Source organism: Chamaea fasciata, unplaced genomic scaffold (genome assembly GCF_029207755.1).
Source record: "Chamaea fasciata isolate MVZ Bird 193981 ecotype frontalis unplaced genomic scaffold, bChaFas1.0.hap1 SCAF_2, whole genome shotgun sequence".
In the NCBI taxonomy this organism is placed as follows: domain Eukaryota; kingdom Metazoa; phylum Chordata; class Aves; order Passeriformes; family Sylviidae; genus Chamaea; species Chamaea fasciata.
The window spans coordinates 111327886-111398787 of NW_027094087.1; the positions used below are offsets into that span (position 1 = coordinate 111327886).

The 70902-nt window shown below is 43.5% G+C and overlaps 2 protein-coding genes across 4 annotated transcripts; one reads left to right on the forward strand and one right to left on the reverse strand.

Annotated features, from left to right (window-relative positions):
• Positions 1-4607: 4607 nt before the first annotated feature.
• RRP1B (ribosomal RNA processing 1B) lies at positions 4608-27514 on the reverse strand. The gene is made up of 16 exons (XM_066177080.1): positions 27367-27514; positions 23211-23293; positions 22193-22250; positions 21417-21502; positions 20080-20141; positions 18578-18707; positions 17133-17197; positions 16486-16649; positions 16189-16283; positions 15233-15330; positions 14789-14808; positions 14252-14377; positions 12853-13586; positions 9874-10020; positions 9063-9129; positions 4608-7977 (listed from the first exon to the last, which is right to left on the reverse strand). Exons 1-16 carry the CDS (start codon positions 27497-27499, stop codon positions 7787-7789), a joined length of 2259 nt encoding a protein of 752 aa, XP_066033177.1. The 5' UTR covers positions 27500-27514; the 3' UTR covers positions 4608-7786.
• A 1097-nt stretch (positions 27515-28611) lies between these two features.
• HSF2BP (heat shock transcription factor 2 binding protein) lies at positions 28612-60099 on the forward strand. 3 transcript variants are annotated; one of them, XM_066177530.1, is made up of 8 exons: positions 28612-28687; positions 30834-30978; positions 35420-35523; positions 39294-39443; positions 43365-43503; positions 44843-44960; positions 49470-49573; positions 59403-60099. In XM_066177530.1, exons 1-8 carry the CDS (start codon positions 28652-28654, stop codon positions 59609-59611), a joined length of 1005 nt encoding a protein of 334 aa, XP_066033627.1. In that variant the 5' UTR covers positions 28612-28651; the 3' UTR covers positions 59612-60099. The 3 variants fall into 3 exon arrangements, with proteins under 3 accessions (XP_066033627.1, XP_066033630.1, XP_066033629.1); XM_066177533.1 differs by lacking the exon at positions 59403-60099 and adding an exon at positions 51619-51798; XM_066177532.1 differs by lacking the exon at positions 28612-28687 and adding an exon at positions 29336-29424.
• The last annotated feature ends 10803 nt before the right edge of the window (positions 60100-70902 follow it).

The following is a 70902-nucleotide window of genomic DNA, read 5'->3' on the forward strand; positions in this document are numbered from 1 at the left end:
ATTAGAGTACACTGCGACCCAGTATCTACCAAAGCTTCATATTTTTGTGGCTCTGATGTGCCAGGCCATCGAATCCACACAGTCCAAAAAACCCAATTTTCCCATGCCTCTTCCTGGCTAGAGGCAGGGCCCCTCTAGCACTGGTTATTATTCCCTTCTTGGACATACATGGTAGAGGTTCCTTCGAGGGAATCCGACACAGCATTCCCACCTCTGTAATACCTGGCAACTTGCTCATGGGAGGCTGAGGCTACCTTCATTCTAGTGGAACTCCCTCTGTTAGTGTTTCTCTCCTTGAGCTCACGTACCCATGCTGCCAGGATAGAAGTGGGTTTCCCATGCCACACTTCCATGTCCTCCCCATGGTCCCGCAGATAAAACCACAGGTCAGCTCGAGGGGTGTACCCTCTCTCTCTCGCTGGGGGATGTTGGGCTCTGATTCTGGGGCCTGTGACTCGCACCGGTGCTACATGGGAACTGTTCCTTCTCATCTCCTCTCTCATTTCTCTCATCTCCTCTTTGGGTTCCTTCACCACCGCAGAGACATGAGCCTGCATTGGGCCACTGATCATACTTTCATAATTTCTGAGCTTGTTGGCAACAGAACCCACTGTCTCTCGGTTATCCTCGGCATTAATTGTTGCGATGAATGTGGCGTATTGGGATGGTCCATGAGTTGCCAGATTCCACAACATGTGCCCTGTGCATTTAACCTTGTCAGGGTCATTATCATGCTGTCTGATTCTCCCAAAAAGTACTTCCAATACTGCCACTTCTCTCAACTGTTGGATTCCTTCCTCAAGGGTCTTCCATCGCATTCTATTGTTGTGCTCTTGCATTCTGTCTCTGTGGACAAATCTCTCTCTCACACTCATTAGAAGTCGTTCCCAAAGGGGAAGGGGCCTTTGCTCTCTTACAAATACCTGATTTATACCCGAGTCCTGGGTCAAGGGTCCCAAATTCCTTGCTTCAGCACTATCCAGTTGCACACCTGTACCCATAAGGTCCCAGGCTGTGTAAGCCTCACGTCCTCGTCGTACAATATCTTTTTGCAGATTACGTAGACTTTCATATGTCAGGGACTCAGTGATGATCTCAACCTGTGGCTCTTCTGTGGATTGTGAGGACCCTCCTTTCTTATCCTTAATACCAGGATCTGACAATTTCACTTTAGACTTCCTTGTTTCCAGAGGGGCGACTGCTGCTGGCTGTGGCTGCCCTTGTGGTTCAGCTGGAACCTGGACAGTTGTAACGTCTGTGGGTTCCACTGCTGCACCATCAGTCTCTGCCTTCTCGGGGCAGGGGGAGGGTTTTTCATGACCTGGGGAAATGTTCTCCCTCAGCATCCAGCCCATCTCATGCATCTCTTTTACCAGAACCTCAACCCAATCCGGGTGGGTCCTTTCTGAGGCAGGCTGTGGGGCAGAGTCAGGCTCTGGGGTATCATCCCTATTCTGTGGGGTAGGTATCAGGGTGGTTATCCAGGTCAATCTTCCCTTATCTCTGAATGCTAAATACGCCTATTAGCAGCACCAGCCATTGTATGATATTAGCATTCAGAGAGGATTTAAACCCTTCAAAAACTGGTGGGGCAGACTCAAAGAGGTGGGTAAAAGGTTGGGAAAAAAACTCCCCCGGTGTCATTTCCTCACAGTAGGTACCATTGTTAAAGTAACTCCAAAAACACACAGTTAGTGTACGATAGCCCTGAATCCATGTGCCTGCCTTCCAGAGGAAATTAAAAATCCATGAGTTCTTCACCTTTTTAAGCCATAAACTAAACTGGATGACAGTCACATTAGCTTTAGTTATGGGGCCCATATTTAGATAAGGGCTTGCAAATGGCAGAAATACAGCCACAACCCAGCTCTGGGTCTGTCTCACCTCCTGACAGGTCTTGGTCTCTTTTGTCATCCTGTTTGTACAGCTCTTGGACGTTCACATCTTGCTTTTGGGAAGGCTCCTGGCATCTCACAACTTCCCCATGTGACAGCTCTTGGTCTCTCTCAAATTCCACTTGGGACAGATCTCGGTATTTCTCATCTTCCCATTGGGACAGCTTTTGGACACTCTCATTTCCCCATAGCAGCCGTTCCTGGCCCAAGCAGAGTTTCCATTCTCTCTCCTCCCTGGTCAAGTCCCACTCCACAGTCTGTGGCGCTGGCAGCTCAGTCCCCCCTACTGCCCCCTGACACTGCTCCCCGAGGGGCTCCAGCCACGCAGGGCCGGGACTGGGGGAGCGGCAGGGGCTGTGTGGGGCAGGGCCCTGGCTCTGTGCCCCTGCTGCCTCCACCTGCTCAGCCAAGGCTGGAGAAGCTGCTGCCTCGGCCGAATCCTGGGGAGCAGCATCAGGGTCCTGCAGGAGCTGTGAGTACTTGGGGTTGACCCAAATGGTGTGGATGGTGATGCATTCCCAGCTCTTCTGTGACTCCCTTTTGTCATTGTCACCCCTCTCTTGGGACAACTCTGGATATTGTCTGACTTCTTCTTCGGACAGCTCTTGGTCAATGGAATGTTCCCATTGGGGAAACATTTTGTCGCTGCTTTTCACTTGGGCCAGCTCTTGGATTCCTGTGTCCAGCCACTTGGATAGCATTTGGTGTGTCTCAGATTCCCAGTGGTACAGCTCTGGGTCTGTCTCACCTTCTGACAGGTCATGGTCTCTTTTGTCATCCCGTTTGTACAGCTCTTGGACGTTCACATCTTGCTTTTGGGAAGGCTCCTGGCATCTCACAACTTCCCCATGTGACGGCTCTTGGTCTCTCTCAAATTCCACTTGGGACAGATCTCGGTATTTCTCATCTTCCCATTGGGACAGCTTTTGGACACTCTCCTTTCCCCATAGCAGCCGTTCCTGGCCCAAGCAGAGTTTCCATTCTCTCTCCTCCCTGGTCAAGTCCCACTCCACAGTCTGTGGCCCTGGCAGCTCAGTCCCCCCTACTGCCCCCTGACACTGCTCCCCAAGGGGCTCCAGCCACGCAGGGCCGGGACTGGGGGAGCGGCAGGGGCTGTGTGGGGCAGGGCCCTGGCTCTGTGTCCCAGCTGTGGGGGAAGGAGGCGACTGCCTTGGCACAGCCACCAACACGACCTTGGCCCCCAGGCCCCTGCCTCCAGCCCCATCCCAGCTCCCTCTGTCCCCTCTCCCCGCAGGGCTGGCTGTCACCGGGGGCCTCATGCACAGGCCTGGCTGCTCCGTGGCAGGGGAGGTTTTAGGGTTTGCCTCCTCCTTGAGCATCTCCATCGTGCTCTGCTGCTGAGGCTCCCAGGGGAGCGGCTTCCTCCTGACAGAGCGGCTCTCCCGGGACTGGGCACCCCAGGGCTCTGCGCCCCTTAGACACCCCTCTGGCAGGGCAGGGCTCTGCCATGTCACAAAGGCCTCTGGGCACCACCATGTCCTGTGTCACCACGGGCCCTGACACAGCGGGCCTGTGTCACAAAGGCCACACCTGACATCCCTTTGATGCCGACCCCACTGGAAGTGGCACGGAGCAGCCCCAGACTTGGGCACTCGCAGCCCCTGATGTGCCCAGAGCCCTGTGAGGCTTTGGACACGGTCCCACACGACAGCCCCAGTCTTACTCTGCAGAGGCTTTGGAGGCTGGGCTGTTCAGGGCACAAACCACTGGGAGTTATGGGCAATGGCTCCATGTCCAGCTGCAGGCTGGGGATGAGGAGTGTCCCTCAGGGCTCTGCCTTGGCCCCGGACTCTTCATGGCTTCCCCAATGACACAGACTTGGCCACAGACTGCAGCTGTTTCAGTTTCAGAATTTCAGATCTCTGCTGCTTTCCTTGGCCCTGTTTGGCTCCTGCAATGGACCAGGCACAGGTGAGCACAGTTGGAAGAGCAGCATCTTTTAATAATGTGTCCATATTGAAGCCACCCTGTGTCGCTCCCTCAGGATGCTGCACAGGCGCTGGGCCAGCCTCTTTTACACAACTTTTCTCTGAAGGAACTCTGTTCCTGTTTTACCTGAGGATTCATGGTTTAACCTTACTAGTGACAGTGGTATGGATAGATCAGTTTTCTTTGTTTGAATAATTACTTTTGTGTTCCTGGAAATTATGTGCCTGTCAAAACACTGTGATTAATTTTAATTGACCGTGAGCACGTGCAGAGCCTGCCACTACCTGACGTGGGGTCAGAGCACCCTGTTCAGGGTTTCTCTGTACACGAATTCTTTCAGATATGCTGCTGGTAACAAGCAGGCCAAAAACAGCTTTCCAAGTGTCCACCTCTCACCTATCCTGGCACTTTGCAGTGCACATCTTGCCACATGATCACTTGGGTCATCAATTTTCATCACCAAGCAGTGACAGGGTGTGATCTACTAATTTCTCCTGAGCAACCTTTTAGGTGCTATCTCTGAGCCAGTTCCAAAGGTAAGAAGTTCAAGGTGCATGAACAGCCATGTCCTGTCCCAAGCCTACTCCAAAGGTGTCTGAGTCTTCATCAGTTTGGGCTCTTTATACTATCAAATAAAAGGAAAAGACAGGTAGCAGGTGCACGCCAGCAAGAACAATTCCCTTTGTGCTTTCAAGTGCCCCCTCCCCCAGATGTTACCCTCTCCAAACCTCCCGAATTCACAGATTTACCCAAAATACAATGTCCACAAAAAATATGGTTTATTGGACTAGATTAAATGATGTAATGCTTAGACATTGTATTAACAATGCTCTTGAAGAGGAACATAAAATGATACTTTTTTTCCTGCCTCTAATGAAATCTCAGTGCAGGTAATTCATGACAAAGGGCACTGGATACTTTCCAAGTCACACAGTTTTGACAGACTATTAGACATCTTGCATATCCAATAATTGAAATAGAATTTCAACTTTTTGCCTTGCTGAATTAATTCTGTGCTTTTGAGTTCTCTTGAAGCTACAAAGAATTATAAACTACTAGAGCTTGACAAAGTTGATCAGATTCGTAAGAAAAATACAGAGACAATCATTAAAAAACACTGTCCTGTACAAGTTAGGCCACGTTATTTTTGACTCAGAGCATGGCTGGCAGCTAGGGAGCTGGAATAACACTGAAAAAGACCCATGAAGTGACATCAGACAGGTGGTCAGATGAGTTTTCCTTTCTCTTTTCTTACCAATACATCTCTCCTCAGAGTACTGTTGTGTCTGTGCAGTGGATACTGTGAGTTATATTTCTTTTTTCTTTCTCTCTTTATTTTTTTTTTTGGTATTTAATGTTTATGGGCATTGTCACTATCCAAATAATTTGGGTAACATATTCAAATGTAACCCAACAATGCTGAATAAACTGCATTGACAATGGTCAGGTTTTGTTTGTAAAGTTGTCCTGAATGAAATTCCAGACACCACTGAAGACAATACCCACCTCACAGGTATATTTACAAAACATTGCACCAGTTCTGTGGCACAGGTGGATTATGAATGCATCGCAACAAGCAATCACATCACTAAAATTTTAGATAAAAACCTGACTGCCATTTCTGCCCTCTCCATTTAACACTGTGGGCAACAAAATCGTTGGACAAGCAACAGGTTCAGTGGATCTACAATCAACAGAAAAAGATCCAGACAACCATTACATTTCCATAATAAGTTATATGTATTAAAACCAAACCAAACCCCAGTGTTTCTGGATCCTGGATTCTTCTGTGCACACCAGATCCACCGAGTGATTTTTTGCATCTTTATCCTTGGAGGAATGTGGCATCTCCAACCTGAGGCACTCACAACCATGCACATACAAATGGTTTTATGCATATTCCACAGGAGACTTTTCACCCACAGGACAAAGTAACAGTACAACATACTGAACAGGCTGTTACACCCTACTTACCATCATCTTGTCAACAAAATCCATTATGCTAATATACAATGACCTTTTAAAATCATAAATGAACAGTACTTGCATAAACAAGTATCATTAATTTATCAATGTATTCTCCAGAGTTTTTTATTGATCACAGAAATAGATATAGCCTAAACCAATACCAAAACCAAATGAAATTCAGTCCTTCACTGTAAATGAGAAAAAACAAGTGCAAAATTAATTTCTGGCAGTACCACAAACCATGGACTGCCACAAACTTAGTGAGAGAACTGGGACGGGTTAGAATTGAACAGCTGAGGCCAACCAGCCATCTGGAAGTATCCCCAGTATTTCAAAGCAATCGTAGATGAGCTACAAAAAAACAGTTTCTTATGAGGAAAATACAGTTGCTTATGAGGAGTAATCTGGCAGAGGACGGACAGCGTCAAGGACTGGTAAAAAACAGCACTGAAGTATGCAAATACATCACAAAATGTAATTCTGCTGGCTGAAGTAGCTAAATAAACATTCATCAGTTTATTTAACTGATAATCCAGTTATCCTAAGGCAAGGTAATGAAGCAGGTTCACCCTCTCTCTTACAAGATCACAGGAATAACTGCTGTGAAGCTTCATGAACAGCTTTGCTCTGGCACCAGGCTGTGCTTCCAAGCTGAGCTCTATTGTAGAGAGCTGCTGCAAAGCCTTTGCCTCATTCACGTAAGGAAAATTTCCAAAGAAAGATTTAAAATCTTTCAATTGTATCAAAAAGGGTTTTATTCTAATTTACTCTTCCCCTCCTCACTGTTCCCATTCAGATTACATAAATGATCTCTAGCAGAAACACACCTCAATCTTTAGCAAAGAAGTAAATTAAAAACAAAACACGCATAGTATCAATAAAATATCCAAATAAAAATGGAACTCCAAGAAATGCCAAGTGGACATCTGATTCTACATCAAAACCAAAACCAAGGTGCATGGGCTGTAAAGTTTCAGCCTGTACTTAGAGGCACCAAAGATTTCAGAGAGACGTGTCCTACCCAAAGATGCACGACACCCATCTAAGCTCCCTTCAGTCCAGGCAGAGGTTCATGCACTGAATGAGGGCTGAGCTCTGGCACAGTGTGGTGATATCAGCTGCTAAAGCAGAAAATCAGGACTCTTGTCAGGCCTTCAGGAAAGGCAGCAGAAGGGGCTGGGGAAAGACCTGGAAATATCAAAGATTTCTCCTGCGCAAGAGCACGAATTTCAGTCCAGTGACGAGAAGGAGCCAGCTCACGCTGTGACAGGCTCAAGCCAGCTTTGGCACTTGCATTACTGAAAACAATGTGGTGACTTGTCCCTAACTCAGCAGGCAACCAGCTGTGAAGGTTTTTTTGCACCAGTGACCACTTGAGCAACAGCTAAGAGTTTCTTATCCCAGGAAAAATTCACTTCCTAGCTGCAAAGCTACCCAAGTCCAGCTGTTATTAAACAGAGACACGAGGTAATAATTACTTCCAGAAGAATTAACAGGATGCCAGGGGTGACACATGAAAAATGAGAGAGTAGAATTTTAAAATACATGATCAAGTAGGCTTAAAATTTACATTGCCATTTTCTAATTTAAACTCTGTCTAATGAAAGACAGTTTAACAGCATGCAAGTTGTCTCATACTGGCTCAAAAAAAAAAAAATCACTGGAACAATCAAACCCTGAACATTCCTTAATTAAATGGACAAGTCTCTTGGAAATGACATGGGGAGAGACCATACTTTTCATAGACCAAACCTGAGCAGAGATTGGATTTTCTTTCTTTTCTGTAAAAAGACAAAACATGTATTTCAAGGTAGAGCTGAAGTGGTTTCAAAATAGCAATGACCCAGGTCATAATCAGAATTTTGTATATACAATTTGTATTAACTTAAAAAAATAAAGAAGTTCAAAATACCTCCAGAGAACATTTTAGGTTAGCAAAATGTCCTGTACAAAAGTAGGCCACATTTGTTGGTTTAAAAGAAGTCCAGAGAAGTTGGTCTCTTCTTAGCTGACATAGTAAGTGGTCTCTTCATTTGGGGCTCTTTTGCGGGGGTCACTGAGGGTGACTTCAGCACCCCATGACGAGGTTTCTGTTCAGGATTGAAAGCCACACGGGAGGGTCCTTCTGGGCTCACTAATATACTTTTGTCAGTCTTTTTAAATTCTGTTGAAAAACAAGCCAACAAGTTAAAAAGAAATGCAACCCCTGGAATAACTGGGCCTGTCAATCAACTGTAGAATTTCCCAGCCCTAGAAGCCTGAGTTAGACCCTCAAGCCCAGCAAGGATCAGAAGCCTAAGACTTGGCAGAGAAAAGAGATGGTGGTGAAGCACATCTCTCAGCAGAGCCCCCTGGGGAACAGGATCTGCTGCAATCCACTGTGAACCCTCCTCGTGGTTCCACAGACCACCAGAGACTCTGGCCCTTTTCCTCAGACACAAATGTTCCAGCTATCCTGAAAAACACCACACTGGACTTTAAAAGATGACAGTGGGTAAGCAGTGTCTGTACTCTGTCTGCTGAACAGCTCCACAGACTCTTGGCCATCCCTTCAGTCAGCAGAGGGGCAATTTTCATTTTGGTCAGATGTGTTTTTTTCATTTTGTTCAGATATGTTATATTAACATGAAGACATTTACCTAAATACACTGTTCTCAATTTTTAACTTGACCTACTGCACACCTCAGAGAGTTAAAAAGTAGCTAAATGAATACATGTAATAGAATTCTATGCTATGGAGCAAGACATTTATTTAACAGGGAAAACACTGCCTGCTTACAGAAGGGAAGTGACCTTTGTCTCTTCACGACCATTAATAAACCCCAAGCAGCCAAGATAAAAAGCAAACTTTGCTACTACAAAGTCTGATTTTATCAGCATATCAGCACTTTTGCCTTGGGAAACAGAAGTGAGCAATGAAGACTGTGAAGTGCATGTGTTTCCAGAGGAGCCCTGCAAACAGGCAGCTCAGGAAGGTAAGTCCATCACCCTGCTGCAGTTTCCCATCCATGAGGCTCCTTCTGCAGGTCACTAATGCAGCACCCTGGAATTGCTCAAGTCCTAAACTTCACCATCTCATCTGGAAAGGAACTCGAGGAGGGTTTGTAAACTAAATACAAATATTGAGACAAAAAAAGGAACGGAACCATCCTGTTTTAGAGGTGTTCCACAAGTGTGTGAGTGTGTGCAGCTTCCTCATTCCTCAGCTACCAGGGAGACTGTGGACACAAACACGCATATCAGACTCACCTGCAGTCATGTTTTTATTCAAGCCAAACGTGACTTTTTTGGAGCTGGGTGTCTGCAGTTTGTTCAGCTATAAAGCAAAATAAAGACATGAAATAAAATAAGATTTCTGAGGCAATGCTTTGAGTTCTTTCACCTGCACCCCACTGATGTAAAGCAGCCTATTCCTTCCTTCATTTGCTTTAGAACTGCCCCAATCCTCTGGCACTGACTGCTGCTAAGAAGCACTGTTTTCCTAGCCAAGAGCAAACGTTCCATTTGTGCAGAAATCACATACTCTCCTTAATGTCATTACACAATTCAACAACAAACAAGAAGGTATTTGTGTGTTAAACAGATTGGCCCCACTGCACTCGGTCTTCAAACTGCTAAAAGAACTTGAAAAGCTTTAAATGTTAAAAGGGTCTAGAAAAGAGGGCAGACTTTTAAAGCCCTGCACTGTTGCCACTCCACCAATGAGAAGAAATGGTGGCTCAAAGTCCCTCTGAAAAACTGAAATTAGTTCAAGTTTTTGCTTTCTTGACAAATGAGCAGATTCAGAATAGTGTGTGTTCAACAAGAAGGCTGAAAGCCGAGGGGAAGGAAAAAGAGATTTCAGACACATCTACAGGTCATTTTCTGAAACACTGGAACCATGTGTGACTCTGTATATAACAGGGGAAAGCATCAGCATTCCCAGTTATATCTGCTCATGTTAGGAGACCAACAGGGAGTGGAAAAGACAGCAGGAGTGACAGCAGCTCCCTTTGCTGGGGAGCTTGCTTGGGAAGACGTTTGTCCCCAGACTCAGCTGCCCTCTGTGAGACCACCTCACCTGCATGGATGTCCTGGTGGAAGAGATGGTGCTTCTGGCTTTCCTGAAGAACACTGCCTTTGGTACAGTTGATTTTTCAAATTTTACAAAATCACTTCCTGGTTTCATTTTCTTTTTCTTTAATGGTGACAGAGGAGCACTGCCTTCCTGTGACGGAGGGAAAGGGAAAAATGCTTCAGTACAAAGTACTGTAGTTAACTAAAACCCAGTGCAGTGCTGACCACACACTCTCATCAGTTAATTATCGTGTTTAGCTCCCAGCAGGTAATTTTGCAATTAGCATGTCTGAAAGCGGAAGTTTAAGGCAAGCTCTGTGCAGAAATAGGAAAGTCATTGCAAAGCACAAAAGGAAGAATTTGTAACAGATTTGCCAAGCCCAGCAGAGTGCAAACAAACACGTTTTCTCCATGTGCATGAGGATGCTTTGCAATCGATCCAGCTCTCCTGCACACAAGTGATTATTTTTTTTTCCTTCACCATAAGCAAAAACTCTTCTGTGGTACCTCTGGATGAATAAGGTAAATAACTAATGAAGAAACACAGCTTTGGGCTGAGATGGAGACAGTGAAGGAAAAAATGGAGTATGAAATCTGACTATACTTTCAGCTATTGTGTAGTGCTACTGGTTTGCTGCCTAAAATTCATACTTCTATGGCATTTAAAGCAATTCTTGTCTCCACTCAAGGCAATTCTTAGGACGTGCACTGGCAGAGCTTTCTAACCTGCTGTCTGTGAACTGTGGTGAGGGCAAGTTCAGTTATGCTTCTCATCAACCTACAGACATGGAATTCCAAAGGCATTCATTGACAAACTGTGGAAAATGTACAGCTGATATGGCCTCTTTTGATTTGAAAATCAAAAGAGGCCATAAAAGGCCTGCTTCAAATAAAATGAAAAAAACCACAAGTCTTTTAGTTTTCTGAATTGTGGAGACAACTCTGAAATAATGCTGATCTTGTCTGGTTTTTTTCCCTTCTACTCCTCCTCTTTCCTCTGAATATTTGAAGCTAATTCTCTGGAGGTGTGTGTTGTCCTTGAAATCAAGAATCAAAACATGCCCCTCATTTCTGGGCACAAGGCCAGGATTACATAACTAAAATCAGGAAATAAAACAACGTTATTTCTAAGCAATGAAAACAAAATTAGCAAAGCTCAATTTCCTCTGCATTTGTGCTTTTTAGCTTTACCCTTGCCCTCCTTTTTCTTCCATCAGTATTCTCCCTCCTCCTGACTCAACTTCCAAGTATGTTTATTGTCTCCGTCCCTCTCCTCCCTTTTAACATACACACTCACACACTTGCACTGAGCAAGAAAAAGCAAATGCCATAATTTCTTTGGAATTCCACAGGCAGAGCGACCCAGTAGCCCTTGCCCTGACAGCCAACAGCCCAGTGCTGGGGTTGTGCTGCTCCCCTTCCCTCAGAGCCCATGCTAAGTTGTGCCAACAACTGCTTTCCACGAAGTCTGCAGGAATTTCTTATCTTGAATCTATCACAGATCTTGGAACCTGCTGGTGACCTGCAGCAAAGTCTTACAGAAAGAGATAGGAGTGTCATAATAATATTTTCTTAGAAAGTAAACTTTTATAGACAAAGGAAAACCAGGTGTGAAACATGGAAGATTGAGGAAACAGGAGACAAAGCCAATGGTTCCTACTTTCTCACAGTGAGAGAAATGGAGTTTGAATAGTGGGGAGAGAGAAACCTTTTGGCTCTTCCCTCTCAGCACTTCATCATCAAAAAATAGAAAATGTCAGTTATCTTATTACTATTTAAGCAAAGTTTCAGTATAATTTTTTCTCCTGTGAAGGACTGAGTAGTTATCTCCATATACAAGGCTGCACTACTTAACTAATCCTACCCTTTTAAACTTAAGTCAAACAGAAGTGAGCTCATAGGCTCATAACATGCAGTTTTAACTCTTTCTTGTACTCATAATCTCATCTCTGCTTTATGATTTTTTTTTCCATCAAAGTGAGACTGTCAGCAAGAATTCAAAGAATGTTAACTAAACCCCTGAATGCGTTAGGGTGAATATGCGCATGGGAAATGAGCAGTTAAAAAGAATTTCTGTAGCAGGAGAGGGAAGAACACCTGCACTCTCTTTCTTAGCCACACTACCAAAACTATACAGTGCAAAATGCTTTTTGACTCTCAAATCACTGAGAAAAATCAACCCTATTGTACCTATTACAAAGAAGAAAATGGAAGTGGCAAGACAGAGAGGTCAAAAAAAAAAAAATAGGTTGTTCCCAAACTGCAAGGCATACATTTTTGAAAAAGACACCAGACCTTCCTAGTGAAGAAACACAGTATTGCCTTTATAAAAAATTGGACCATTCATAAACATGATCACACAGCCACCGATGAGATTAAAGGTCACAGTGTCATATTTTCTATTCCGATGTTCCAATGCCTATTTTCTCTCCCCAAATACTTTCCCCAGACAGTCCAATCAGTTTTTTAAAGATGGAGCAGTGAGTGAGCAAAAGAAGCCACTCCTGGAATTGCTGTGGGCAGTTTCACAAGGAGCTGATCCTTATCTTGTGTGCTGCTGCTGTTGCTGCAGAAGAGATGTTCCATCTTCCCATTTCTCATTGTTTTGCCAAAATATGATGCCCTTTGTGAGCATGCTGTAAAGCTCAACCAGGGACCCAACACAAAAGAATAATTAACCCAAGGACCAAAGAAAAAAAGAGACAAAAAAGACAACCCCATCTTGCCCCTAACATCCCATTTTTCAGCTAGATGGGTTCTTCCAGCTGAGTGGCTGGCACAGGATTTAGTGTCATTGTACGGGGGGGTGTGGCAATGTAGCAATGTGTGTGGATTTCTGGGGTATCAAGTTCTTTTTTGGTGACAATGCGTGATGACATCAGCAAGAGCCCAGCCAGCCCCATGCTCAGAAAGCTAAAGCCAAATCTGAAAATGAGCCTGGCAGTTCCTGAAGCAGGTAGAGAAAAGAATGAGATGTACATACCACCTTCCTGCTTTTCTTGCACACAGTCTCCAGAACTCCGTTGGCTTCGACAGGGACCAGCACCTCGCTCGTTTTTCTCTTCTTTTTCAGAGTTGCTGCATTCTGACTGGAGACTTTCATCCCTTTCAAACCAACTAACTTTGTCTTTGTCTTCAGCGTGGAGGGTGCAGATTCAGCCCCTGCCTTTCTTGGCAGGGTCCCCAGCAAGCCTTCCTTGCTGGGTTTCAGGTCAGTTTGCTGCACAGGGGGGTCCCCGTTCACCAGGACAGCCCCTGCCTTCCGCTTCTTTTTCACAGCCTTAGGAGGTAACAGTGTGACAGATGGGCTGACATCCTCTGCTGCACTGGCAGTGCCTGGTCCATTCTGACACACTGGTTTTGCAGGAACATTCTGCACTTTTGGATTCATTTTCTTCAACTGACTCTTTTTACTCTGTTCTGCATCAGTCAGACTGCTCTGCACACAGATACTCTGATTTTCCCTGGTGTCAGTTGCTACGTTTGTGGTCTCACTGGCCTCATTTCCTAGCAATTTCTTTCTCTTCCTCTCCTTGTTATTTTCTGGCACTTTTTCCTGGCTAGAAGCATTAGATCCAGATGTTTCAGCTTTTCCGTCCTCACAACTTTCATCAGCTGTTCCAGAATCAGCACTTGGGCTGTCCCTCTTCTTCCTTTTTTTCCTCTTCCTCTGGGGAGCTGAGGGCACCTTCAAACTTGACAGCTCTTCTTTATCCTCTAAATCCATCCCCAAAAGAATACCATAACACACATGTGAAACACAAAGGTACTTACAACAAGTGAATTCTATTTTATTTTTGTTCTTTTCTTTTAAAATAGGTGCACCATTTTCCTGTTATCAGCCTGCACAACAGTTTCACGGTTACAGCTGCTTAGGACACTGCAGTCTGATGATGTCTGGCCTAATTAATACTTTGCTAATTTTGCCTTGTCACAGGTAAGATCTAAACCATTCCCTGTGGCAACCCTATTTTTCATAGCAAAAGAATTATTACCCAGCTCATCAGAAGGGCAGCTCAGGGGTTCAGTATTCCAACATCCCCAAATTCTTGCATTCTAGCACTTATCCTGTTTTAGGACTGACATGTCTCTGCTTTCCTACAGTAAATGCACCTGCTCAAAGGAGCAATGCAAACAGATGCTTCCAGTTCTACTTTTGACTGAAATTTTTGAGGTGAGGCTTGCCTCAGAATTGGGAAGAGAACTCCTCCCACTTTCAAAGAGAACTTAATTTTACATTTAACCTTCATCACAACAGGATACAAATGAGCACATCCTGAACAATAGTGTTGCCTTCCTCAGAACAGCTTCTATCTGACAGCTTGCCAAACTGCACAAGTCACTGCTGATTGTCTCTCTCCCAAATATTGATCTTGCCTTACCTTTTACTTTTTCCAGCTCGTTCTGCTGCCAAGGCTTGACAGCTTTTTTCTTTCGCTTTCGCCTACCGGATTCATCATCATCTTCATCTGTAGAAACATCTTCTGGAATATCTTGGGGGAAGATTCCTGTTGGAAAAGGATAAGGTATCAGAAAACTGAGAGTCCTACTTCTATGAACAGTTATGCTGTTCATATACAGCATAACTCCCACAGAAAGAAAAAACAACTCCTTTTTCCCCATCCAACCTTAAAGAAAAGCATACGACTGACTCCTATTTGTTTAAGCACGAATAATCATCTTTCATTTAAGGACAAAGTACAGGGTTGCTCAAATGGTGAAAGGAATGTGGCCACCTCACAAAAAATATGTAACATGTCTTAATGAGATCTTAAAAACCCACAAAACCCCCAATACGATATTCTTGAAATACACATTAAAAGAGAGGAAAAAAATAATTCCAATACACATTGTATGGGAACATTATATTTCATTTAATGGAAAATAACTACTGCCTCTGTTTGCTGCTCAGTTCTTACCTTCTGCTAAGTCCTGGAACCTGCAGGTGAAAGGAAGGGAGAAAGGAAAAACCAAAACATTATTAATCATTTAGTATCAATACTAACAGTAGCAGAACAGCATCACTGTACTTATTATGGTTTTGTCAAAATAGGAACAACATATTTTGCATAGAAAGTTACAAACACCAGGAGAGTGCCTCAGAGACCCCCGAACTCAAACCAAATCACTGAAACTATTGAGAAAACAGCCGTTTTACACTTTTCCTGCATCTGTTCCTTGTATCACACCCAACCTGATGTCACATCCTGCAGCTCAAACCCACACTGTGCAGACAAGCCCCAGCTGGCTGCAGTTGTCTGGTACCAATGAGGAACAGCATGACAATGTCACCAGGACAAGAGAGGCTGGGCAGAAAGAAAATCAAAGTAACTTAGGACAAGGTGTGTTTCAGCAGAACTCACTTTTTGACCAGCTTGTACAGCCGCTTTCTGTTCAGGGAAGGTGTATTTTTCTTACTTGCAAATTCGAAGATTTTGTCAGCAACAGCCTTGTAATCAAACTGTTGGAGGAAAGTACAACACAGCTGTTCTTAGTTTATCCATGCAAGACAACCCAGGGCAACTCGTGTTACAAATATATCAAGTATTAAGTTCAATAGGTGAATTATAAAGATACACATCTTGAAACAGACACTTTCTTTAAACCCCAAATGTTTTTCTCTGTTGAAATTTACACCCCTTTCACACAGGGACTTGTACAGATGGCTGCTTCATTAACAGAACAGCTGAACTTGGTATCACTTTCTCAAATGCTCCTAACCTGAATTCTTACTCAAGAGAGAAGCCAACCCACTTCAAAACTCCCATGAATATTTAGCTGAATATCAGACTTAAAGTGTGCCATGTCCTAATTCTTGCTTAAAAGCCACAGATGCATGAAGTGTATCCACCCGCGTGTTTGATGGGAGGATCTCTCAGAATCACTACACTGTGCTAGCCCTGGGTCTAGAAAACCCAAATTGTAACATATTACTCTCTCTCCTATGTATCTCATCATCCACATTCAGTGAAAATTAGGCTGGTTGCTTCCCCATCCTCACTGACTTGGCTTTTAGCACACACGTTTTTTAACTCTTGAAACAGGAAGGGAGGAGCAGAAAACAAAGAACAGAAGGTATGGGAGAGAGGAAAGAGGAACTTAGACATGCATTTATTTCACTACCACTCACAGAATACACATTACATAAATACCATCTTAAAACAAATCAGGATACACATTACATAAATACCACCTTAAAACAAATCAGGAGATAAAAATTTTTAACATGTTTATCCATTAACACTCTTCTGCATCTCTTGAAAGGGATGGGGAAAAAAGAGAGCAGAGATATCAGTAACAGAGCAAAAGAGCCACAAACCTGAAGAACAGTCCCGATCTCAACATCAGCATTTTCACTGATATCCTCTTTTTCTACAGAGTTCTCTGCTGATTTTCTTGACAGACATCTATCTGCTATTATAGAAAAAAGACTGAATATTAATGCTTTGTCTGAGATAGTGACTCCCAAAGAACAAGCTTTATTAAGCCCATCTGAAGGGAAGATGGGAAAATTATCCTTACAACACCCTGAATGTGTGTTTGATTGGTTCAGAGCAGAAATGTATTTTCAGGAAACAGCAAGTCTTACCAGGGCAATTTAGAGTTTCCTCCTTACCTTTGGTTTTAAGCACCTCTTCATTTTCCTGTTTGCCTTCTTCAGAAGAATTCTCCTCATCACTGTTGGTCCCCAGCTCTTTCATCAGGTCCTCGATGGCGAAGGGGGACTGATCCACGATCATCTCAAAGACCCCGGTGGCCACAGCGTGGAGCACACGCCGACTGTGGCACAGGAGAGCAGGGTGAGCCCAAGGCAGACCATAAACACCCTCCCCTCTCATGTTAAAAAAGTGGGAATTTGAGGGAAGATGGATGAGAAGGAAAGTGAAAGAACACCGAGCTCTTCAGATGATGAAACTGAACCTGTTACTCCCTAAAGAGAAGTCATTTAAACCAAGCAGTGTCCTGCTAATGTGCCCTTCTTAAATTTCACTCTTTATATGCTAACCTATATTACAGCAGCTCAGCTGCTCTATGCTTTAAAAAATTAACTGGACAAATTACCCAACAAATGTTGATATAATTCTTATAAATCCATGGAGATGATAGCTTAGATAAACACAAGTTATCTTCAAATGACTGTGCACATTGCTGGTAAAATACCCTTCTTCTCTAAATTCTGTAATTATGATCCTTTGATCTATTTATTACCACGTTCAGAGTTTCTTAATTCTTAAAAGATATTTATCCTTTCATTAAACTTACTCCTTTGATTTGGCAGCAATTTTGCAGAAAGGTTCGATGAACTTGAGATTCTGGTCTGCTGTGAGCTGTTTGATTAGAAAGAAAAAAAGTGAGTACAGAAAATGCTGTATGTGTACACTGAAATTCCTTGAATATTGGTGTTTGTACAGGAATTGGTGTTGGGGGATCTTCTTTAAGTCTTTCAGCATACTATCTAATTCCAGCTGGCAGAGGTATCTAGGGCCTTTTTGTTACCACTGCTACCACTAACTTCCAGATATTCCTTGGAGGTATTATCAAAACACTGACTGCCTTGCAGATTTTATTCTGCTGAGTGCAGAAATGCAACAAAGCTTCTTACTTTAGACAAGGAGGCAGAGAAAGTTTAAACAATTTTGTGTACTTTCCCAAAGGTCTGTAGCAGAAAAGAGTAAGATTTGGGATTCTCTTAACTGGGCCGCTTGCACCAAAACCCTCTCAGCTACAGTAGAGCTAAAGATAAACACCCTTCCCTTCAAAATCCAATTCATGAGCATCATCTGTGATTTCAAATAGTCTGGGGGGCTCGCTCCCCTCTCCAGGCTTTCAGTGAGTGGCTTAGCCACAGCTATGTGACTTAGAGCTGAAGAAATTATTAAGGCTCCAAGTGCTCACACTTCTCTGGTGCAGACTTCTTCCCCCACTTGATCCACAATCCAGAGCCTCAAAACCTGCAGGCAGGATTGGTTTGAATACTGACTGCAAGGAATACGAACGGGAAAACTGCTGACAGCTTTGTCCATTGCAAGAAGTATCAGAGGCCTGAGACAATGGGAGGTAGCTGAGGGGCCTGGGATGAACATGGGGCAACAGGAAGGGCAGAGGGACAGGAGAGATGCTCCTTGGCTTTGTTGCTGCAAAACTCTGCACCACCGGAACAGCAGCCAAAATTAAGGGCCATTAATTAACCGTCACAGAAACACGCAGCAGAGCAAGACAGGTGTTACCAGCAAAGCAAACATCTGGATGTGGAGGGTAAACCGCACAATGCACAGACAACGATAAGCAAATATTAGACAACTGTGAAAGCTCACTTTCCTCCTCTATTTAGGTGTTACACAACGGGCCAAGAGCAGGCTTTATGTCAGCTTTTGCAAAAGCAAACACTGGAAAACATGTTCACACAAGGGAAATTACAGGGAGTCCCCTCTGAAACAAACGAGAATAGTCTAACTTTTCTATCACTATTTTTCCAACCTCAATTTGAAGCAGCATAGCAGTATTCAGGAACTTGAGAGAAACTACCATATTCCCACTGTCAAAGACATGAATAAAAGCATAACTTGTAGTAATAAACTTTCTTCACGCTTACTCAATGTTGTTATACTTAAAACCTTTAAAAATTACATCATCTAAACATTACATTTAAGATGCTTCATGCCACAGTCAACATCAATCAGGAATAAAATGACCAAGTATTTTCTAACCTCCTTTGCACCAACTTTAGCCAATTCATCCAGATAGATATCAATGAAATGGAACTTTATCCCAGTGGGAGAATTGCTGTCTGGGTCCATAATTTCTTTCATTAACAGCTGCAGCAGTGGTTCAACTAGACTGGAAAAAAAAAACAAAGAGGAAAAAAACCCCAAGATATTCATATTCAATTGCTCATGTCTTATTTGCCTTGAAAACAAACTCTTGTCTTGAAAACAAATTCCACTTCTTTATAGTTATGGACAGCTATCCAATTTAAATTTTTTTCCTTCTTTTTTTACCCTAAGGCCTATTACTGCTATCCTTCAGGATAGTGAACTTTTGTGTATTCCAAGCTTTCTCCCCTGGCATTCTTTGGCACCTGCTGCAATTTTGCCCAGAACAAACATTTCCAGGCCCAAAGAGAATTCAAAACACTGAAAACCCATAAACATTCTTTCAGTTTTACTTTAATACACCTTTCTTAAAAAGTATTTTAAAAGACAAGAGGGAAGAAAATCGTGCTAGGCAGCTTCTCGGCTCCACTCAGGAGGGAAAGGCAGTTCTTGAGCTCCCTCACTCTGCAAAGAAAGGAATCAAGATCCTCTCATCCCACACTGTCTCTTTCCAGGGAAAGATGGAGGCCAAAGCCATAGGAAACCTTGTCAGGGATCAGTTTGGGTGACCATGTGTGAGGGAAAAAGGGCTTCAGCTTTATCAAACCTCCTCCCACACCTTTTGCTCCTGCCAAGGAACATTTTCATCTCTTCAACCTGAGGGCATTTACCCAGTGCAAAATTAAGGTGGAACAGGAGGGATGGGGTGTCCTTTAGCTCTGCATTCCATTCTGTTTCCATAAAAACACGCCTGTGTGCATCCCACATTTCAGAGGGTGACAGAGAAAGAAAGGATAACCTTAACACTGGGTTATCAAGCACTTTTATTTGAAAGATTTTAATCTCTTCATTAATTTAAAGACAACAAGCTTAGAAGTGGCATAAGAGCACTAGAGAGAGCAAGTGACTGCAATTATTTGCCTTTTAATAGAGTATGGAAGAAATACAACCAAAACCACTGATGTTTACAACAAACAGGAGGCTAATTTACAATTAAAGGGCTCTGTCTTATCAGAAGAGAAGTCACCATTATTAACCACAGTAAAATAAACACTTAAAAAAAAGTCAGAGCCAATCAGAAAACCATAAACAAAAAATCCTTTTCTGTATTTTCTGGGATGCAGGTTCCCTGTCTAGTCTCTCTGTAGGTGATATTTCATTGATAGCTCTTCTGGCTACAACAGAAAATTAAATACATTAAATACTGTATTTAATTTAATTACATGTAACGCCTTACTATGTTACTAAACAAAGTGATATGAAGAACAAATAAGCCTTAATGTTAAGACTTCATGACAGTGGCCTCTATGGAAAAAAAAGAATCTATTAAATGACAATATTTGAATACAGGTATATTGGGTGACTTATAATGAAACAACATTGAGAAATCTGCTTACCCCTCATCCCATTCACTTCTTTTCAGCACTTCAAAGGATTGCCTCAAAATCAGACGCATCAGCTGCAAAGCACAAAATCTGTTATTAAACATGTTGCTTATGAGAACAGGTAAAAGAGTCACTGTGACTCCTAATATGAACAGACTCCTTGGTAAACCTCTATAGGACAAAGGTGAAGCTGCTTCACATGAACATTTTGACAGATTGTCTATCATGCAAAGCAACAGAAAGGCGCTATGAAGCAAAAAAAGACAAGAAACCATTTTCACATGCTAAGCACAAAAAAATCCATTTCTACTATACAGCTTTCTCTTGATTCACAGCCTTGATTTCTTCATTAAGTGCTGCCTTAATCTAAGAAAAGGCACAGCTTAAACTGGATACAGTGAGGCAGACTGTAGCAATAATAATTTAATCTACTTGAAAATTGCACTAAGAAACAGTCACATGTAAAACAGCCACATTCAGCTGGCTCAAAACACTTTACTGAAGTAACTTATATCTGCTAATATTAGGAAAGAAAAACCACCAGTGAATGTGCCTGCAATTAACTTCTTTCAAAGAAGAAGATAATGGGATTTTGCTCTTTACGAAGGTATGCTTTCTAAGATTTTAGCTCCTGTTTTAATATTCTGTTTCCTATAGAAAGAATTCTGACTACTGAATATAGTACAGTGGATAATTTACCGGAGGAAAGTTGGGGTTCTAGTACAAAGTCATAAAAGAGTCTGGAAACAGTCTGATCTAAACAACTCTCCAGGCAGTAACTGACAGAACGAGAGGACACAGCCTCAAGCTGCGCCAAGGGAAATACAGGTTGGATACTAGGAAAAAGTTTTTCATTGAAAGAATAATAAAGTACTGGAATTGTCTGCCCAGGGAGATGGTGGAGTCACCATCCCTGGATGTGTTTAAACAAAGACTGGATGTGGCACTCAGTGCCATGGTTTTGTTGAGGTGTTAGGGCTGGGTTGGACTCGATCTTGAAGGTCTCTTCCAACCCAGTGATTCTGTGTGAAATATGTGTTCTGTGTGAACTGCTGTTGATACAGTGTCCTTTGAGACACTATTAATATTGCAGTATAGAAATCAATGAGAAAAATCACTATGTTAGAAGGAAAAAGCCCTTGAGCACGATATAAACAGTACTGGCTTTTAGATTCACGCAGAGGTGAGTGAAAGCCTTTAAAACAAACATCTCTTGCAATGTGTCAAGAAGATGATACATTGTCTTCTCTTACAATACACACCAATTCACGGGCAGACAGAGCTGCCTTCCAGCACACCAGCACCACCCATTTTCCAGGAGAAAACACCACCCAGAGAGGGATAATTACCATGTAGTACTTGTCCAGACGCAGATTGTCAATCCCGTTCCATTCCCGATTCATCGTCTGCCAAAATGCCTGGATGAACAGGTGTCCTGCAAGGGGGCAAGGAAAAAACACCTGCATGTCTGGCACAGTGGGCTGTTCTGCTAACCTGAAAGAATCTCAAGAAAGGGATGCACTTCCCTAGGACTCTCCTAGTGACAGAGACACAGCTGTGGGAAGACAGGCTTGACGTTGGGACGAGAATCAATTAAACTTGAGAACAATACAAGAAAAGGCACACAGCTACTTTTAAAAACAAGTTTAATTACAGGGACAGATTTGTATCTATTCTGTGTTATATACACACAAGTTTGAGCAGAATATCTATTCTGCACCCATTTCTACCCATGCATTTTTGCCGTTCACTGAGTACTGCATTTCATAAGCATTTTGAATACCAGGGGCTTAACAGCTCATGAAACAAGGTTGGTTTTGAGCAGGAAATACACAGAACAATCTCTGCAGAATGGAGAAATAAGGGGACAAGTTTGTTTTGCTACCTATCCTGAAAAACCTCACCTGTATCACATTGAAAACAAAACTGTTCTCCTGCAACAGGCAGAAATAACCTGCAGCTCATGCCTCCCTTAATGGAATCACACAAACCAGATGCACCAAAAGGATAGAAAAACCCACCAAAACAGCCCCTCTACTGTCTGTCTTTATTCTGGTAGTGTGATAGTGGAACCACCAAAGAGGGAAGTACCTTACAAAGCATTAGGTAACTAAATAGTACTTACGAGCTTCTGTATTCTGAAACACGTGAATAAGCTGTGAGATATTGGCTGCAAGTTCCTCCTAAAAGTAAATAAATATAATTAGTGTGGCATGTTTTAGAGTTTGGTCTTCTCACTAAACACATGACCAGCAAACAGCAATGTATGGATTTAATGAAGCACCTCTCAAAATTAAAAACATTCTCTCAACAGCTGCTTTAGTACTGCAGTTATCCTTGCACTGGGACTAGGTCAGCTGGAAGAGAAGTTTCAAGGGTATCAAAACCTGTTCATTTTACCAGATCTCTGCACTAATCATCTTTCTGAAAGCAGACAAAATTAAATTAGGAAGAGAAGAACCCTACGTATTTGAATTATTAAATGATGCAAAATTTAGGGGGCACTGCTCTCATATAGGTCTCTGCAAAGGGTTGTGAGCTGTGTGTGAGATAAACCTTGTTCATGCAGACAAGTGATTTGAAAGTTGAGGTTACTGAGAGCTGGTACTCCAAAACCAGTATCTTTGGAAAGCAAGGAGACAAACTAGTAGAAGTTGACAAAAATATGCAGTAGGGACAAAGTTGGTGGTAGAGGAAGGGCTACTGAACTAACAAAGGAAAACTAAGTGTGGAAGTTTCACACTAACATCTGCACAAAATGTTGTAGCTGCAGTTAAGGGCAACCTGCTGTTGCTGCTTTAGTTACACAAAATCAACCTTTCACAAGGCATCTATTTTAGCTCTCCTTCTGAAAGGTCAACAGCTACACCTGCCCCTCAGAAGGAGACTCCAAAATGATCTGTTCATGTTCAGATCACCAAGTTACAGTGTTCTGTAACAGTCAACTCTTCTCCGGCAGGTGCCACAGAAGGGCTGCAGGGAGAAAAAAAAAAAAAAAGGCAAAAAAAGCAAAAAGCAAAAAAGCAAAAAAAAAAAAAAAAGCTCATTTTCCTCATTCTTAAAAAAAAAAAAAAAAATTAGTATGTCCCTAAAGTGTATTTTGGAGGGGCCCCCTCAAGCAAATACAAACTCAGTTACCATACCTGAAGCAGAGGTTTATCCTGCATCCACATGCAATAGAAAAGGCCCTTCCATATTTTCAGCAGTTCTTCCTGACTGAAGCCACCTACGGTACAGAACAAGTCTGAATGAAAGGAAAAAAACCCCACACATTTCCACCAAAATATTTTCATGCAGTTCCCTCTGCTCCAAGCTTTCTGCTTTGTTTTTGTTATTTTCTCTGGGTTCCCACTGTAAGCACATTAATTGGAAGGCAATTTGCATTAGAACAGTGATTCAGTGACTGTAAGCTTCTACCTTGTACTGAAACAACAAAGATTTCAAAGCAATCACAAGTAAGGTGAATAAAGATAATTCTGATAAATGTCTCTGGCACATTTATAACACCAAGTCTGAAAGAAATTTTTAATGTGAGTATCAGAAATAGTTTTACAAGAGACATGATGTTTTTTTGTTTTGTTGCTTTTAACAGAAGTCTCACTTTACCAATAGTTTTACTCCTTACTAGAGGTTTGTTTTGATAGAATAAACTTCTAGCAATCAACACATTTATTTCTACATTAAACTTTATAGCTAAAGAGTCTGAGCAACTATAACAAAAGTATTTCTGATACAGTTAGTCTTGGGATGTAGTAACACCTGGATTTTAACAGCAAAAAAATATTTTCACATTCCAGCAATAAAGTCACTAACACCTGCTCAAGAATGGAGTTTTTCATTACATCAGCTAAATTTCTGTGAAGTAAAATTGTAACAGTACATTGTTACAAGGCAGCTACAATGACCTACTACAGCTATTTTCAAACTATGGCCTATTAAATACTCCCAAGCAATCTCATGAAACAACACTTTGAAAAGGTCATCATCTTCAGTAAGCTCAAATTGGCTCCAAAAAGATCACTGCCTCAGGGATCTGCCAGTCAAAAAGCCTGAGACCCAGTGCAAGGTCTAAATTGTTTCACCTTCTCCTTGGACCAAGTCATTTGAAAGCAATTATCACTGAGACAAAAACAGTGCAAACATGTTAGTCCTGCTTGCTTAAAAAAAAAGAGAAGTGAGGAAATAAGCAAAATGCTATATAGGAAGCAATGTGTCCAGTAATGTTAAGCATTAATTATAAATTTAACATAGATTTGACAGTACTGTTACGATAAAATACGAAACAATTGGATTCACTGATTTAATATCAATTGAAATATTAAAATTAATGACATTTCTTAAGGAAATGATATGTGACATACTGAGTGGTAAGAATCAGTTTTAACCTCACAGGCAGCATTACCCCTATGGAGGCATCAGACAGAGGCATCACCCATAAATGTGGCTCAGGAGTGCACAGAATTGAATCACAGAATTATTCAGGTTGGAAAAGACCTCTCAGATAAGCACTGCCAATGCCACCACTAAACCATGTCCCCAAGTGCCACATCTACGCATCCTTTAAATCCCTCCAGGGACATTTACTCCACCACTGCCCTGGACAGCCTGATCCTGTGCTCTGAGGGAAGAAAACACAGACCTTCATGGGAGTACTTTTCATATACACAGGGCTTTTTAAAGTGTCCTAGGCATAAGTGTCCATTTGACATAAGACTCTGACCAAAATTAGAGTAATTTCCTTATCCTAATGACTCAAAAGAGTAGTTCCAAGAGTGTTTTCTGTTTTTCAGCTTCATGTGCTGTCCCCAGCCACAGCTGGCAAATAATAACCATTAAAGCAAGATTATTTTAAAACCTGAATGTATTGTACTAGCAACCACAGTGCCCAGAACTGAAGGCCTTCTATACCTTACACCTATCCTGAGAAAGATTTTGGCTTGAATTGTATTGAATTTGAATTGTAACTGTCCCTATGCACAGTAAGTTTGTTCTATGTATTGTGGGAGCTAGGATTACCACTTTACAACTACTCACAGCTACTTTAATGCAAGCCTTGTCAGCATTTCTGTTTGGGAGTTAGGCTGCTTTGACACTGCTATCATTGAATTTGTTACAATTTTTCCTATTCTAGATAATTGCAAGGGACCAGATTCACACAGGCATACTTCAGTGGAAATTACATAAATCCTTTACAGATCCAGGGCCAAGTAAGTGAAGCTCAGTCAGACAGGAAACCCTCCAGCAAGCTTCCCTCTTTTACGAGAAGTAATTTGTGTTTACTATTCTTTCATCAATTCATTTGGTAGTTCAATGCCTTCCACAGAGTTTAACTTCTTGCTGAAAATTAAGAGCTCTGACTCAGTGAAGAAGCTCAGCCTTAGCACAGACAACACAGAGCAGTCCTGCTATATAAACTATTAAAAAACCCGATAAAACACCTGAACATCAGCTGAATCCCAGAACCTCTTCCCAAAGTCAGCACATTCTCAACTCCTCAGGTTAGGGCATCTTACCTGGGTTGCCTGATGTGTGAGCCTCATCCCTCTCAGAACCCTGGGTGGGTATGAGGCTGTTAATTAATAAATAACTTTTTAAAAAAACCCTCTCTCCTGAACATGCTTTTTCTCCAAGCCCAAAGGAGTTAATCTTTGTTTCAGTACTGCCAGTTTGGATAGTACCTAACAGCAAGTAAATCTAAGAGCTCTGGAAATTAGTCACCCTTGTTTCCTACTCATTTGCATTCCACGGAGTGCTGATTTTAACATGCAAAAGGCTCACAGCCCAACTGAGCAATTTCCCTGTGATGGTTTCATGATGTCTTAAAGCAGTGCCTGAACCTGCAGCCTTTTCCCTCAGTTATGGGCTCTTGTGGCTGCTTCCACAAACTTCAAGGAATCTGCACTTTGCAGTGAGATGCACTGAGCACTACTGAACACAGAGTCACCCTTAGAAATCTAGAGCTAAAAAAAGCAGAAAGTACTTGGGAGGCACATGATGTACAGAGTCCTAGTCCCCAGGCAATCCCTAGATCTATGTTAACTGTCAGGAATGGGATAATGACTGTTTGGCTGCCTGGCCTGACCCTGTAAGGCTGTTCTAAGTGTCCTTCCCTCTGTCACATGTGGCTAATGGATCAAATACTACTTGGAAAGGCAAGAAAAAAATATTCATTCTGCAGTCTTTTCAAGGAATTCACTGAGGTCCAACCAGCACTCCAGCTGCAGTTCAGCTCTTGGGGTCAGCTCTAGGCTGGTTCCCAAAAGCCCTATATATAACATATACTAATATATAAAATATAGATGCAATATGCAATAGTATATAATTTAAATATATAGTAATAATGTATAAAACATCTTATAAAATGTATATTTATATAAATGAAACATAAAATATAGATTATAGATTACATTATATATAATATATATAATATAAAGTATAAGAGTAACACATATGCATGTGGAAACTGTGCACGAGGCACTTTCAGGTGCAGGAAGCTTCAGACTGGCCTTGCCAGCCTCAAAGCGACTCCAGGGACACCACTGGACTCATAGTTCTAAGGTGCTGATATAAGGCTCCAAGCAGAATTTTTGGAAAAATGTAGGAAAAAAGCTTTTGATACCATGAAGTGGAGGTAACCCAAATGGGTCACACAGAATCAGCTGCAATTACACAAGTGTTGAAGTATCACTTAGCTTTCCTCGATTCCCTCCGATGCTCCTGAATATCAGTCATGGAAACACTCAGACATCACCTCACAAACAACACAAAGTAAAACTTTATGCCGCGTATTACGGGATGTTTCCAGCCTGGATCCGTTCAGTGCTCTGTTCCTTGGGAACGAGAGCACCCGAGCCATCCTGCTCCCAACCCGGATTTGTTAATGCTGCCAGCATAACCCTCCTTCGATGCAGGTTGAGGCTTCCCGAGCGAGGATCCCCGAGTCCCTCCTCGGCTCCCGGGTGCTGCGGCTGCTGCTTGGGGCAGCACCGGGGCAACACGTGCGTATACATGGTGGAATATATGCGTAACAGTAAAAATTAAAAAAAAAAAAAAAAAAAAAAAAAAAAAAAAAAGGCAAAAAGTAAAGCGAAAGGAAAAAAAAAAAAAAAAAAAAAAAGCCCGAGAAGAAGCCCCGAGGAGGCGTGCCGGGCTCAGGGCGCACACGTGGTGCTTCCTTTCCCTCCCCACGCCGTCCGTCCGGCGGGGCCGCTGCTCCCCACGCCACGGCGCCGGACCTGTTCCCGTCCCCATCCCGGTCCCTGTCCATCCCCCCGGCCCCCGGGCCGGCCCGGTCCGTACCGGTGGGGCGCTGGGTCCGCACGCCGATGTAGCCCCGCAGCTTTTTGAGGGCCCGGTCTCGGATGCGCTTCTCGTTGGCGGCCAAGCGCTGCGCGAACTGCACCTCAGGCGGCTGCACGGCCGCGGGAGCCATGGCCCGGCCCGGCCCGGCCCTGTGCCGCTGCTGCGCCGCTCCCGGCCCGCCCGGCCCGTCCTGCCCTGCCCGCGCCGGGCTCCGCCTGATGCCGTCACCGACGCCGGGCTCTGCCGTCACCGCGGGGAAGGCGGGGCGGGCGGCCGGGTGGGTGCGGGAGCATCGCGGAGTTCGGGGCTCGTCGGCACCGGCGGGGCGGGCTCACCCACGCGAGGTACCGGCCCGGGCACGCCACAGATCACAGAGTCATTAAGGCTGGGAAAGCAGCTCTGAGATGATTGAGTCCAGTTTGTGACCGATCACCCTGTCACCCGGCCCATGGCACTGAGTGCCGCGTCCTTCCTGAATCGAGGGGCCCAGAACGGGACACAGCACCTGAGGTGTGGCTTCACCTGTGCCCACTATAGAGGCATAATCACTGTCTTGGTCCCGCTGGCCACACTATTGCTGACACAGGCCAGGTGCCATTGGCCTTGGCTCACCTGGCTCATGTTCAGCCTCTGTAGACCACCACCCCAGGTCCTTTTCCTGCGGGCAGCTTTGCAGACTCTTTCCCCAGCCTGGAGCTGCAGGGGACTGCTGTGACCCAAGTGCAGCCGGACCCAGCCCTTGGCCTTACTGGACCTCACACCACTGACCTCGGTCCTTCCATCCAGCCTGTCCAGACCCCCCCGCAGAGCCTCCCTGCCCTCCAGCAGACCCATATTGACTCCCAACTCGGTGTCACTCCCTGGAGCCTCCAGCCCCCAGCGGCACCATAGCGAGGCTGGGCTGCAACTCTCCACAACCCTGCCTTGCTCTGGCCGTCCCCGGCAGCCCGGTATTGTCCCGGCATTGTCACGGTGTTCTTCTGGTGTTGTCCCAGTGTTATCCTGGTGTTTTCCCGGTGTTGTCCCGGCGTTATCCCACTGTTATCCCGGTGCTGTCGCAGAGTTCCCCCAGGACCGCTCTGGGCGAGGCCGGGGCGGAGACTCACCACACAGACCACGCCCAGACCACGCCCCGAACGCACCCACCTAATCGGGAGTGGGCGCGGCTACAGCAGGGGCGTGCCCACCTTAGGGGCGTGACCACGACAGGGGGCGTGGTCATCGCGTGTTCTTTCCCGCCCTCACACCCTCCCCTCCTGTTGCCGGTGTCGCCGCTGTCGCGATGTGGCGCGGTGCCGGCCTCGCTGGCGACGCGCAGGTATCGCCAGCAGCCCGGGGCGCTCGGGGCCGGCTCTGAGGTCCGGTCCGGCCCGGCCCGACCCGGCCCGGCCCGGGGGTCCATGCGGGCGTCGGTGCCCCGAGGAGCAGAAGGAGCGGGGGCCTGTGTGGTGGTCCTGGGCCTTGCGGGGCCCTGAGGGGGCGGTGGCGGGGCCGCAGGTGGAGAGGAGCGGGGTGGGGGCTGGAGAGCGATGGCAGAGGCACCCTGGGCAGGTGGGGAGTGTATGGGGAAAGGGCTGGCAGTGATTCCTTCCTGGGGGTCCATCTCCAGCTGGGAGCTCTGCCCTGATCAGCCCCTCGACTGGCAGGGAGGGGGAATTCCCTTCACTGGGCTCACACCAGGCAGGACATGAGCTCAGGTGCTTAACTGGGTGCCTTGACCCCTGTGAAAGAACTCGCTGAAGTCAGATTTCCTACTTCCTACTGCCGTTACTATAAGGACTGGGCACAAAACTCCTGTTCTCCCCTGTCTGTATTTGCCTTTAACATACTCTTGTAGAGCAGAGTGATATGGAGAAGCTGTTTAAACAGAGAAAATAAAAGTTGTCTATGGTACTGCAGCACTGCAAAGACCTGTGCTTACAGTGGGAACTACGAATGAGAATTTTCTCCTTACTGCGTATTTCGTGTCTCAACCCCAGTGATTCACAGCGTGTTTTGTTTGAATTCAGCTTCTGCTGGTGAACAGGGCTATTTTTATGTACCAAATTTTGCTCTGTAAGTCTGAGCAATACTGAATTGTCTCTGTCATTCATGGTTGCTGACACACACATGGCATTCCTCTAAAGACTTCTTTTCCCATGTGTTTGTTCCATGCTTTCTGGAGACCTAAATGAGTGGAATTTTTCTAGAGTCGCGTCATGTGGTGCTACTTGGCCTTGTGAACCTTGCTATAAGCACCTCCTAGGTGTAACTGAGAGCTTACAGCTAAAATTAAAGCAAAATCTTTCTTCCATACTTTCATTACGGCTCTGAACCTGCAGAGCTGGGACTGACTTGTCCCAAAACTCTCTGGATTTGAAAGGCAGCTGGGAAAGAAATAGAGTAGGAAGCAAAACTGAAAGGAAATGTTCAATCTGAGGAAGGAGGGAAGCAGAAAGAATTGTAGGGAATGGTTGGAGAGGATGGCTTCCATTGTCTTGTGTGTCTGCTCTTGAGAGGATGGTGGGGATGGCACATTTTGAACCTGTAGGAGATGAGATTTTGGTTTGTTAGCCTCTTCCCTCTGGAATAAGATGTGATACATAAAAATCTCACTTTGTCAGCACTGTTCTCAGTGCAGTGCAAAGACGTACTAAGATATAATTTTGCTTTCTGAAAGCTTATGAAGTGATGGATGTTTTAGTCAAAACATGTTAAAACTTTCTTTTTGCTGGTGTGTGTGTATATCAGCTTTTTTACCATCCAGCAGAGTGCACGTGTATGTGCATCAGAAATTGGACTTTATGGGGTTTTTTTGTACAGAAATTGCTCTGTAATTTTAAAATTAGCACACATTCTGCTGGAATATTGAATGAAAATGATTCTATAGCTACAGTTTGGCAGGAGAGGAAGCTAGCAGACATTTCTCTCTTACCTCAGGATTAAATTATTTATGTGAGATTAGGTTGCAGATGTCTCCAAATAATTTTTGCTCTCCACAAAAGATAAATTGGTTTGAAAACTGTGCAGTTTCCTCCAAAAGAGTTGTTATAATTTAGGTCTGAGGATTTTGCAAATGTTTGAATTAATTAAAAAGCTGAGTAATCGTATCCTTTATGACAGTCATGAAACAACAGCTTGGTGTGTGCTGCTCACATTTTAAAATGTGAGTGTGAATTTTTTGCAGCGTTTTCAGATGCATTGCACACATTTTGAGTGAAGAAACACATGCCGAAAGGTGATACTGTTTAGGCCACAGTGGCAAAAATTAATATTGCGGTCAAAGGGCCAACCTTAAACAAGCCTTTTGGGTTTGTTTGCTGCATGGTTCTCTTGAAAAAGTTACAAAATTGAAATTAAATCTGAAATGATATTTTTGTCCAAGAAAAGAAGTTGAAGCAGAAAAGCACTACAGGACTGCAACAGTGTCTTTGATTGGATGTTGGTTTGGTTTGTTTTTGTATTGCTTTGTTGTTTTATTTCAGAAGGCTGAGGAGGAATTCGTAAAAGTTAGGAGGAGGGATTTGGAAAGACTGACAACTGAAGTTATGCAACTGCGGGATTTCTTACCCAAAATAGTAAATGGAGATATCTTGGGGACATTCCAGAAGCTGGATGCTATTGAATCAAGTGAGTAGCACCATCTTACAGAGCTCTTGCTGTTTCTGCCAGAACGTCTTAGAACAAATTGTTGTGCCCCAGAAATAGTTGTAGAGTTCGTGGAGCTATTCCAGATTCAACTCTGTTTGTTCAGTGACTGCTTCAGTAAATTAATGTGTTTGTAGTGAAGAAGATTACAGGCTGCCTTAAGACTAATCGGACATGTCAAATTAATCTTTAAAAACTTTCTAGTGTGGGTAAAAACATGCGTAGTTTAGGCAGTAAGGGAAGCTGTATGAGGAAAAAAAAAGTTTTCCCTTTGAGAAGAGGCAAAAGCATTTTGTTTTTCAAAAGGCCACTTGGCAGAAAAGAAAAAAAAAACCAACAAAATAATGGTAAATAGCAGTGGGTAAAAATTGGGGTGAGTTAATCCTGTATTTGGCCTGTCCTATTTTTTAGCTTGTATGCTTTACTAATTAAAAAAAAAAAATTCTATAATAACAGTCCTTTTACTGCTGTCCCCAAAGTCCAGTTTTTCAACATTGAGCTTCTCTGTGCATTATTTTTTCAAAAAATTACCCCACTCCCATCAGGGCCACACAGGAGTCAGCTCCACCCCTAGCCTGGAGCTCACCTGCAGCTGTACAATTTACCTGGATTTGGGCCTGAAAAGACATGGGACAAGCACTGAGACAGACTGCAGAGAGTGTGTCTGTTCTAGAATATCAAGTGGTAGATGGGAAATTAATTTGCAACAGCCAGCTAAGGGAAAAGCAAGCTAGGGCCTCAAGGCCTGTGTGTGACTGTGATATTTTGGGGCAGAGCTTCCAGCTGCCTCAGTGATCCACTCCTTGGGAAGATTCTTCCATGTCACAAGCAGTGGGTAGGATCTGGAAGTGTTCTCTTCATGCTCTTGCAAGGCATCAGGGACTGTTTCCAGTTAAGTGTTCAAGTTCCTCAATTAGTTTTTGCCTACTTGTCTTGAGATTCCTCTTGCTGATCCATCTGACATTCCTTGTGCCAGGCATCGAGGAGACACTTCTGCGGCTGTCCAGAGCAGGCTCATGGCATCAACATGGGGATTTTGAGACTCCTTGAAATGTTCTGCTGGCTGCCCAGCATTCTCTGGGTCCTCTAGGGCAGGACATGAGGCTGAGTGAGACTTTGAATTCTCTTGAGTCCTTCTCCACAGTGGAGGTTTCTCTTGCAGGTGATGAGGACATTTGAATATTTATTCAGGCTCTGGCCATTGTGTGCCCCTACAGCTGGACAAGTCAAGTGGTGGTTTTTGCTGCTCCAGTCTTCTCCTACCTCTGCAGCATGAAATAAGGTAGACTGAAATAAGGAGGCTTTGGGGCATACAAATCACTAAAGGGTGGACATCACAGGGACACAAGCAGGCGTTGCTCTCAGGATGGTGCTGTTTGCTACATACAGCCTCTGGGTGTGGCCTGTGAAGCTCACAGGAGTCATGGCAGCTCCTAGAGATGTTTTTTCATGTTGTTCTTACAGAAGCCTGATGTGTGATTTGTACATCTCCAGATTTCCATCAGCTGCTGCAGTTTTCTGGGTACTGTTAAAGTGTGCTAGAGCAGCAGAGTCCCCTGTTCCTGAAGAAGTGCAGATTACACTCAGGGACTTTCAACACCCCTGGCCCATTCAGTTGTGAGACTGGTGGAGTCTTGAACAGCTTTGAGAAGCCTTGAGATCTTTGCAGGTTTCACTGGTGTGTGTCGGTCAGTAGAACACCCATCTCCTGTGGCTTTCCTGGGGTGATGTCTGACATCTGAGCTGGCAATGCTCAGTGCAGCCAACACCTACTTTTCAGGTTGCTGTCAGGGTCTTCAGTAAGATTTTTTGTCAGGGTAATTGTTGATTTCAAAAAGAGGGTTCTGTTTTGTTCTTACTACCCTTTCTCTGAAAGAGTACTTGGCTCCAGGAATCTTAGAAATACAGCTCCAGCAATTTTTCTGTATTGTTATGGATATGTTTGGTGGAACTCACTCCACTCGGGAAGTGTTAAAAATAGCATTTAACACTGATCTAGCATTTGGATCAGTAGAATTGGAATTCCATCACTTGTCGACATCATCCCTGTTGTACTCAATTCTCCACCTCCCAGAGCTTTGAGATTAGATCTCTGGTCCAGAAAATCTCCTGGTATGACCTGTAACTTTCTGTGGATGAAAATGAGTCTACCTCACGTCTAAAATGGGAGCCTTCTCTTCTTTCCTGTGCCCAGTGTCTTGTTCTGCTTTTGAGTCTCTGTCTTGGGAGCAAGTGCCACTTCATCCCAGAGTCCGATTTACCCCTGCAGTGGTGAAGCTGCATATTTCTTCTTGGTGTGAAGGTGCCATTTCAATTTCTTTTTTATTTTTCCTCACCCAAGTTGGTAGTGAAAGCTGCTTCTTTCTCTTCAGAGCAAAGGCACAGCTGGGAGGGCTGGCTGGGCACAGCAGGGGAGTTTCCACAAATGAGGAACAACTAGAAGTCTCTTTTCAGCAGCTTCCACTATTGTCCTTTTTTTTCCCCTTCTACATAAAACATTGTGATACCTTTGAGGATGTTGACACATCCTTCTTTTATCTGAAGCCCTTTTAAAAGTCCAGGTTGCATTGTGTTAATACTCAGTAGTCAATATTATTCCCCTGGCTCAGGTTTAGTTCCAGCACCTTTGAAGGATGTGGCATCTTTGTGTGTCTGCTGGCTGGATTCAGGTTGAAACCATGCCCTCAAAGGCTGGGAGTGATTCTGCTCTTTCTAGAGAGCTTGTTTCCTTGCAGGGACAGAGATTTTCACTGGATGGATTTACCTGGCAAGCAGGTAAACAGAGCATGTTCTACTCCTGCTCAAGACATCTAGGACTCACACCCACATAAAAGAAGTGCATGAGACTGAATTTTCTTCGCTTGACAGAAAGGAAGTTTCTTCCCACTGACCAGAGTTATCCTCAAAAACTCAGTTAATCCATTTCTCCCTTCATTCTTTTCCTTTGGACTGCAGGTTGAAAAGAAGTGGGTTGCTGAGAGAGCATGTCCCGGCAGAAAGATGTTTCTGGGCAGTGAGCCCTTGCCTTGCCTCTTTGCTTTTTGCTAAAAAAGTGTTGCTGGCTTGGAATCACATAAGGGCAGAGTGGAAATATGTTTTATCTCTTCAGATAAATCAGCCACAGACAGCTTTTCTCCTTTTGTACAGGCTAATCAAAGCAATGTGTGTATATTTAAGATGATAAACTTGTCAATTAGGACCGAAACAGGAAGATATTGCTTTTCAAATCATGTAGAATTACTAAATGGAATGTCAGAAGCCAAGTCCTTTGTTTAATAAGAACATATTTGGATAATTTTTAATGATGTTGTCTTTTTATGATAGAATTTGTTATGATTTTTGGTAACTACATTAAAAATACTATCACATATTGGGGGAAATATTTCAAGTGTGTTAAGCCATTGATCAAAGTATCATGTTCAAGGGTAAGGTGTTTGAAGTGGGGTGTAATTTATTTTTTTTTAACTAACCAAGGTTACAGCAGATGCTGTTTGGATTTTACTTTTTGGAACTACTTAAAAATGTTTCCTTTTTTCAGTATAAATACTAAGCATCCAAGACTGTGGGTTTTTAAAGTAAAATACAATACACAGCTATTGTTCAAACTGTCCTTCAAAGAGAATTTTTTAAAGCAGGCATCATGCTGGTGAAATAGAACACTTTTAACTTGATTTTTGTTCACTAAAATAAAGTGTGTTAAGTTGGAATGAATTTCTGATAAAATCAGAAATTCAATAACATCAGAAATTAATTTTATAAGGGAATCATAAAATTTGCTTGTAGCTGACATAATTTTTAAATAGTTTATAATCCTACAATCACAGAATGTGTTGGGTTGGAAGGGATCTTAAAGATCATCCAGTTCCAACCCCATTGCCATGGGTGGGGACACCTTTCAGTACCCCAGGTTGCTTATACTACTTTATAAATATTAAAATATTTGGAATAGTTGCTTTCATTATAAATATTATTTTAAAATATTTGGAATAGTTGCTTTTCGTTCTTGCTATCCACGTGAGTTGTAAATTGTAGATTGAAACACTTTTGACTAGTATTGGTATTTTTCTCATGTTTTTAATGTAGTCACTGACATGGGTGAGATTTCACTCACGGAGTTTTCATGGAAACCAACACGAAAACAAAGTAGAAAACTGAGTAAATTTAAAAAAAAATCCTCTCAACCCTCAGTATTTAACAGCTAGATATGGTTCTTTTAAATCAGATGTGTCGTTTTGCTTTCTCAGAGCTGTTGCCACACAGCAAATTGTGAGGTTCCCGTTTGGCCACAGGGAGGTGATCTCGCACAAGCAAACGGCTGAGGCACATCAGTAAAGTTGCTCTTGGTGGATTCTCTTTACTTTAATGCAGGCCCGGTGACCTTAACGTGTTCCTTCTTTCTTTTGTGTGATTTATCCTGTCACAGACCTGGAGAAAAAGGAGGAGGAAATAGAGCAGCTGAGAATGGATTGTGAACACTTCAGAGCCCGTCTGGAAACGGCCCAGGCAGATTGCATGAGGGAGAAAAAGGTAGATTTGCTGCCAGGATATTGATATCTGTGTGTTTGAGCTTTAATAACAAAAGCAGTAATGATAAAATTATCATTTTCATGCCACAAAATGAATCCTCAGTCTCAAAAACAATTGACAATTTCTATCCAAATAGCCATCCATTATCCATATTAACATGTTGAAGTAAAACATTGGGTATTTGTGAAGATTGTGGCATAGCTGGAATCAAAAGGTCCTTCACAGAATCAGCTCTGGTGAGTTTAACGTTGCTGTAACATATTTGCAAAGAGGACAACAGAAGACAGTTTAAGCAGTGCAGTGTACAGAATGAAAGCAGCCTCTCCTGGTTTGCTGTGAGCTGTGTACCTTTGTTTAGTGTTAATAGTCTTTCTCAAAGCACCTATTGATCCAATTGCCACGTACAGCTGAGAATCAAAGAGCAATTTCAGGGCTCCTCTTGCTCTTGTCAATATTGTATTTAGTGATTATGAGAAGGGAGATTCTTAACAATTAAGGGATAGCAAAGACACTGACTTCTCAGGCTGTGAAGCCATTTGGGTTCAAATGAGTCTCTGTGAGAATCAGTGGTGATTATTTGCTGCAAAAGTTCATTTCCTTGGAGCCATCATCAGCAGTCAGGGTTTGTCAGCTAGCATTTGCCAGCCTTGGGATTGCACAAAGACAGATGAACCACAGAACTTACTTCATTTTTTTGAAAAGGAATAATGAAGAGCTCAGAAATGCACTTTCAGTGCACATCTGCATAGATGAGACACTCTAGAATGAAATTTGGTATGATGGAATTGTTGTCAATGTGGATATTCCTTATTTCAAATAAATATCTTCTGGGATAGATGTTGCAGTTCAGCAGTAGGTACAGAGTTCATTTTGCTTTGCACTGAAGTCTTCAGTTGCAGGATAAAATCCCTGTAAAATTGAATGCTGTTGGTTTAGATATGAATGACATGAGTCCCACCCATGATTCTTGTTAATTCTACAAAATAAAGGGCAGGTGGTTTAGGTTTAGGGTTTCTTTTGGATGAGTTTTACTTGAAGCATGGATAGTTTACCAGGAGCAGTTGTTTTGGTGTTCCTGCCAAAACTCCTGTCTTCATGTCTTTGCTGCTGTGCAGTGTGTGGCAGTTGATCTGACTGGGTTCTGTGAAGTGCTGGGAAGGTGTTATTTCAGTGGGTTGTGCTCATGGTATTGTGAAGTCCTTTAGCTCTTCAGGATACAACAAGATGGTGTGTGTGTGTATGAGTGAGTTTTGTTCCTGTTAATTACTTTTCTGGTGTTTTTCATTTGGTTGCTGTTCTGCTCTAGGCATCCTTGTGTAGAGTTTCTGAATTATTTTCCACATATTTATCTTCTAAAGGAGAATGCAATTATTCACTGAAGCAAACATGGAATAAATGCATTTCTGGTTGAGCAGTGTCCATTTCTGAGGCCGTCATAAATCAACATTTTGCATTCCAAATTCTCCCTGCAGAGCTGCATCACTGATGAGGGAATTCCTGTGCTTTCTGAACCCGAGCAAAACTTGAAGTGCACATGTTATTCTTGGCTAATGTCTCCTTTGTCTGTCTCTTTGCAGTTCCATACTTGGGCACTGCTGTGCTCTTGTGCCTTGACCTTTTCCTGAAGATGGTGGTGTTGCATAGCACAGGGATTGCTGGGTGGTGTGAGCTCTTAGGAGTGTTGCTTCCAGCCAGGTTGTTTGCTTTTGCAAGCTCCGTTTATTTTTCTGGCTCTTGCATGTACTATTTTGTTTTCCTTGCCTCATGTCTTTGTTCTGATGTTGCTTTTGATCTATTAAAAATTCTGGCTTTTTTTTTTCTGCTGGCTTTGCATGCCTGTTGGGGGGATCTAGGTTTGGTATTACTGGGTTTTGTGTCTTACTCAGTGTTAGCATCCAAATGCAAATAAAATGTATTAAAGATACATTTCCCTAAGACCAGGACAGTGTGGAAAAGGCAGGGAGGATATAGGGATTAGGCAGGAAGATGCCTGAGGACATTTTGTGCATCCACACAGTTGCAGAAAAGCTGATAGACCTGACAGTGAGTCATGTAAAAGATGGAATTTGGCTAATTTGCTTAAAAACGATCAAAGTATTAAGAAATAAGAGACTTTTCCTGGGAGATTCTGCCTATGGAATCAGCAGCAAGTGTCAGTCTTTTGCATATATAGGCGAGAGAGACTCCAGAGAGTAAATAGACACAGGAGACTACTTGAGAAATTAAACTTGAACTTTACAAATCCTCACCTGCATGTTCCATCAGCGGCAGTGCAAATCAGGCTGGTGGGTGTGATCAGGAGGCTCAGTAGGTAGTTTCTGACAGAGCACACACAGCTCTGTACTGGTTGACACCATATTATGTAAATTTTCAGATGAGTTTACATTTCTATTCTTTACAAACCCTCAGCATGAAGCATTGAGGTGAACCCCAAAACCAACAAGATACTTAAAGTCTTGATGACAATACATGGTTGAAAGTCTTGTTCTGTTTGGTTGCTTTCAAAATTGACATAGAGAAGATTTCTTTCTGATTTCCCCATGCTTCATCCTGGCAGCCAAACACGCTGGGAAGGCTGAGCTGAGGAGTTTCCTGCAGAGAATATGAAAATACCATGTCTGTAAAATGGGCAGAGTAAGATCCTTCTGTTTTTTGACATTGTGCAATCTGTGATTCTCTCTATTTTTATACTTGAATTATCACCATTTTTCTGGACTGGCCTTGGTCTTTTCCCTGCAGCAATGACTAATACCACCCTACCTGGAGTTATCTGGGAGCCCCCACCCACCCTGGGACACAGACTGCAGAATCCCTGCCTTGATCTCGCTGTCTGTGCTGCCTCTAAACTGAGAAGTGCAGCAGCTTTGCCACTCCTGTGGGCAGCTGATAGAAAGCCAGTGAAACCTAGAATCCTGCCCAATTCCATGCTAATCTTCCAGCCAGCTTCCCATGTGAATGGAAAAAAAGTACTGCCAAATGGAAGTTGTGCTCTGGTTCCCTAGGATTGATCTGTTCTCTCTTTGTGCTTTGTGGCAAGAACCACTTAGCAGCTCACTTAAGTGATCATAGAATCATTGTGTCGAAGAAGAGTTTGAGTTGGAAGGGATTTTTGAGTTGTGTTACCTCATTGCAACCCCACTGCTGTGGGCAACTTTCACTAGATCAGGTTGCTCAGAACATCATGGATGCACAGTGGTGCCTCAGCTTTCTTGCAATGGAAGGTCCTCCAAATTTCAAACTTTAGGTGTGTTTTTGGGGGACTCTGTCTTGCTTTGCCACTGCTGCTCAGGATTGTGCCAACAGAAAAGAGCTGGAAGAGACAAAAGTATTTATCCTAGATATCCAGCAGCTATTCCATGTTGGCTAGAGCAGAAGCCTGTTTTGAAAAACAAAACAACCCTCCTCTCCTGTGAGATGTTTGCTGTATCTTTTGGAAGGTGTCAGGGAAGGCTGGCCCCTGATGCTGAAATCCTGTCTCTCCTGAAGAGACATGGAGCTGTTTGCTCAGGGGGAGATGTCTCCTGTCAGGCTTTTCTAGGTGCCACTCAGTCTCGGTGGGTCACTTGGCTTGACCTTGTGGACAGTTTCTGGTTCCTGTCAGCCTGCACTGCTTAGAGACAGCTCAGGAGAGAAGGAACGTGTCTGCAACTGCTCTGGGTCACCCTCCACTTCAGAGATGGCCGTGATTGTGTTTCTCATTCTGTCCCTTAGCCTAGAAACTTGGTGTGGGAGACGTGAAGTGCAACCAAAATTTCCTTACGCTGTTCCAGGAGAAACTGGACCTGCGGCAGCAGCTGAACGAGGCCAAGCAGCAGCTCCTGCAGCAGGCAGAGTACTGCACAGAGATGGGAGCAGCAGTGTGCACCCTGCTCTGGGGGGTGTCCAGCAATGAGGAAGCTGTGAAATCCATCCTAGGAGGAGTAAGTATGGCAGGTGAATACTGACCCGTGGCAATGCCTCAGGCCTTTTAAACAAGGATCTCTTAAATAAGGGCCTTGCTGTGGAATGCACTTGAAGGATGTACTTCAGAAATTGTCTGGACAGCAAAAACATTTTCTGGTTTGCATGTTCTTTGGGAATCATCCATTCTCGTTTAAGAAGGGTTGGAGCTGTGAAGTCTTATGAATAAATGCAGTAATTATTTATTTTGTTACCAAATGAGGTTTATCTGTTTTCCACCACACACAATTAAACTGGAAGCAAGGCTACAGTTAGCACAATGTAAATATCTTCACAAGTTAACAGAAGGAGAGAATAGTTCCTCAACACATGCAGAAGTTTCCATGCCTGTGGAGAGCTTGGAGGAGCTATTTCCATGGAGAAAAGACAGATCCGTTGATTCTCAACTCTTTAAATATTTCTGCTGCCTTAATATGTGAATCACTTTTGGAAATTTAGAGACCCTCAGTGCTTGTGGATCATATTAAATCATCCATGTTAAACATGGGCAAGTAGACTATTTGGGAAAAAAAAAACCCCACTAACAAACCACAAAACCAAAACCACAGTTAATGACAATGGTAATATTGAAACTATCACAATTTCAGTGCCAAGTGCAGCTGATGGAATTAGGAGGAACTAGGGCAACAGGCCTGATAAAAATATGATTTTCATTCTTGACACAGCCATCATGAGAAGGAATTACTGTTTTTAATCTGAGTGAACTGATGCCACAGTTTCTTTTGGCTTGATTTTTCAGCAGCATGATGAACAGCTGAGTGAATAGGATTAGCTCATTATAGTAAGTGAGAAACCAATGTGTTTGTAAGAGTTGTTCTAGTTGGGTGTTCCAAAATACAATTACAACTTTATATTGGATATTAGAAAGCTGTACAGTGATGTCTTATTAATGATAACTTCTGATGATTGCAAATCCAAGTACCAGCAGTTACCAGGAAAAACATCCGTAAAACACTGTATAAAGCGGCTAAAATTTAAAGAACAAGGCTGGTTGTTGAAAGCAGTCTTAAGAATTAATATTCAGTTGAATTAGTTAAAAACATAACTGTTGCCTGAAGATTTGTTTGAAGGTAAAAAACCCAACTGTGAAGATGCAATACTTTGGGGGTTAGGTTGGTTTGAAATGCAAAATACTTCTCCTAGTCATTTCCAGCAATCATTAAAGCCTGTTGAACTGCTGTACTTGTGGTGAAGATCAGAGCAACATTTGGGGGCATCATTTTCTTGGGATGGTGCACGTAACACTGTAAGAAACGTGCCTGGGCTTGCAACAAGACTCCTAGGAAAAGCATAAATGGATTGTGTGGCATTGTGTCAACCACAGATTGCAACTGGCAGTGAGTCAGGTCATTAAAAGATGATGGAGATTTGTCATACAACATAATTGGTTTGGGTTATTTTGGGACAAGTTGTACAGCTTGTAGCTTCTTCCCTCCTCCCCTGAGAAGGTGCTGTGAACTACGGAAATGGAGGAGAACAGCAAGGGTGCTTTGAAACTGTTGCTGATATTTAAGCACATGGGGGAGGTGGCATCAATTCAGAATCATGTCACGCTTTACAGAACAATGCCCAAGCTTTTTGCAGTCTTTGAAGCATTACAGAAGCAGGTCTTTCTTCCAGTCCTGTAATGCAAATGGACTGAAATGGTGTAAGTGACCAATATATGTTTTGTGTCCATAAGGGTTGGGAAAAAGAGAACTTGAGCAGCAGATCTGAAATAAAACGCAGGTAGTTCTCAGGGCAGTGGGGGAGAGAGTGCCTGCTGGTTTTACCCGTGTTTCTAGAGAGAATTTGAAGACACATCCAGAGAAGCACCATGAGAGAGTTTTCAAGGTTTCCTACCTGCATGTACCAAAAAAAGAAGTAAATTAATTCCCATGAGATTGTTTTGGATGTCTTTCAAAAAGCTTCAGCCAGATACGACAGGCTTCTCACATGGAAATACAACCTGGAGGTTTGATTTCAGAACAGCATCAAGGTTTGCTTCAGCTTGAGAAGTTTTGGATCCTACAAGGTGTTTTGCTACTTCAGTTGTCTGATATGGTGACAAACAATTTTATATTTTGTGGCAGCAATTTTTCATGTTACCTGGAGCTTTCACACAGGAGTTTCACAGGCAGCAGAGGGTTCATTGCACCATCTGAGCACAAGCACCTCAGTGGCTGCTTTCAGAACTGTCCTTATCTCAATGGGTGTGGGTGAGACATTCTTCAGTCCCATGAAAATGCCGTCAAGTTAATGAGGGACTTTGCAGAGTGTGTGCAGTGTTTGCTATTTATAAACCTGATGGGTCTCTGCTGGAGCTCAGCACTAGTTAAGCAGTGGCTGTCTGGAAAGGAGGATCAGCAGAGAGGGCACCACTGAAACCTCAAGAGGTTGACAGAGAGAAAATTTCTCTTGTTTTCTGTGCAACATACCAACTGCTCAGGGTGCTTAGTGCCCTCATGTTCCCATGTGAATATGTATTTTCATAACCACTTGTTGGGCTCTTCATTTTCTCTCATGCCCTCTTGCTTCTTGAGCTACAGTCAGTGCTTGTGTTAAAATTGCTATCCTTGAGGAGTGGTGTCTATATAAAAACTACATCCAGCACATGCAGAATTGCACTTACCTTCCACTTCTTTTCCCATGATCCCTTCATTCCTGTTGTTCTGGGGCCACAGCATCATTTGTGAAGATGACTGTGTTGACTGAGCCTCCTTTTTGTCCCCCCTTGCTGAAGTCACCCCACAGGAACAGTACATCTTTAATGTGGTGAATGTGCAGCAATGGAGGAATAAATAAATGCTACCACTAGCTTTGCCCATACTGTGAAAGCAGTAATTTTGCAACAGTATTAAGATATTTCAGTCACTTTACAAAATGAATAAAAGTTCAGGCATTTCTTGAACTCTCCCACTGGGTCACTGCTTGGAATGACTAAAAGTTTCAGCTGCTTCATGAAGCAATTGGAAAAATTATTAAAGACACTGGGACACCCAACATTATGGGCTCTCTGCCACACTATTTTGGTTATGACAGCCTTCATCCTCTGTGTGAAATAGAGTTCCAGCAATGTTTTACTAGTCAGAATTGTCAATAAATAGAAACGGGTCTCTGTTCTTCTTTGTGGACTCTGCACCTCAGGCCAGGCGCTTTGTCCTGCCCTGAGCTTTGTACCAGGTGGTGCTTCCTCAGCTGAAATTCCTCCAAATGGAGCAGGACTGCAGCTGAGGGGGGAAGACTGTCCCATAATTACAGCCTGTGCTCCTGTTCCTGTGCTCTGCTGTGGTGATTGTTTTTTCTCACATAGCATGGTTGACTTAAGTTCCACCTGAGACCTCCACTTCCTTTTCCAAAGAACTTCTGCACAGCCTGTTACTCTCCATGCTGTATTGAGCAATTAATGAGTCCTACTAGGATCCATTTGAATTCTGCTTTTTTTTTTTTTCTGTGGACTTCATTGTTTTCTTAGGAATTTAATATTAAATCTCCAGTCTTCAGCTGATTTTGACAAAAGCTACTGTAGTAAGCCATGTAAATGTGAAACACCTGGTGCAGCTATCACAAAACAGATAATATTCTCGGTTCTGATAATAAGCTTTAATTCTGCTGGTCGATTATATGTTCTTGTGTGCTTAAGAGGTAGATACAAAGTAGTTCAGTTTTGTGAATAAATGTAGCATCGAGTAGTTTCCTGTTTTCTTCTAAGGTAATGGTTTCAAATATTAGGGGATCAAACATGTTACTCAGTGAATACCTCGTATTTTCTGTTGTTTATTTGAAGTAACAAGATGTTTTAAAAATTTGGAAAATTGACCAGTTCTACTGTAGCATCTAATAATTCTAATAATTATAGTTGCTTTAGTGAGTGTAATCTTTCTTCTCCTCCATTCTTGCAGAGCAAAGCAGTAAAGTTTTTCACAATCACTGCCCAGACCATGGAGAGCTTTGTGAAGTCATTAAGTGAAGACATGAAACAGCAGGATTTGGATTCTGAGGAAAATCAGTTTGTATTGGCTTTGGCAGGGATTGTAACAAGTAAGTTAATGTTGTGTCTCAGAATAACCTTCCACACCTACTGGGAATGTGTACTGCCTCACAGAAGCTGCAGAAAATACAGCTTTTCAAAGTTAAGTTGTCAATGGTAATGTCTTGGGTGACTTTCTGGTTTTCTGAAGTTCTAGCAGATTTTGTTACTGACACTTCTGTTACAGGCACTTCTGTGCTGCCTGTGACATTGTTAAGGATTAGACAGGTAAGAGCCATTGAGTTCTGAAATTCCCTGTTGCATCCCTCAGTGTTGAATGAAACAAGGACCACTGTGCCAGTCTTGTATGCGCACATTAGTTGGTACACACTGAGCAATTCCCTTTGTGAATCACCAGTGATGCCAACATCTACAAGATGACATCTACTTGATGCTGCAAGTAGATCAGCCCCAGCTTAAGGCATGGACTAAGGGTTTTGAAAGTGCTTAAAAATTTTGTTACTGTCAGCTACACCTCACTTTCACTGTGTAAGAGAAGTAGAAGGTTACAAACCTGACTTCCATACTAAGTATTTTTTTTTTAGGGCCATAAAATAAGTAAAAAGCCACAAATCTGTTGTAGAATGGCTGTGCTTGGTTTGGAAGGCTGTGGGGCATAAGGCTGATACATCATCTGAATTTCTGTGAAACTGTAACTGTCAAAATTACACTAAAGACATGATGCAAGATAGACTAAACAGTGGATATTGGTATAAATAAGTAAATCTTGAATAAACAGCTTTTCTGAATATGGGATTTTTAGCTGTTGGGGTGTCAATAAAGATAAATAAAAAAACAAAATCATCATGTTATGCATGATGCCACTGTACTGAGTAGGGGGCAGGTATAAGAGAAAATAATAAAGGAAAGTATCCTTTGGAAATAATTTTGTCGTTTGATTTGTGCTTGAATAATGCCACACTTGCAGAGAGGTAGGAAAGAAACTTTAGAGTAGATGTTCATAAGACTTTTGGTTGTGTGATGTGCCAGGTATATTGAATTCAGTGGTTGTAAAACTCTGCAGTCCTGTTCCTTTAAAGTGGAACCTGTAATGATCAGCTTTGTTTCAGTCACACATTACCTGTGGATGAATACAGCCTTTTTTTTTCCACGATTTACTGTGTTTCTATTGGGACACATTCTGAATAAATGCTTTGGTTACCAATGCAGGATTTTGAAGGAGCTTGACCAGTGTTTGTTGGTCAGTATTTGCTATATAGGTGAATGTACTCTGAAGTTTAAATCACAGCCATAGTCCATTCTTCACAGCTGGCCTATCTTTTCAGTGGTAACTAGCATAAACTTTTGTTTGAAACGTGATTTTTGGTGATGCTTTGTGCTTTCCCACAGATGTGGCTGCGCTGGCGTGCGGCCGTGAGTTCCTGGTCAGTTCCAGTCGGGAATTGCTGGACACGATGATACATCTCCTGGGAGACATGAAGCCAGGACTCTGTAACAAATTTAAAGTGTATGTTGACTTTTTTTGCCCCTTTCAAGTGAAATGCATTATCTTGCGGTGCAGCTCAAGTGTTGACAGCAGTTTTCCCGCTCTCCCATTATTCCTTTCCTGGAGAGGAAACAATTTTTGGAAGCTCTTTTCCCAGTAGCATTCCCTGCAGATATACTAGGGTTGACTACAAAGCTTTATCCAGGTTTTGTGTCTCTTGGGAAGTCTCCTAAGCACCATAATATTGTAAAGGTGAGCAGGGGTGCCCTCTTCTAGCTTGGGAAGGGTCATGAGTTTGGTGTGAAATAAGGAGGTTGTGAGGTCAAGTTTTGCAACAGAGAAGATGTGGGAAAAGTGAACTCATTTTTGTTCCCTTCTAATAAGAAGTGTAAAATGTAATGTCCTTAGTGAAGAAAGGAGTTATGGATCTGCTAAGAGCAAAAATTAAATCATTTTAGGCTCTTCAGCAGCCAAACCCACCACACACTTCAGTTTGTAAGAGGCAATGCCTGTAAAGTGACCTTGCAATACAGCTTTAAAGGCGAGGCCCTATTGCACCGTTCAGCCACTGAAAAAGTGCTTTTCAGCTGATGGAGAGATGAAATAAACAATTCTTTGCCTTTTTCCCCAAGACCTCACAAGCTGAGGATATATAGCCTTGACTGAGCAAATTACTGTGGCTTAAAGAGCGGCTCATCTGCTGAACTGTGGGCAGTGGTCCTGCACACCTGGTTCATTTGTTCATGGAGGTGGTTTGAGCCACTGTGGTGTTTTTTTTTTCATAAATACACAAACAATTCATTCCCCACGCAGCTGTCCCAGCTCAGCTGACAAACAGCAGCCCTGTAAGCTACAGTAACTTGACCACGTCCAGGCACACATTTAGGCAGGTTGGATGTGATAGTCATGAAATCAGGCTCAGTCTGCACTTTGGAGATGTTTTATCTTGCCTAATCTCATCTGTCTGAGAGGGGGATGTCAGGCATTTGCTGACTGACTGGGCTCCTTCCCACAGTCACTGGGAGGAGATGGTGCTGTCAGGTGATTGCTCATGTGAGGGGGAGCGAGTTGCCCTCTGAAGGTGTTTGCCTTTCTTTCCTGTTGCGTGGTAAGGGGAAAGTTGAACAGCCTGTGCTGTAGTGGCTTGATGATTTAGGATCAGTTATTTACTCTGTTTCCCAAACACTGGGCTTGAAGGTGACTGGTTGGGGTTTTTTGATAACATCCCTGTTGAAAGAAGTGTACGAGAATCTCAATTTACAAAAGAAAAAGTAATTTGTGCCTTCATGTGTATAGAAAATCAAACCAACCAACCAACCAAAACCAATAAACAACTCTGAAAAGAGGATCCATAACTGTTTCAGAATCTGTAAATGGGATAAAAATAAAAGAGGACTTTGAGAGGAAGAGGGAAAATGTTCCTATACACACACTCTGAATTTCAGGTGGATATGTGTCTATGGGTCCAGATAAACTATTTTTTATCATTTCATATTGTATTAATGTAATTGGATTTGAGGGCCTTTCTTTTGAGTTTGTATCTTGGGTTGCTTGTTATTACACTTCAAAATCTGCCTGCTTTGCAGAAGAATTACCCATGGTGTTGTAAACTTGGCTGCCAGTACAGCACTGCTGGTAAAATATACACAGAACAATCCTGTGAGGTGGCAAGGAATTCAACAGGGGCCAGCTTTGTAGGCTAACAAATGGAGAGAGGCTTGGGTAAGAGGTTGCTCAAGGTGGTTGATAAGTGAGAAATATTAAGCATATGTTACAATAGCTTGAATCCAGTGCAGTGATGATATTTTCTGATATCCCACAGAACCAACATTTTTTTTTTCCTTACTCTGGACTTGCCATTGGATTAAAAAAAATTGCTGTATTCTGACATTAGAGCAAATGCCAGAAAGGACATTTCTTCGTGGCCTTGTCAGAGAATGAGGGAGCCTAATTTGCTCAAATGTTTTAGTGCAAAGTGTTTCCCTGTGGTTGTCTTTCATGTCCATTAAAAAAAAAAAAAAGAGTCTTGGTTGTTTTTTTTTTTTTTTTTTTTTTTTTTTTTTTTTTGTTGGCTCTGTATGTATCTTGTCACTGTTCATTTCAAAAAACCTGTTACTAACTAACACTACATTCTTTTTCTTATCCTTTTGGGGAGTTTTACTATTTCCCAGCCCAGGAAAGTAGGGGTTGGGGGGGGGGGGGGGTTGTTTGTTTTGTTTTTAAATTGTTCTTTGCATGTAAGGTTTTTTAGCTGCTGGTTAACCTTAATCAGCATTTTCACAAGCAGATGTGTCAGAAGAACTCCCTTTTCTCCTTTCATAGGGAACATAAGCCAGGGCAAAATGAAAGACAACTGTGAGACAAGTTTGCCATAAATTCTAGTGCAATTTCAAAGTTATTTGAAGATGGACTCTGGAGTCATCATAAATAATGTTTACACATACACTTTATTTATATATTCATACAGATACAGTTTTAAAACTACACCTCACAGATAAAAATGTCTCTCCATTATTCTGGAAACACAATGTATTTTTCTTAAAGCATCACCATGGTGTTACATGGGAGAAATCAACTTATAATCTAATAAGTTGAAGAAAAACATTGGCTTTTAATTTTACATGCTGTGATTGTCTTTTTCTTAGTTCTGAGGTTTTACAATTATTGTCTAGCTTTTATTTTCAAAAATGTTTTTCATTGATGTGTGACAGATCAGGGGAAATGATGAGTCCAATTCTACACATAGCAGTATCAAAGTAAGCTGATTAAAAGAGGAGTTCTCTTTTCTAGTTCTAGCAATCCTGTGTTCTGTTTGGATGAATATATAAACAAAAAAATTACAGGGAGAACGTGTCACTCCAAGAGTGCTGTGATATCCACTGTAGTCTGTGAGTATGGAAAAAATATATCCCAGGCATCAACCTGAGTGCTGAGACTGAAATTTCAGGGGTGTCCTTGCCTTTCTGAAATAGCAGATGTGAAAGACTTCAGGTTTTCTTCTCATTGGTGTAGGGTTTGTTCAATGTTTGTAATTGTTACACAGTCAATAAACATTTACATAATTGTTTGTAGCTGTAATTAAATGGTTAAGAATATTCAACTTTGCTTTTGTGGCAGTTGAAAGTAGTCAGTAAAGAGGCATATTTAAACCTAATAGTACATTTTATATACTAATCCCATGTATTAACAAGACAAGAAGGGGCTTTAGCTGTGCCTTTAGTTCTAGATTTTACAGCATTGACAGATACAGTAGTACAAGATGTTAATTAAATTTGGCTTGTCTAAGTAGGAAGATTATGAAGTGCATAATTAAGACTCACTCCACACTTTAGGAAAAAAACCACCAGAAAGTATTGTTTATCCAGTAATAATTTGTGTCAGGTTTGCTTCAATAAGCACTTTTGCAATTATTACTGCAAAAAAAAAAAAAAAAAAAACCAAAAAAAAAACAACTACTAAAATGTGCTGATACTGGAGGTGAAGGTGCTTATAAAGGGCCTGGAAATGCTTCTCTGTTGTGCCTAGGTGACTGTGTTTAATTAAATATGCTGTTACATATTAATATGCCACTGCATTGGCCTGTGGGATGTTCCAGCACTCCAAAAACCTCAGCACTTCTCTGGATCACCACCACCAGTCCCTTTTGTCTGCACAAAGCAAACAAGTGAAATAAAAATACAAACACAGCAGTGCCTTTTTACGTCATTTTATTTCTAACTGCAAATGTCAAACAGATTAAGGGTGAAAGACATTCTCAAGAAATGTTAACATTGCCATTATAAGATGATGGTTTATTGATCATTTCCATTCTGGCTGATTATAGGGAGTGCTGTGCTCTTTTGTCAGGGCTTGTTCTGGAAGCCCAGAGCTGCAGGGGCTGGATGAAAAGCAATCTATGGGCTTTACCAGCTGCAGTTTCAGATCCAGAGCACCTCTCTCTGCTTGGCAGTGGCCACTGATGCAGTAGATTTAATAAATCTGCTCTTCCTTCTTTCTCCTCCTTAAAACCAAGGTGATCAAACTCAGAGCACATAAATGACAGCTCTTAGAACTCAGTTTAGCCTGCAATGAGTCACTGCCTTTTCTGCTTTCTGAGGGTGTCCAAAAGTCTGCTGGTGGCATAGGAGCTTAAGGCATGAGTCCTTGTTTGAGAATTGGATGTGAGGTGTGAAGTCCCTTTGGAATTACCATTTCCCTTTTGTTTGGACGTGGTGGCAGTGCAGTGACACACAGGTTTATCTCAGGCATGAGAAGGAGCAGTAGCCAAACTGGCTCCAGAACAGAGAACATTCCAGCCCCTCCCTGAGATCTTCTTACTCTTTTCCATGTGTTTGGAATATGTGATTTAACAGTAGAAACAAAGGTTCACACAACATTGCTTGTAGATAATTTGAGATTTATCTCTGTTACCAAAATACAAATTATTAGCATGGGCTTCTGCATTTATACGTGCTTGGCAAAAAATGACAAAGGATGCTGAAGCATGCAAAGAAATCAAAGGCCCTCACATCTTCTTTCTTTCAATTCTAGGCTAATGCTAATGTCACTTTACAATGTGAGTATCAACTTGAAAGGCTTGAAGTACATCAGTGAAAGTCCAGGTTTTATTCCCCTGCTTTGGTGGCTGTTGAATGGTAAGTTGCTCTAAGAACCCTGTAAACTGTGACTTTCAGGATTTCGTAGATTTGCAATAGGTGTTGCAAATAACAAGCCAGAAATTTGTATCTGTAACCTGATTAGCTTTTGACAGAATAAAAGAAAACAGAAAGGGCAAATAGCTGGAGGGAGAAGATGTGTATTTCCCACAAAATTTTTGGCACTGTATGCAATATTCCATTAATGTAAAATTTAAGGGTGGATTTAAGAATAGGGAATGGAGGAATTTGATGAAGTGGTTTAATAAAAAGCCATTTATGTCTTCACATACCAACTTTAAAATAAACCTTAAGGGTTTATTATATGCATATCAGTGAACTACCATTAACAAAGGAAAATGTACACATTTTGGGGGAAGAAGCCAAGCCTGTAACTTCCCTGACCCACTGCAAAAGTGTCTCTTGCTGAAGAGCAGCCTTGTGCTCTAATAGGATTTGGGGCTCCAGGGCTGGAGAGCTATTCCCAGCTATGCCTTTGGCCAGTGCAGGACTCCAAGGACGTCAAGGACTTGTGTTGTCACTGTCAGGTACATGAGTGACATCAAGGCTCTGCTCTTTGGGAGGCTTCAAATCCCTGTGCAGGAGCCAGCAGAGATTGACGTTGGCAGCCTGCGTTGGACTGGGCTGGCAGCTGCAGGGGGACAGAGCTGTGACACTGCCCTGCCTGGGCTGTCTCAAGATTTATGAGGAGATTTGGTGTGCAGATAGGACTGGGGAGGTTAATTATCCCTTCTGTGCTGCTAAAACCTTGCTAAAGTATGACTGGTAAATACCTGGAGCAGCTGAAATGAGAGAGAGATTGCATCTGCTTTCTCCAGACGTTATTTTGATGCTGAATTTTTGAAAAAGCTTTGGGTAGGGTTGGTAAACTGAAAGCTATTTGTGTAGCTCATGGTTCCCTTAACTATTTTACAGAAAATGTAGCTGCTCAAGCTTTTCATCAAATAATTTCCTGCTGTGGAATGCCACAGGCTCTCTCTTCCAAGGTCTCAGGAAATTAAGTAATCCTTGTAAGGGAAAACACCATTTCTATAGGGGTTTTTTAATATATTTCAGCAAAAGTGGGTTCCTCAGGGAACATCAAATACATGGTCTTTTGTTCAGCTGTGCTTTTGAAATTTTAAGTCTTAGTCCAGGTTTTCCTTTTTATTTATGTTGGCTAATACATACAAAAGCTGTTCTAGCAAAAAATACCAACCCAAAACACCCTCAAAGAATCCTCTCTGACTATGGGTTCCCAAATATGCCCTTCCAATTGTTGTGATAAAACAAAAAAGATATAATTTGATGCAGTCTGTTGTCTGAAAAAGGCTCCTAGGTTAAGTAAGAGGGTGAAATGGGAAGCATTCATAATTAATTTGCAGCTACTAATGGAAATAAGAAGTAGGCTACTCTGCAGTTTGGAAGTGCTAATTGTTTGTGGCTGGGTTGTTGAAAGAAGGATGATCATGGCTAATTCCTTGACTTTTTGATAATAAACTTCTCCAGTTACAGCAAGGGAGAAGGTTCTCAGATAAAGCAGTTCTGCAGGTTCAGATTCCTGACTTTGGAGGAAGTCTGCTTACTGTCAGGAGAGAGCTGACTGGTTGGGATATCAGATGAGGGGTCAGATCCAAGACCCCATCTTGTTCCCATCATTTGGTGTGAGATCTCTGTAGTTTTCCACCATTTAATCTATTCCTAAATGTCTCTACTTGGAAAATTCAGCAGCTTCCTCCCACTCCTGCTCCTCTCCTATTTCCCTGACCAGCATCTTCAGGTTCTGCTAGCCAGGATTCAGCTGCTAAACACCTGGAGCTGTTACAGTATAAAGTCCTTTTTTTTCCATGCAGGGGAGTAGAGCACTACCCTGTGCTGGCAGAGTATCCTGGACCTGCTGCCTGCCTGCAGGAAGCTTCTTCAAAGCCTGTTTGGATTAAGGCTTATGACATGACTCAGCTTTCCAGTTTTGTGTGCTTTTATCACCATTCCCACTAAGAGAGGCCTCAGAAATCATCCTCTGATTTATTTTTTTTTATTTTCAGAGAACCATCCTGTTTGCTTTTCCACTGTCATTCTACAAGTGTCCACCACCTCAGCCTGTACATCAGGCCCATCTTTCTCCCACTGCCTTGTATGCACCTGATAAATCCTTCAAATTCCTTCTCTGAGTTCTCAGTCTCTGCCCATCCTTGTTCCCTGAAGAAGAATGTCCTTTCCATTAAATGAAGAGAGAAAATAATTGACTCAGTTGTCTTTATTTCCCTTCGTTGTATCTGAAGCAAAGAGGGGTTTGATTCAAGTTGTCTCACAGCATTTTTGAAGAGACAGAAATGTGCCTTGATGTTAAATACACCGATTGGAAGAGACAGAAGGGAAAAAATCTAATAAAGGTTCTTAAGTACCTAAGTAAGAAGTAAGAATGTTAAAAGTGTCCTACTGTCTTTGGGAAACTTGGATGAGATGGTGTGACTTCATGTTCACTAACAAGAATTCTTAATAGCTCTTTCTGCTGGAGGCTATATTGATGATAGAAGAAAACTAAATGTTTGCCACAATGTTTGAAGATAATGCAGGTCTCTGTAGTTTTAACACTTCATGAGGTGGGGTGTCTTTTTCTTCCTTTTTTTTTTTTTTTTCTGCCTTTTTAAGACTTTCTAGAAGATAGACACCCTTTAATAACCAACACTGATCACTGAATCGTCTGTGTAGGTATCAGCTGTGCCTGCCTACACCTTCCCAGCCTGGTGCCAGCATAAAGCACATGAATGATGACTCAGATTTCTGTCTGTGGAGCAGCTTGTCGGATCAATGGAGTTCTCCTCTTGTGGAGCACCATTTGTTAGCAGAGCAGCTGTTCCCATCTTGGACAAAATAGGCAGCTTTAGTTTCCTCCATCAGCTGCTGTCCCTGTGTTGGTGTCCTGGCTGAGGGTTTCACATAGCTTTCAGATTTAAAGAAGCTCTGTCCTCAACCACAGAAAAAGAAACCTATATCATATTGGGTAGAAATCCACCTGAGATTTGTCAATATTTTTTTTTCTGGCGTTTTCCATCTAAAGATCAATAAGACCTCCATTCTGTATCTCCCAAAGAAGTGGATTGGAACATTACTCTGCCAAGGATCTCTTGAAGAGTAAGAAGTAACAATCAGTTCAGGTTATAATAATAAAGACTAAATTTAATGTTTTTAATTTTTTGATCATGCAGAATCTGCCAGCAAATGAGTGTTGGAGAAAAGGAGTCTAGGGTCTTCTCTACTTTCTCTATTTGGCTGAGGGTTTTTGGTTGGTTGGGGTTTTTTTAACATTGTGTATCTTTATTTTGTTTTTTTCCTACATTCCTTTTCTTTAAATGCAGTTTGAAAAAAAAGTCTCTTTGGATACTTGAGAAAGCATGGAATTCAGACACACTTTGTCAGTGACATTTCTTGTCCGTAGCTGGGAAATTGCTCCAGGTGCTTCGTTAAACAAAACACAGAAAGAGACATAGGACTAATTTTAGATCTTGCCCTTCGGTTTCCTCCACCACAGTTCCATGTGGAAATCCAACCTTGTTTATCCAAATTCTTTGCAAATGATGGTCTCTATTAGAAATGCTTGTATGAAGCACATTCTCACTTTGCTGCCTGCACCCTCAATATTTGCTTTTCATGACTAACTCTGAAGGTTTCTAGTGCCTCGCTCTTCTGTCTGAATTCGTTATGGCTGTGAGAGCTTTTGAAATTTCAGGTTATTTGCATGGCAGCATGTTATTTAAAAAACATCTGGACAAACAGAGCCCTCATATTTATAAACTGATGTCTGTATTAAAACAAATTTTGGTTCCTAAATGAAAACCAGTCTTTCAAGTGCTCAACAATTTCATCCTCTTCTCACAGAACCATAGAATTTGTTGAGTTGAAAGGGACCCATCAGGATCACTGAGTCCAACTCCTGACCCCACAAAACATCTTGAGAATCCCACCATGTGCCTGAGAATGTTGTCCAAATGCTCCTTGAACTCTGGCAGGCTTGGGGCTGTGACAACTTCCCTGTGGAGCTTAATTCGGTGCCCAGCCACCCTCTGGCTGCAAAACCTTCTGATAGCCAGCCTAAACCTCCCCTGACTCATCTCCATGCTGTTCTTCAGCTGATTAAATTAATCTTAAGGAGAGGATTGCCCTTTAAGACCACATCCATTTTGGTAATTGCATGGATGTCAGCTCTGACGCAGAGTTCCCTGAGCCTCAGTTATCTGGGAGGCTGGAATAGAGGCCAGGGCAAGTCTCATGGAATGTTTGCCCTTTTCCATGCTCATGCTTTTCCATACTCAGCTGCTTGCCTGGATGGAGCTCCGGGCTGTCCTTGCCATCTGAGCAGGAGCTTCTTGACAAGGTCCTTGCCCTGCCTAACAACTCATGCAAATTGATGTTCTGTGAGGAGCAGTGTTACCCACCAGCTCTCTGCAAACTCCTGTTCACTCTCATCCTCTGAGTGGAGGCCAGGCAAAGGGGGACTGAATTGCTGCTTCAGTTTGGATCCTGGGAGTCTCTCTCAAGGATTTCCCTGATAAAAGCATAACAAACATGTGTCTGTAGGAGAGTGGGGAATTCTCCTTAGCTGAACTCCACGTGGGAGCAGCCTCCCAGCCAGGGAGGAGACTGATGGAAACCCAGCTGTAACACAGGAGCTGGGGCAAAAATTTTACAGGGAGAAAGTGCATTTGTGTCTGTAAGAATTGGAGCAGCAAAGGTTGGTGTTCTCCCTGCTCCTTCCCCTCAGAGCATTTTTATCATAACATTTCTTGTCTCCTCAGACCTATCAACAGCATAGAAATGTCTGGAAAACTCTGGTGCTGCAGATGCTGCCAGCATTGGCAATGCAAAGGGATCTTACACAGGGGAAGCCGTGGCCGTGGCTGTCTCTGTTGGATATGCTGTGAACACAGGTAGTCTGACAGGTTCATTACAAGGAAGAGCTGAGAGGCAGATCTCTCCTTCCTGCTGGAATCAGAAAGGAATTGAATAGAATTATATCTACAGCAGTGGTGGGAAGCTGTTTGAAAGTCATAGAATGGTTTAAATTGGAAGGGATCTTAAAGAGCATCTCATTCCAACCCCCCTGCTGTGGGCAGGGACATCCTTCCACTAGACCAAGTTGCTCAGAAGATAGTTGGACTCCATCCAACCTGAATTTAAGCACTTCTAGGGATGAGGTATCCGCAGCTTCTCTGGCCAACTTGTGCCAGTGCCTTATCACACACATAGTGAGGAATTTCTTCCTAATATTTAATCTAACCCTCCCCTCTTCCAGTTTAAAGCCATTGCCCCTTGTCTTGTCACTACATTTCCTTGTACAAAGTCCCTCTTCAGCTCTCTTGGAACTCCTTTAGGCTCTGGAGGAGGCTCTAAGGTCTCTCCGAAGCCTTCTCTTCTCCAGGCTGAACAGTCCCAACTCTCCCAGCCTGTCTCCATAGCAGAGGTGTCCCAGCCCTCTGACCATCCTTATGTCCCTCCTCTGGACTCATTCCAACAGATTCATGATCCTTATATTTTGAGCTCAGGCTGGCGGCAGCTCTGCAGGTGGGGTCTCACCCAGGCAGGGCAGAGGAGCAGAATCCCTCCTCCCCTGCTGCCCAGAGTGCTTTGGATGCAGCCCAGGACACCTTTGGCTTTCTGTGCTGTCAGTGCACATGGCCAGATCATATCCAGCCTCTCATCCACCAACTGCCCTCAGCCCTTCTCCACAGGGCTGCTCTCAATCCCCCAGCCTGTACTTGTGCTTGGAATTGTGCCCCAAGCCATGTGCAGGACCTTGCACTTGGCCTTGTGAACTTGTGTGCTCTTGTACACAGGCACAGCTGTAAACAGCGTGCTGACAATAAATCTTGCATTCAGGTGGCCAGGGGATGGTGTGGCCACGTGTAAATTCAGTTCACACAACTCCGAGCCAATTGTGGATAAGCTGTTCAGCACTGATGTAATGCAATTACTTAAACACTGCTGTAGGGGACAGTTCATCTGAGAGCCTGGTGCTAATGACAGATGTGACTAAAATCCCTCCACGTTATCAGCTGCCTTTTGTCAGTGACTGAAAGCCAGTGACATCAAACTGAGCTGGCAGCTTGCAGGACGTCAGCAAACTCCAGCAGTTTCAACACCTTGCTGAAATTACATCAGCACCTTATGATGGTGCTAGGTTTGTGCTACGCCTGTGATCCCGGCTGAGGCAAGCAGCCTTGATTTCTCCCCCTCTTCTCCAGAAATAATGGTGATAGTTTTGAAATTGTAGCTGGAGATGTGTGTGCTGGTGGTGGGGAGGATGTGATGCACTGATTTGATTACAGCTAAAGGATTTTTTTGATCTTGTACAAACAAAATGTTACTCAGCTAGTGTAGAAATGACTAAATCTGGAAGCTGTTGACATAAATATAATGCTGAATAATGAAGATTCCTTACATTTCTCTGAGTGCTTTGTAGACAGGGCTTTTAGAAAACGTCCCTAATGATATTGGAGACAAGAGGAAGATTTCTCTGGTATTTTTTTTTAAAATCCTCTTAGGAAACATGATTATCCTCAATAAGTAGTATTCTCAAAACCACATGTAATCCTCAGGGAGTGTATTTTAAGGCATATGTATTTATTTAACTCAGAACATCTCAGAATACATTCAAAACAATGGCAATCTGAGGTTAAATGTGTATTAAGTCATCTTCTGGTGCAGGATCATTTCCTTCCTTTGCTGGATGCCCACGTGCCTAATCTGTTCTTCATTTGAGTGACTCAAGCTGTTGAGCTTCCCTGGCTGCTGCTGGAGATTCTTCCTAGAACCTCTCTGCTCTTACTGGAAAACATTCTTGTTCATCAAGCTGGAAATAATTTCCTGATCTCCTACAGATCCTCATTTTCTTGGCTCCCCTGCTGAGGCTTCTCCCCTGATCGATTCTTTAATTTCTACAGCCTTTAAACACTTGCAAATAATACTAATATTGATTCCTGTAACAGTATGAGTAACAAAGCGCTTTTCATCTTACATATATGAAGCTTCCCAGCAGTACTGCAAGCCATTAAAAGTATTAGTGGCTTTATTTTGTGAGGGAATAATGTCACACAGAGGAAGATTGTAAATGAACTACATAGATTTCACTCCCCATGGCTTCTTTCTTCTTACCTATTTGAGCTGTAGTTTGTGGCTGCTATTTCCTGTGAATAAATGTAGAATAATCCTAAGAACGGGAAAAGGGAGAAGTGATGTGTGCAGAGTTTGAACACAATATCAGGCAAAAAAATAGGCATTAAAAATGCACAATGTGGAAGGCATGGAGGCAAAGAAGGAATGCAAGGGAGGACAAATTGAAGGCTTTTATATTTTGATTAGGTCAGAATAAGTCTGAAAACCAAAACTTGTACCCAGGTGTTTTTTCAAAAGGATTCTGAAGTGTTGCTGGCCAGGAAATTTGCCATAAACTCTTGCTGTCTGTGAGGCTGAGCTGCAGCATTTCCCCAAGAGTTCTGACTGCTCATCACTCAGAAAGTTGCACCTGCAGGTACTGCTGGAGATGATGATGGAAAGAAACTCCCTAGAGCCTTCAGCCTGGGTGTCAGCAATAAGAGTGGCTGTGCCATGGGTATGCAGCACTAATCACGGGGCTTTTATTGGTTTGACATGTTTAAAATTGTCCAGCAGGCCTAACAGCTAGGATTCTCATGGCACAGAAAAGGAGAAAATGCACTTTGTTTTTTGGGTTTGGACAAGACCTGTGTCCTCAGATTATACTCCACTCTGCTGGTTTTTCTGGAGAAGGAACTTCTCTTTTCTTGGGAGATTAACACTTGATTATTTCCATTTATGATGGAAAATAGGAGGAGAGAGAGAGCGTGCTTGGCTTTTGGGTGTAGTTCAGATGTCACAATCTTTAATATTGTTCTTCAGCCTTGTGTTGTTGGGAATTACTTAAAAATCCCCATCTCAGCAGTGAGTTTCATGCTGAAATCTGCAGTCTTCTTCAGTGTCCATCACATCCTGTTCTCTGCCCCCCTGGGTGTTTTCAACCCTTATGCTTTAATGAATAATTCTCCTCAGTCCTTTTTTCAGGTCACCAGCGTTATGTGTGAAATAAGCCAGGAAAAGGAAAGAACTTGCCTCAGCCCCACCAAATACCTCCTCCAAACTCAGTGCACTCTGGTTCATCACTGCGCTGGTTTTATGCTCCTTCAGTGAGATTTTAGTCTCTCTGGTGATTTTGTGCCCAAAGTGATCTGAATTAATTTTCTCAACCTTTCTGCGCAACCCTTTATCAAAAGCTTGCTGAAGACTAGGTATGCTAATGAAAAACACATTAAAAATGCATGGCACGTGGGACAAATAACTGCTTCAGCTGTAAAAATATATTAGATGTTTTCATTTGGAATATGCAGAATAGGGAAGTCTTTCTACCACATGCTTTTGATAAAGCTGTAAACCGCTAAATGCAAATGGGCCATTGCAAATGATTAAAATGTAACGCTCCTAATGTTTCAGTAATTAAAAATGCATCTTGTGTTCTTAGCAATGGAGTTATTACATGTCTTCCTGGCTTAAGTCAGTCAAAGGTCTTTGATGCATTTCCCTGGCACATTCCTGAGCAGCAGTGCTTCAATACCCATTTCAATTTTCTGCAGAATGAATTAAACACTTGGAAGGTTGATACATGGTTGCTAGAAAGTTTTATAAAAATTAGTATTTTACTGAGCTTTGAGGAAGTCCAAAAGCCTCATATAAAGAGAAATTAAAGGCCTGATGATTTACTGCAGATTTGATTTGTTAGTCTGTTTGTTTTTTAAGTCTGAATAATCATGGGATACAGTTTGTTCTGCTCTTAAATTGGATTGCATCCAACAGTACATCCTGGGTACTGACTGGGTAAATTCAGGTTGATAAATTCCCTGCTTTACAGCAGTTTCAACATCTGGAAAACAAGAGAAAGGTTCCTGGTTCTCTCTCCCTCGCAAACACTGCTGGGCAGAAGCTGCTGAAGGAGGACAAAAATGTGGTTTTCCGGTGTCTTAGTTTAGAAAGACAGGTGTCTGCCAGGGAAAAGCTGGAGCTTCCCTTGGAATGGAGAATGTAAACCCCCTCCCTCCGGATTATTATAATTTTGAAATTAAGGGGCTTTCAGGCAAAGATACGGGAATAGGAGTAACAGTTCTTCACTAGGAATATTAAAAATGTAGTAGTAGAAAAAACCAAATGAACAAAAAAATAAAACCACTGATGGAGTCAGAACACAACCTGACACTCTGTTGATCAGGGTGTTGTAACAGTCCAGTTAAGTCCTCCTGAAGTGACAGATGTGGTTCTGTTGGAGTAGAGAGATCCTGTAGAAGGGTCCAGTAGTGAGATGGGTCCAGTGTTCCTCTGGGGATCCAGTAGAAACAGGCTGTCCTGGTGTTCCAAATCTCAGGTTTTATCCAGGTAGAAATGCTGGGCTCCTCCCAATGGGATGATGTAATTGTATCAGCCATGCAGTAAGCCTCGATGGCCCATTAACTGCAGATATCCCCTGGAGGGAGGATGGGTGGTGGAAGAGATAAAGAACACTGCTCCACCTGGCCCGTTAATAGAAGAGACCTGCCCCCTCCCCACCCCAGAGCCATGAGAGAAAACACCTCCCCATTCGGTTTCAACACATGGGAATAAAATACACCTTGCACTGAACGCAAGACATCAGGCATCTCCCAGAGCCACCCAGCCAGCTCCAAGCAGCACTTGAGCATTACAGCACTTCCTTTATTCCCTGCCTGCGTGCTGCATCCTTTCAGCCCCTCTCCTAACAAACACCTGGATGCTTTTGTCTCCCTGCTTTCAGACCCGGACATGGAGGTTTGCCTGCACGCGCTGCGGCTGCTGCAGTCGGTGCTGCTGGAGCCGGAGGTGCTGGCGCGGGCGGGCGCCGAGGTGCGCCAGACTCTGCCCTTCCAGCGCATCGTCGCCCTGTCCCAGAGCCGCCACGCCGAGCTCCAGGCCCTCGCCAAGGAGCTCCTCGAGGACCTGAAAATATTTGAGTACGAGGACTAGAAGAGCCCCGCGACACCAACTGCTTACGTCTTCCCTGTGTTTTTACGCTGCAGGAGTTGTCGGGCTTGAGTGAAGAAAAACCCACTGCCGAAGTTCCTCTGATAAAATCCTTTTCGGGGATTGGAATTAACCCGTACTTGGGAAAACCTGTTGGGTTTTAGATGCCCAAATAACACCTTGGGTGATCTGGTAGAGATGGGACAGGCTTAATTTCTTTGAGCAGAATGATAGCGGGTTCCAAAATGGTCTGTGGCTTTGTTGTCTATTTGCTGTCTAGATGGGGTAAAAATACTCTCATTCCTTGATAACAGTTCATTGCAGTGGTAAATAATCCTTTTGGGTCCACCCTTAAGAATTACTGTACTGTGAGGAAAACTCTTATGCCATTCATAACTCTTCTGTGTCAGAATGCACCCCAAGTTCCAGGTTTTTATTGTTGTTGTTTCTCATCTCTCTCTCTTTCTATTGTAATAAAAGAAAACTGAAATTCTTTAGCATGTAACGGATTCTGCTTTCAAAATTTGTATTCAGATTCACTCTTAACTGCAAGTCAAGCTGGTCTGTGGCTGCCAGGCATGCTAGAAACTGGGCTATTGTTTTTAGAAAAGCCCTGAGAAGGGAAATAAATTGCTGTTGTCTGTGGTACCCAGTTGTGTGCTGAAGAGGCTAAAAGGAGCTGCCTCTCAGTTGTGAGCAGCATCACATCCCCTCACAACCCTGGGGTTTGTTGGAGTTTCGGAGTACAGCTTGCTTACCTCAGGGGTAAATACAAACACTTGGTGCTGGATATTGGTAGAATTTGTAATGTTTTTAGAAAATAATAGCATTCCTTTCTGTGATGTCAGAAACAGAGACAGTTATGTGAGGCTACTCAAGGGAACAGCAAATGTGAAGTGCAGTGCTGTGGCAGCACCTTTTTCCATACTAAAGTTATTGCACCTCATCTGGGAGCCCAGTGTGTTAACAAAATACAATGCAGACTTCAAATTACAGAAAACACAAAGTAAACTTCATAGGATTTAAATATTATGATTGGCAGACAGCTTTAGAGGGAGACCACTGTAAAATGTGTAAGTTAAGGTATAGGGCAGCTCCCTTTAGGCTGCTTGCAGAGTGGTGGATGTTCAGAGTTAGAAATGTAATAATTCAGCTTGAAATTACTTGGCTCAGATGCTGCAGATGGTAACAGTCTGGTTTGGGGCTTAAAATGAAGATTAAGATGGAGATCTCACATACACAGGTGGGTTGCACAGGGTTCTGCCATGTCTGATTCAGCACTACATTGAACTTGCCGAGTGCAGATTTGAGGAAGGCTTTAAATCTTCTGTAAAGTGTGCTTTCTTTGGATTTGTTTTCTTATCTTGCTATCCTAGTTAATCCTCCTAGAGTTTAATCCTAAAGGGATCAAAATGATAATTGGTAGTTTCCTGGAATATCAACTCATGAAAGTGTTTAAGAAACACTGAAGGGCATCATCCACTTTGCATTGAATTATCTGCTCACGAAGGCCTTTCATCAAACTTTGGAAGCCAGTAAATGAAAAAAGAAAAAAGTAGTTCTGTGAGCAGAAAAGCTGATGGAGCCTCATGTCCTGTGGATTTGAGATTTTTCTTGAAAATTTCCCTGCCCTTCCCAACCTGAAACCAAGACCTTCCAAGGGTCAGTGTGATGTGCACAAGCGGGAGGTGATACAGGTGCTCACAGCCAGGTCAGTAAACTGGTGATGAGCCAGATTCCCTTATGAGAGGGACTGGCAGTGCATCTGCACCTCATTTCCATGTGAAATCAGGAAACAAAGCAATCAGGACTGTTCATCTTAATAGTGTGTCCACTGGCATGGTCAGCCATGCTCGAAGTGGTGATTTGAGATAGTTTTCCCCAGCAAGCTGCTCAGATCTGATGGTAAGTTCTTTCAGTGTCTCCCAGATGACTTTATTTTCAGGTGTAACTTGCCAGGACTGTTTCTTCAGAGCCAAATCATCAATGACCCACCAACCTCAAGAAAGTAATTTTTCTGTACAAAGTGTTTCATTATGCAAGACTGAAAAATAAGAGTCACCTCATCTGTGAAATGTAGTGTATATTTAAAAATACTAGAGAGGAAAAGTATCAGAAACATGAGAGAAGAACCTGTGTCAAACAGTTCTCTAGGAAAGTCTGTGTGTTTTCCCCAAGCTTACTTTTTCGAGGTGTTCACAATTAACAGAGTTTATGGAAAATAAAAAGACAGCATTTGAGGGAAACTTATCACAGGGAAGCAAATTCATAATATTTTTTGGTTGGAAAAGAAAGTGTCACCAGAGAAACAAGGTGAGTGGATAAAAGCCAGGGATAAGCCTGACCCTTTAACATTCCAGAGTATTTGAAATGCTCGAGGTGTCTCCTACTTAAATGTTTTAGTGAAATGAAATGGACATTAGTAGTTGCAGATTGCATGATGAGCTGTTAGATCATTCTGCTGTTTTTCAGGTTACTTCCTTCCCTAAACCCCACTCTGTTGGAGCCAGGGACCAGCCCTGGTTCCTTCCTCCCCTAAACCCCCATTTTTTGGAGCCCCTCCTGCTCCTCCACAGATCCAGGGCTGTGTACTATTAGTTGAACCTTTTCACAGTGGAGTGAAGCCTGCAGCTTTCCCCACAGGAGTCTGTTACACCCTGTGCACAGTCTTGGACATGTCATGCTGGGATTCTCCCAGAATCTCCCCTTGGCATCTGTCATAAACTATTGATCTGTTCTCCCCCACCAGCAGCATCAATGCCTTCTTTGCTGTTTGTTTTTCCATCCTAAAACACGAGGGAATCTCCTGCCATCGTCTGTAGAGGAATGTGCAGGGACTTGTTGAGATGTCAACTTTAGATGGCTCAAATTAGGTGAGGTGCATCCTACCCTTTGGTGTCTATTTTGCAATAACAGATAAGAGCAAGTTTCCAGATTGCCCTACTGTTTGCAGGCAGCACTTTATAATCTTGTGTGTTGATAAGCTTGAGAGATCCCTGTTGGAAGAGTGTCTGAAGGCCTAATTTGTCTTCATGTGGTTAGTGCTAGAAATTAGGCTATTAAGTGACTGTGGATCTCCTTTGAGTCTCCCTTTCTCCTGAAAGACATCTTTTTTTGACAGGTTATGAATAAAAGAAAGTCTCTGAATAGCAGAGGCTCTGAAAACTCAGAGTGTGCCAAAGCTTTGTGTATGAAGTTGAGCAATGGGTGGCACACAGGACACAGAATGACACAAGGGGCTGCTGCAATTAAAGACTGATGCATTGTAAATCTCAGCTTTTATTTTGCTTCAGATTTGCTTAATTCTGAAACTCAAGACCATTAGGAAGCTTTATTGGTTTAAAATCAAGAGTTCAGCCTGGACTGTAAAAAGCACTGGCTTTGGAGTATTGCATTTTTTGGATCCTTTTGAAAAATTGGGATTCTTCTGTGTAGTAATTGATTAACTGAAGTATTTAATTAATTAACTGCATTACTTGATTAACTGGATTGCCAGCTTACAGGAGTAAAGGGGGTTCACACAGACAAAGCATGAGTTTCAGTAGCTGTGTTCAAAGTCCAGAGTTACTCCAGCTTTGCTATTTCCTCTGTTGCACAATCTCAGAGTTTCAGTGGAGGAGAAGACGTGACTTTGCTGTTGCTTTGAGATTATCAATTATTCCAGACTTAAACCCATGTAACTGAGAGTAAGATCTGACTCTTAGGCTAAGCTGTCTGAAAAGATTAAAAATCTGTTTTAACAACTTGTAGAAGAAAGTTCACAAGGAAGAGTGAACTTCATTCCTCTCAGTCTGTATACACCGTACAGAGCCCTGGAATGATGCCTGTTTGCTGGTGCTCCAGAAGAATACTGGCTCATCATAATTGATGCTGGTGGTAAATCAGATGCAAAGGAAAAATTAATGTGGATCCCCGAAACTTACTTCCTGCAGCTGAAGAAGTTTAGCTGTGGAATGTACTGCCCCACCAGTTCTTTGTGTGGTATCTCAGGCTGGTGTTCAGGCTGGACCACAATCTGGCTGGAAAGAAACTGGCAAACCTCAGCAGAAGAAAGCAAACTGGTGGCTCTGTACCCTGTGCTGAGGGACAGGGCATGGCAGCAAGAGGGCCCTGGCATCTCTGAAGGGCATTGTGAGAGCTTGGGTGGGAACAGCAAGCAGCTGTCCTGAGGGGAGGAGGTGTTTGGTTACATGAGGACACTGGCCCATTCCCAGCACTCATGAGAAAGGCAGTGAACTGGAGTTCAAGGAACATCGTCCTGTTACGGTTACTTAAGAGAGGGAAATAAGTGCCTTTTAAGGAAGAATTGGAGGAAGAATGGAAGATGTGACAATTTGGTCTCGTGGCCACAAGTGAACTTTCAGATGATTCGATTTCAGCTGGTTGCACCAGTTTTTAGCTGCTCCTTTGAGTTATCGTTTGCACTCACGATACGTGCTGATTAGCACAAATTGGCCTTCAGAATTGATAAGATTTTACCAGTCTTGCAAATATTGTATGATTCATCTCCTCTAACGCCTCCAGTCCTGCAAGGACGCTGGAGGTGAGGAGAAAGGATTTTGCCTGGGGAATAAGGAACCTCATCTTTGCTCTGTTGTCCCTGCCCAGTGCTTGTACTACAAAGTTATGAGTTATGCAAAGCACGGCTGCCCCTTCATTTCTCTTCATAGCGCTTCATTTGCAGCTGCATCTGGCCGTGTCTGTGTTGTTTGGAATTTTCCTGGTTTCTATGCAGGAACTTTTGCAACTGCTGGTTGCTGCCTGAGTATGTGAGTTCTAAGTCACAGCTGATAAAAAGTCATTAGAGAGCTCTCGAGGTCATGGAGATTTAAATATCTCCAGTGCTTTACGATGACCTTTACAACTTACAACTTACTCGGTCGGAAACCTTGGAAAGACTTTGACCAAATTATAGTTGCACGTGTCATTTATGGGAACTGTAATTTTTACTGTGGGCGTGACTGCAGTGAAAGCACTTCAAATGCCAGGTCCTTCCAAGTGCATGTGTTTGTCTGTGCTGTTGGGCTGCAGGTGAGAGAGGCAGCAACCACCAAAGGCAAGGCTGGCATGGGCAGGAGTTGTGTGACCTGGGCTGGATGGAGAAGGTCAGCCCTGACTGAGCTGCCTAAAGTGGCTTTCGTGCCACCTGAGTCTTGCTTTGAAGTTGTATGAAAAGTTTGAACTTTTGAGTCTTGCTTTGAGGCAGGGGATTGGGTTGGGTGTTAGGAGAGCAGGTGAGCTGCTTGAAGCTCTCTGCAGAGATAAATCCCTCCTTGCTTCTGTAGCTGTATCGCCACCAGGGTCAAATAAAGTGTGGCAGTCACCCTCTACTAGCACAAAACAGAAAATGGAGAATGTAGGGGAAAAAAAGCCCAGTTCTTGGATCTGCACACCTTCATCCTGAGCAGGATCTGTGGTGTCCAGAATCAATTTCATAGAATCCCAAATGTCTTGGGTTGGAAGGGACTGTAAAGATCAGCTCATTCCAACCATTCTAGTGGACACCTCCCACTAGACCAGGTCACTCAAAGTCTTATTCAACCTGGCCTTGAACACTGCCAGGAATGGGGCTTCCCCAACCTCACTGGAAAGAATTTCTTCCTAATATCTGACCTAAATTTCCTCTCTTTCAATTTGTACCCATTTCCTCTTGTCTTGTCACTACAGTTTCTGACAATGAGTCCCTCTCCAGCTTCTCCCTTGCCAGACTGGGCCCTGCTGCCTGAGAGTGGGCTGGGAGTCATCCCTAAGGGGGAGTGAGGTCTCTGAGGCTGCTGGAGGCAGGGCTGAGAGGCTGGGGCAGACATTCCCAGGGTTTCAACAGTGCTCCAGGCTCTTCTCCCAGCAGTAGGGCAGCATGTTTGTGCTCAGGCTGAGGGGCACTGGGATATATGATCCTCTGAGTGAGTGTCCTGAGGTGCCTGACTCCAGGGAGATGACCAAAAGCACCAGAGCCTTGCTTGTGCCACAAAATGGTGCTGGCATTTTGTGGGATGCCTTTTCCAAAGAACAAACCTAGACCAAAGGACAGGGTGGCCAGCCTGAAGAGCAGCCAGCCACTGAAAACTCAAGCACAGGCTCTCCTGCTGGCCTCCCTATGGGTCCCCTGGCAGACCTTGCCAACTCTGAAGATGTGTGGGCAGAGTTGCTCACAGGGAAAACGGGATTTCTGCAGGATCTGTAACATATAATGGACCCACAGCGTGCTTCCCCCGTGCAGACTCTGCAGAGGACTTGCAAGCTCCCCAGCAGGCAGACACAGAAACACACATGCTCTCATCACTGTGTTCTGCACCCCACAGCCTGGCTGGGTGCAGCTGCATTTTGGAAAATGCAGTGGATGCATCATCCCGTGGCTGACACAGAGCTCTCCATGCACTCGGAAATCGTCGAGCAGCAAGCTACCGCCAGCGCCTGCTCTTCCCAAACATCCTCTCTCCTCTTAATATTGCAGCCACTGTTTCTTCCTAGGGATTTTCACGAGCATCATCACTGCCCTGGTGCAGCCAGGAGCGTGATCTCTTGGAGACAGGAGAGGCTGAGCGTGGTGAGTCACCCACATTCCAGTAAGGCAGCCCCTTCAGGAAGCCTCCCTAGAAACGGTCCTGTGCAGCCCTGCTCAGCTCTAACAATGCTGACAGAGTGTAACACTGCCCCGGAAAGCTTCTGAGATTGCTTGTCAGGCACAGCCAGAGTCTCCAGTGCCCAAGCAGCTCAGCCAGCAGCAGACAGATCCTGGGCAAGGAAGCCAAGGGAAAGAAAGGAGGTACCCTCTTGGCTGTAAATGGCAAGGGACCAAACGGTGCTGGAGTAATTTCATGAGCACTGATGGCGATCTGGAGCACAGTCAGAAAAAAAAAGGGATGGCCTCTGGGGATCCTGAAGTCAGCTGAAAAGCTGAGCTGCTAAAAACAATAGTGCTGCTGTCAGAGGCAGAGGGAGAGGCGAGGTTTCAAGGGCAGATTACAAGCATGAGAGCACAGTGACACCGATGAGGGAGCTGCCACAGAGCTGTGCACGGAGCCTCAACGGAAAGCGTTTGGTATCCCACAAGCTTTTGTCCCCGGAATGATACACATTTCTCAGGATTCAGAGAGGGAGAGAGTGCATTTGACATTAATTTTTAACTACAATGGAGTGTTCTGTAGTGATAGGGAGCTTCTACTGCACAGGCTGCCTGCGTCAGGGGTTGACCCACTGGCAACCTTCTCACTGAGAAAGCTGTCACAAGAGGAGAACAGAGGGTAGGGCAGGAAAGTGCTACTGAGGCACTGCCATAATGCCACAAAAAAAAGGGGAAACATTACTACACAAACTAAGCATTTCCTCTGAAGTGCCCCGCTGCTATTAAATTTCAGTTTCTTAGACCTGCATTGCAGTTTCTGTGGGCACAAGCAGATTGTGCAGCTTGAGCTCCGCAGGTAGCCAGGAGATGTTGTCTCCATGGCCCCCTGTTGGGGCAGGAGATGCAGCCTTGGGGCCTGAGATAAGCTGCTGGGCTTATCTCGGATTCGGGGGATGTGGATTCAGTTCCCTGTGCAGTCACAGACCGCCTGTGTACACAGGTAAACCACATGGAGCAAATTTGCTGAGGGGCTGAGCTTCTGTTTGAGCATTCCTGATTTCAGAGGGAGTGTTCAGTCCTCCAAATCAGTTTTCTGCTTTGGTTCTCTTTTCATGTAACTCCCCTCCTTTCTGCCTTGGCCTGATCACTTTTACTCGGATTGCAAGTCTTTGGGGTAAGTACGTAAGGTGTCTGGCAGGCACAAGGAGGATGATACTGCAGTCCAAGTAATGAGTGGCTGAGGGAAGGAGAAGAGGGAGCCTGAAGTGTTGAGGATACCCAGTCCTGCTCCCAGCCAGTTGTGTAGCTGTGACACGGCCCCTGCTGTCCTGACAGTCCTCCTGTGGCAATGAGTGAGACCCCTGCAAGCTGCTGAATGGGCCCATCTTAAGTCCTACAAGTCCTTTCCAGCCTAGGAGATGTTGCTCCTGGCAGGTTACCAAGAGCCCCGTGGAAAAAAAGGCCCTGGGCTTTCAGCTCCTGCCTATCTGCAGCCCAGCTTGCTCTCAGCAGTCTCAATTTGTGTGAACTCTCTTTGGCTCATGCTATGAAAGCTTAACGTGGAAGAAGCCAAAAGGAGCAGCTCCCCTATTGCCCAGAGTGTTCCTGCTCTCATCAAAATAAATTATGGGAGGGAGAATTTCTCCAGGCCTGTGCTTCTCTGTCTTTCCAGATGGGAGACTGCTAAGATCCTAAATGAGGATCCAAAGATCCTAAATTGTACGCTAAAATCCTAAATGAGAATGAAACAATCCCTCCTGGAGATCTGGAGGGAAGACAAAAGGACAAAGGGCATTCTGGAACTGAGAGGAAGAGAAAAAAGAAGCTTGCTTCCAAGGACTCAGCCCTTAAGCACAGTGACGTAGAAAGAAGGAGATTCTGTTTACTGAGGAAGCGAGAAAGGAAATGAGGGTGGGGGAGGGATAAGCAGCCAAGGAAAGATTGTCCTTCGGGACAGGGCACAGAGGTGACCTGTTCCCTGGGGAGCTCTCCCAGGAGCAGAAACCTCTGTCTGAGGCTGCACTGCCTGTGGGCCAGGCTTTGAGGGGACCGCTGTGTGCTGTGCTCTCCTTCCTGCTGCAGCACAGGCAGAGCTGGCTCCCTGCCCTCCCCTGGGGGGGTCCTGTCTGGATGCTTATGGAATACTCAATCTGTTCATTCTTGAAGAGCTCAACTTCCCTGGAAAACAAGAAGTATAGTCAAGGAGCAGGCAACCTAAGATTTGGAATGTGTCTCAGAAACTGGAAAATGTCCCATGTGTTTTGTTTCTGATGCTAGCGGGAGCCTGGAGAAGCTGCTTGAGCTCACAGGATTGTTCTTCCTGGGGATCAGCAGCTCCCAGGCCTTCAGGCAGGCACAGCCCGTGTTAGTGCTGCTCCTACACCTCATCCCTCCGTCAGGTCTCAAAACATTCCTTCCTTTCACAAGGAGTAACCTCCCCATCCTGCTGAGCTGCTGGTTCCTTCGGGCTGTGTGTCTCATCAGCTGGCAGCTGGGAAGCTGCAGTGATGCCACCCCTGAGGGGCTGCAAAGCCTGTCTTAACCAACCAGGCTGATACTTCAGCTTCTCTGCATCAGCCATGTGCACGGATTGCAGCAGGGGAAGAAGGAGGAACAGCAGCAAGAGTGCCAAGAGTGCTGCCTAAAGTTACCTGGCCTGTCTGGAGCAGTAGGGCTCACCCTGCTGTGGCAGGGTACCTTCTGCCTGCCCCATGGCCACAGCCTGCAGAGAGGAAGGCAGACAGGTGAGTGCTGTGAGCTTCTGTTTATCCAGACCCTCTCCCAAGGACTCACTGTGGTTCCCTTCCTTCCTCTGCCCTGCAGGGGATGCTTTGTTTTTTTTACCTTGAAAATCTCCCTGTCCTTGAATTCAGAATAGTAGCCAAGGCCAAGGATACAGCAACAGGGACAGGGAAGAAGGTCTTAGCGTTGTCTGGAGATGAGAATATTTTTGCATTTCTTGCCCTTTTTACTCTTTTCCATTAAGACAAGCATCTTCCTCTGTTCTGCTCTCTTTCTTCCCATGGCCACTAAGCACTAGAAGATGTGGATGGGGCTTTGTATTGGAAAAGGCTGACAAGTGCTGTGTTGGCTCTTGTCAGCAGTCCCTGATGCTGGTCAGATTTGGAGTTGTGTGATGGGCTTGCAGAAAGCACCTTCAGCATCATGCCCAGTTACCAAGGGCTTCAGGAGCCTGTGCCACAGGGGGCCAGGACAACATCAACCATTAAATGCTGCAGCAGCAGCACCTATTATGTCCTGTTTAACAGAATTTCTGCCCAAAGCCAGAGCTAATCTGCAGCTGAGCAGCAGGGGAGCTGTGTGCAGGCAGATGGCTGGGTTCAGGGGTGACTCAGCTTGCTGAGCATGTGTGCCCTCAGATCTGGTCATTTCCCGCCTCCTGCTTGACTTCTCTATCTTGCAAAAATATTTGAAGAACCAACTGAAAGTATGTGCTCAACAGCATGACACAGGGTGTGGGTTTCTGTGGACAACCCAGGTTTTCTCTTTAGAAAACCTGTGTGGAATGTCTGGGGAAAAAAAGTTGGATTAGGTTTTACTCTTTCTCTTTTTTCTCATTTGCGGTGTAAGACATGATACAGAGCAAAGCCAACAGCACAGAAGGACAGAAGTGGGGCTTTGCCAACAGAGAAATGAAGCAAAATGTAACCTCAGCATTGATGATGTCATTTTCCAGATGAGAAGCACTGAAAGGCATTCCCAAGCCATTACAAACACTCCGCTCCTCACCCATCACTTAGGCAGAGCCAACCCCATGTGTGAGCACTGTAAGCAAATCTCTGCCAGTATTCCTGCCGTACCAAGGGTTCTGCATTTTCCTGTGCATGCTGGAGTGTATCTCTTAGCTCTTGGGGCTGGGATGCTCTGGAGTTCACTCCCAGGCAGTTACAAGGAAACTTGCCTGTCCTTCCAGGAAAGTATCAGGGAAAGCAGTGGGAGGTTTTGAAAACTGATTTCTTTCCACACCTTCTCTGTGCAGAGCAGCAGCTCAGGGCATCACTGCTGCCCTTGACCAAACCAGCTAGTGGAATTTCCCTGAGCCAGAGTCCTTGTAGGGGGAAAGGTAGTGAGGTAAGAATGTAACTTGTGTGTGTCTTCGTAGAAGACAGTTACTGGTGAGAAATACACCTTTTGATGGGCAAATTTTCCCCAAAACCTGGCCCCTTAGAGTTTTTCACAGTAGGTAAAAATATATCCCTGTGCAATGATTGCAAATAGGCTTCTTGCACCTCTAAGGTGCCTCTCCCTGCAAGTGGGGGAAGAATTTGAAGGCTTCTGCAGTGTATCTCAGTGAGGATGTGCCACTGATCCTTGCTCCAGCAGAATTAATATTTACTTCATGTATTTAGAGATGAATTGGAAATTCCAGCAGCTGCCATCTCAGAGGAGCACTGCAGAAGGGTATGGGTAAAATCCAGCATTATGTGGAGCTCCTGGGAAGGCATCTCTCCCCTAATGATGACATTTTTAAAAACACTCTGAAGGTTTGATCTTGGTCCCATTGGGCGTTTTGCCATAGATCTTAATGGCTCTGTGGCTGATCTCTTAATCTCCAGTGCACCTGTGCAAACTTGACAGTTTATTGCAATTTCATGCTTTTTGGAAATCGTCTCACACTAACGCCATCAGAGAGAGCAATTTTTAAGGTCATTAGCTCAGGACATAACAAATAAGTACTGAGTGAAAACAATCTGTAAATGTCATATTT

Excerpts from the sequence above, each read along its gene's own strand:
- HSF2BP (XM_066177530.1), top strand. The coding sequence starts at position 28,652 with ATGTGGCGCGGTGCCGGCCTCGCTGGCGACGCGCAG. Across the intron at positions 28,688-30,833 it reads GCCTCGCTGGCGACGCGCAG|AAGGCTGAGGAGGAATTCGT; the intron begins GTATCGCCAGCA and ends GTTTTATTTCAG. Across the intron at positions 39,444-43,364 it reads TGAAATCCATCCTAGGAGGA|AGCAAAGCAGTAAAGTTTTT; the intron begins GTAAGTATGGCA and ends CCATTCTTGCAG.
- RRP1B (XM_066177080.1), bottom strand. The coding sequence starts at position 27,499 with ATGGCTCCCGCGGCCGTGCAGCCGCCTGAGGTGCAGTTCGCGCAGCGC. Across the intron at positions 16,284-16,485 it reads AGAGGTGCTTAAAACCAAAG|CAGATAGATGTCTGTCAAGA; the intron begins GTAAGGAGGAAA and ends TTTCTATAATAG. Across the intron at positions 14,378-14,788 it reads GTTCCAGGACTTAGCAGAAG|GAATCTTCCCCCAAGATATT; the intron begins GTAAGAACTGAG and ends CTTTTCCAACAG.